The sequence below is a fragment of the Zea mays genome, chromosome 9 (assembly GCF_902167145.1).
Source record: "Zea mays cultivar B73 chromosome 9, Zm-B73-REFERENCE-NAM-5.0, whole genome shotgun sequence".
NCBI classification, from domain to species: domain Eukaryota; kingdom Viridiplantae; phylum Streptophyta; class Magnoliopsida; order Poales; family Poaceae; genus Zea; species Zea mays.
This window is the reverse complement of record NC_050104.1, coordinates 150688969-150759986: the sequence shown is the minus strand read 5'-3', so window position 1 is coordinate 150759986 and position 71018 is coordinate 150688969. Positions and strand designations below refer to the sequence as shown.

The following is a 71018-nucleotide window of genomic DNA, read 5'->3' as shown; positions in this document are numbered from 1 at the left end:
GATGTTTAGTCCATGGATCAGAGCTTCATACTCGGCTGCATTGTTAGAGGCTGGAAATAACAGTTGGAGGGCATATTTGAGGTGTTCGTCTCCAGGCGCGATGAAGAGAATTCTTGCGCCTGCTCCCTGCAGCTTCAGCGAGCCATCAAAATACGTCCTCCATACTTCTGCAGTTTCTGGGTTCTCTGGTATTTGTTGTTCAGTCCATTTCGATACGAAGTCAACCAATGCTTGGGACTTGATGGCAGTACGAGGTCGAAATTCGATGTCATGAGATCCCAGTTCACATGCCCACTTGGCTATTCGGCCAATGGTTTCCTTGTTGTGGAGAATATCCCCTATTGGAAAACCGGTGACTACTATGACTTTGTGGTCATCAAAGTAGTGACGCAGCTTGCGGGCAGTTAGAAGTACTGCGTATAATAGCTTCTGCACTTGAGGGTACTTTTTTCTTCGAGGGACCCAGAACTTCACTGATGAAATAAACGGGGTGTTGCACAGGGTAGGCATGTCCTTCTTCTGCTCGCTCGACTACCAACGCGGTGCTTACCACGTGAGTCGTGCAAGAGATGTATAGCAGCAGATCTTCAGCTGGTTGAGTTGACGTGGCTCGCCGTGGTGGTTTCAGTACTGGTGGGGTTGTCAAGAATTTTTTCAGTGCGTCCAAGGCTTCCTGCGCTTATGAAGTCCACTGAAACTTGTCCACCTTCTTGAGTAGCTTGTAAAACGGTAAACCTTTTTCTCCTAGCCTGGATATAAATCTGCTCAGAGCTGCCATACATCTGGTAAGTCGTTGAACCTTCTTTTGTGATCGTGGAGCTTCCATTTTCATGATAGCTTCAATCTTTTCCGGATTAGCTTCAATTCCCCGGTGGCTGACAATAAATCCGAGTAGCTTCCCTGCTGGTACCCCAAAAACACATTTTTCGGGGTTAAGCTTCCACCGATACCGTCGTAGACTGTTGAAAACCAGCTGCAAGTCTTCGATGAAGTTTTCCGAGTTCTCCGTTTTGATTACCACATCGTCTACATAGGCTTAAACATGCTTGCCCCAGTGATCGGCTAAGCATGTTTGGATGGCTCTCTGATAAGTCGCTCCAGCGTTCTTGAGGCCGAACGGCATGGAGGTATAACAGAAAGCACCAAACGGAGTGATGAACGCCGTTTTTTCCTCGTCTTCCTTTGCCAAGCTGATCTGATGGTATCCGGAGTAGCAATCCAGAAAAGATAGCACAGAACATCCAGCGGTGGAGTCTACCACCTGATCTATCCTTGAGAGCCCGAAGGGATCCTTCGGACAATGTTTGTTGAGATCAGTATAGTCGACGCACATTCACCAATCCACTTTATTCTTTTTTAGTACAAGAACAGGGTTGGCTAACCACTCGGGATGTAACACTTCTCTAATGAACCCAGCCGCAACCAAGCGGGCCAGCTCAGCGCGAATGGCCTCTCTCTTGTCGGGCGTGAAACGACGTAGTTTTTGCCGGATCGGCCTTGCTTGGGGATAGACCTTCAGTTTGTGCTCGGCCAGCTCTCTCGGGACTCCCGGCATATCCGCAGGTTGCCATGCGAATACGTCTCGGTTGTCTTGCAGAAACTGGACGAGCGCGCTTTCCTATTTATCATCCAGGCTAGAGCTGATGATAGCAGTTTTGCGTTCATCAGCGAACCCCAGATTGATCCTTTTAGTTTCTTCAGTCGGCCGCATAGAGGTCACGGCTTGAGCTTCATTCGCCAGTGCTGTGTGGTCTTCCTCAGGCTTAGAGTTCGCCTGGATCGAAGAAATTGCCGTCGGTTTGGTGGTGAGGGCCGCCTGGATGGCCACTCGGAAACATTCTGCGACGCCTTGGAGGTCAGCACGCACAGTTATGATTCCTTGCGGTCCCGGCATCTTCAATATCATGTATGTGTAATGCGGAATGGCCATGAATTTTGCCAGTCCCGGCCTCCCGATGATGGCGTTGTACCCGCAGTCGAAGCTCGCTACTTCGAACCTCAGGAACTCAGTTCTGTAGTTCTCCGGAGTTCCGAAGGTGACGGGCATGTAGATGTGGCCCAACGGGTATTCTCCCTCAGTTGGCACGATGTCGAAGAATGGAGTGTCTGACTCGTGGAGTTCTTTGAGGTGAACTCCCAAGCCTCGGAGTGTCCGGGGGAAGGTGACGTTGATGCTGCTCCCCCGTCCACTAACACCTTCTTCACCCTGCTCTCTCGGATCACCGGATCGATGAGGAGCAGGTATTTGCCCGGGTGGTCGAAGTTTAGCCATTGATCTGCCCGAGTGAAGGTGATTGGGTGCTCCGACCATCGGTACGGAGCGGGTGGACCGGTGGTTGCCACCAGTATCTGGCGATCGTTGAGCTTTTGTTGTCTTTTGTTCTCCTGCGACCCGTGTCCGCCGAAGATGACGTTGACCTCCCTGTCAACGCGCGGGAAAGCTCCTCCTCCTCTCTCCTCCTGCTGCTGGGGTTGTCGTGGTTCTTCTGGTCCTCCCCGCGGCGGAGGAGGAGGTAGAGGTTGGAAGGGTCGGCCGTGTCCAACAGAATGCTTGAAGTCTCGGCAGTTCCAGAGAGTGTGGCGCATGTCCTTGTGGTACGGGCACTGGGCGTCGAGGATGTCGTCCAGCGTGCACTCGCCTCCGCGAGGTCCTCCCCAGGCACGAGAGGCAGGTGGTCCGGCGGCATGCACCTCTTCGCGCGGTCTCTTCTCCTAGCGTTTGTCAGGTTGCTGGTTCGTGTCGCGTCGTGGTGCTGCTGGAGCGGGCTTTGCTCCTCCGATGAGGTACTGGGCTCGCTCGTCGGCGGTGATGTAGAGGTCGGCTTCCCGGAACAGCTCCTCGGAGGTAGTTGGCGCCTTCTGTAGTATGGCTCGGACGAAGGCCGAGTCATTGGATCCTCTGTAGAAGTCCTCGATCACGGCCGCCTCTGTGACCTCGGGGATGCGATTTCTCATGGTCTGGAACCTTTTGAGTTATGATCGGAGAGTTTCATCCCCCCAGCGCTTGATGGATTTGAGGTCCCATGGTTGCGTCGGTTTGTCGGAGAGGGACTAAAAATTGGCAATGAAGCGCCGACTGAAGTCGCTCCAGTCGTCGATGCAGTGTCGAGGTAGGTGTCGCAGCCATTGCAGTGCGTCTTGCCCGAGGACGATGGGTAAGTACGCAGTCATCACGTCTTCAGATGCTCCGGCGGCTCGAGCGGCGGTAGTGTAGACGGCCAGCCAGCCTCTTGGGTCCCGCTTAGGTTCATATTTATCGACATTGGATACCTTGAAGTTAGGGGGCCATTGAATGGCCCTAAGGCGTGGAGTAAGGGCGGACACTCCACATGTGTCCTCCTGTCGTCGGGGATGATGTCTGTCCCGGGGAGGGGAGTAGTTGTTGTGGTTCCTCGACCATCCCCGGGCAGTTCCGCCAGTCGAGGCAGTCATTGATTCGGCTCTGGTGGCTTGACTCCGAGTTGGGATGCCATGATCCCTGTCGTACTCCTCCCGGCGGCGGATCTCGTTCTCATGCCGTCGTTCACGTGAAGCGTTGATGGAGCTCCGCGCGTCTCGACGACTGTTGATGGCATGTCGCAAATCGTTCGGCGGGTGAGCGAGAGGTAGAAGATGGTTGGCTGCCTGGGTGAACAGGCGTCGATAGCCCTCGGCGTCGGGAGTCCGAGGGAGGCCATCAGCTATCCGAGCTAGTACTCCTCCGACTTCACTCGGCGTGTTCATGGCTCGGGCGAAATCGGGGTTCATGTTGCGACCAAAGAGTGGATTTTCTCGGCGCTGCCTTGCGTCTTGCTCGGCTTGTTCCTGAGCTCGTCGACGATCACGCCGTCGAGAGTTCCTTCGTTCTCTGAAGACGCGTTCTTCCGGAGTTTCTCCCATCTCCGAGACATCGTCTCGCGAGACAGGCTGCTCCGGATCTTGTTCTCCGGCTTGGTGATGTCGCCAGATGATTTGATGCCGGTTTCTTCGTCGACGGGACTCCCGCTGAGGTGGTTCTTCCCCAGGCGCGGTCGGCTCGTCGTCAGAGACGGGAGGCGACTCCACTCTCCCGATGAAAAGAACGTCGGGGTAGAATGGTGCGGCTGTCGTGGCGATCTTCTTTCGGAGAGCTAGAGATTGTGTTTCTCCGGTATTTTCAGAGTTTGTTGGAGGAGGCTTCTTTCTCGGCGGATCTGTGACGTGGTGTAGAGTTCCCTCTTCGTCGGCTATGGACGAGATCGTCCCAAAGCATAACGTGGATCCGGGACGGAAAGTGATCTTGCTGTGGATAGTGACGGCCATTAAGCTAACTTAGATCGTTGACACCCCCTACCTGGCGCGCCAACTGTCGGCGTTTTGGGTCCGACCGCACACCCGGGGTTGCCCCTCGAGGTGTTTTTAGGAGTAGGATGGTGTCGCCGACTGTAGCAAAATGGTTCGTGCTAGATGCACGAGGGACAATAGGCAATGTTTACAGGTTCGGGCCGCTTTGAGATGCGTAACACCCTACGTCCTGGCGGAGATGCTTTGCGTTATAGGTTACAAGGTGGTTCTCTAGGGCGAGAACGCGGGGTGTTTAGGTGGATGGCTGGGTAGTGTGTTCGATCGTTCTGAAGGGGTGCCCCCTGGGCCTTATATATTCGACCGTGGGGCAATACATGTGGATATGATAGCAACGTGCACCTAAAAGATAGTGAACTGTTTGAGTCTATCTTCCTATGATCTAGCCGACCTATCCTCGCCTGGCTCTGTTGCATAGTACTCTAGCGCGGGAAGGTCGGATCTTCTGTTGTGATTTCTCGCTCAACACGGTGGGGTCATTTGGACTTGCGTCGATCCGGCTTTACATTGGTTTGCTTTGCTGATTGTCCTCCCCCCAGGCCCATGAAGGAATGACCTTACGATTTATTGGGCTCTTGGGCCTTTCGTGAGGTCTTTTTACCCTTCCAGTGGACCCGGGGGATATCTGTCCCCCACATGTAGGTCGAGACGGCCGTCAGTCTGTCCCAGGGCGACCGCATGTGGTACCCCGGAGGGTTGGTACATGCCTCTATGAAGGCTTCCTCCGAAGCGAGATCGCTTGGTGGGTCGAAGCTGAATCCAAAAGGCACGAGATGGGAATCGGTTGGTACCTCTTGGTCGACGGGCGGTGACGAAGTCGCGTCAGGAGCGGACTGCACCGTTGTCTCAGGTACGAGGGCGACGCCCAGCAAGTCCTTCGCGAGCGTGCTGGCGTCGTTCGTCTGCTTGGGGTTGGGCGGTTGGCGTGTTGCGGGGGAAACGACGCTCGTCTTCGTCTTAGACGCAAGGTCGAGGCCCGACGTGTCCCCCGCTGGGGCGCCGGCGTCGTCGACTTGCTCGACAGTCGACGAGGTGCCACCTCCTGCTTGGCCATGGTTGCCCCGCCTCCTCCTCCGTCGGTGGGGGAGGTGACGGGACAAACCCGGATGTTGTTCTTCCGCCATGCGGCGAAGACGTCGTTGATTCCGCCGCCGGCGGGCGGGCTGATGGCCGCCATTGTCGCTGTCGCGCGGCGGAGGAAGGAGTATCATGTCGTAGCTGCCGTCGAGGGACATGAACTCAAGACTCCCGAAACGGAGCATCGTCCCGGGTTGGAAAGGTTGCTGGAGACTACCCATCTGGAGCTTGACGGGAAGCTGTATGTCAACACGCAGCAGGCCCCTACCTGGCGCGCCAACTGTCGGCGTTTCGACCCTGGGGGGTCCCTGGACCGACGAGTAAATTGTCGCTGCGTGTCCCAGCCCAGATGGGTCGGCGCGAGATGGGACACGAAGGGGGGAGAACAGTAAGGGGAAACCGCGGCCTTCGTGTTGTCCTGCGCCCAGGGCGGATGGATGCGCTTGCAGTAGGGGGTTACAAGCGTTCGCGTGGGAGAGAGAGAGAGCGAGAGCCTTATGCGTCGGCCCGTTCTCCCGCGTGGCCAACCCTTTCGTACGAGAAACCTGGACCTTCCTTTTATAGGCGTAAGGAGAGGGTCCGGGTGTACAATGGGGGGTGTAGCAGTGTGCTAACGTGTCTAGCAGAGAGGAGCTAGAGCCCTAAGTACATACCGTCGTGGCAGTTGGAGAGGTTTTGGCACCCTGTTCATGTGATGTCATGGCCGTCGGCGGAACGCTGGAGCCCTGCGGAAGTACAGCTGTCGGGGCTGTCGGATCCTTGCTGACGTCTCCTGGCTGACGTAAGGGGCTGGGAGCTGCCGTCGTCATGGAGCGTGCGGGGTGTCATCATTACTTGTTTACTGGGGCGAGCCAGATGGGACGTCGGTCTTGTCCCCCGTAGCCTGAGCTAGCTAGGGGTAGGGTAATGATGGCCCCCCTGGCGACATGGCCGGTCCGGACCCGAGTTTGGGCGAGGTGGCGATTCCTCCGAGGTCGAGGTTGAGTCCGAGCCCTGGGGTCGGGCGAGGCGGAGTCCATCGTCTTCTGGAGCCGAGGCTGAGTCCGAGCCCTGGGGTCGGGCGAGGCGGAGTTCATCGTCTTCGGTTGAGTCCGAGCCCTGGGGTCGGGCGAGGCGAAGTCCATCTGCCGAGGCCGAGACGGGGGCCGAACCCTGGGGTCGGGCGAGGCGGAGCTTCCTATGTCGCCCGAGGCTGGACTTAGCCGCTGTTGACCTCACTCTGGCGAGTGGCACGGTAGTCGGAGTGGGGCAGGCGACGCTGTTTTCTTGTCAGGTCGGTCAGTGGAGCGGCGAAGTGACTGCGGTCACTTCGGCTCTGTCGACTGAAGAGCGCGCGTCAGGATAAGGTGTCAGGCGATCCTTGCATTAAATGCTCCTGCGATACGGTCGGTTGGCGTGGCGATCTGGCCAAGGTTGCTTCTCCGCGAAGCCTACCCGAGCTGAGCCTCGGGCGAGTCGATGGTGCGTCCGTTGCTTGAGGGGACCCTCGAGCGAGGCGTGAATCTTCCGGGGTCGGCTGTCTTTGCCCGAGGTCGGGCTCGGGCGAGGCGGGATCGTGTCCCTTGAGCGGAGCCTTGGCCTAAATCGCGCCCATCAGGCCTTCGCAGCTTTGTGCTGATGGGGTTTACCAGCTGAGATTAGGAGTCTTGGGGTGCCCCTAATTATGGTCCCCGACAATCTTCTATAGTTTATTTTTTTGGATGTTTATGTGGTGTAAAGGGGATGCTCCATGATTATTTTTTGGATGTTTATGTGATATAAAGAGGATGCTTCATAAATATATTTGAGTGTGTACATAATATTTATGAAATGTTATGTGATATAATTTAGGTTGTTTAAATAGTATTCATGTGATATTTTTCGCTTTTCTCTATGGCATGTTTTATTATTATTTATACTTCTACATATATATTTTGGATTGATGTTCATGTTGTACATGTTTGATGTTCTATGATAATATTTTGTGATGTCCACATAGTATTTTTTATGTTTTCATGTTGTATATGTTTGATATAATTATAAGACACTTATTTTTTATAAATATACTCCTTCCGTTTTAAAATAGTATTCGTTTTATCTTTTGATTTTTATGTCTATATTCAATATATAAAATATATACACCACCAAGTATTATATAAACCCACTAAAAAACAAAAACACATTTTATTTTGGTACAAAGGGTGTATTATTTTTATATTAGTGTATATCTAAATGAATATGCCTTGCTAAACCAAACAGTACATTGTTGTTCCGCCTAGGGTAGAGGCAGCAGTGGAGCGGACGAGGCTCGAGCACCTGCTATCGCTGTCGAGCCTATAAAACTCCACGAAAGTCTTACCTAAGATTTTTAGTGTACACATAATAATGTAGATACTATAGTGATTTTTTTAGGGCTCTGTCCCTGGTTCCGCCCTTCCTGTTCACCGGGATCTCTCGTCGTCCCGGATGCGATTCGAGTATCCGACTATCCGAGCATGTGGCCAAGGGAGCGGCGCCGGTCGAAGAAAGCTTCGCGGGGTCGCCAAAGCCTAGTAATAATGAACAACAAAAAAGAAGATCTGTGCGTCTGTGCCAAATCATACATTACGGTAAACACCATCAAACCAAACGAGCAGCATAGCAAATTAGAACGCTCATCCCGCCGTGGATCAACAACAAAAAATTACACCAGTTGAGAAAAGTCAGTCCATCCCCCAAGCCCCAGCTCCGGCTCCTCGCATGCCGCGCCAGGTGTGTTCGTGCAGGGTTAGATCCTTCATCTCCACATGGACTTGTCTGAGTCGTCAGTGGCACCTACGTTCTCCGACAGAAGCGACGGCCGCGTGGCCATCGACGTCCGGTGAGACGCCCTCGGCGAGCGGTGCTCCTGCATCGCGCAAAAGCAAAAACAGGGACGGACGGGCGCGTGTCAGTCAGTCAGTCAGTCAATACCGGCGAGCGAAGAGAACAGAACAGAACAAAGCGAAACAATACCGTGCGGAAGGGGAACTCGTCGCCCTCGAGCATGTGCACGATCTGCCCCATCTTGGGCCGCTTGTGCGCGTCGGCGTCGATGCAGCGGAGGCAGACGAGCAGCACCCGGTTGAGCACCCGCGGCGGCGGCGGCGCGGCGATGCGCGGGTCCACCAGGTCCTCCACGCGCCGGCTGCCCACCATGCCCCTGAACCACTCCACCAGGTTGACCTCGCCGGCGGGGCGGTTGTAGTCCACGGGGCTGCGCCCGGAGATGAGCTCCATGAGCAGCACGCCGAAGCTGTAGATGTCGCTGCTCTCGTTCAGCATGCCCGTGGACGCGTACTCGGGGGCCACGTACCCGAACGTGCCCATCACGCGGGTCGTCACGTAGCTGGACCCGGACCCCAGCACCTTGGCCATGCCGAAGTCCGACACCCTGGGGCTCCACTTCTTGTCCAGCAGGATGTTGCTCGACTTGATGTCGCGGTGCACCACCTTCGGTTCCAGGCCTTCGTGCAGGTACGCTATGCTGCATAGATTCGATCCGGTTAGCAGAAACCGAAGATTAGATCATGAAGTACCCTGTCAGCAGAACTGAACATGAACATACATACCCTTTGGCCGTTCCGACGGCGATCTTCATCCGTATTTCCCAGGTCAAAGGGCTGACCGGACCGACGTCGCCGTGCAGCCACTGCTCCAGGTTCCCGTTTTCGACGAACTCGTAAAGGAGCATCCTGTGAACGCAGATTCATGGCATTGCCAGTGAGTATCAATCAGACTATCAGCATTAAGCATTTGGCAGTGGCTGACAGGGTGAATTCGTCACTAGTGTTAGTGTGGGTGCTCACCGTTTAGGGCCTTCTGCGCAGTACCCGATGAGACCGACAAGGTGCTTGTGCCTCACTTTGCCGATGGCTTCAACCTCCACCTTGAATTCCTTCTCGGCCTGACCCCTAAAACAAGTTATGGACTCAATCAACATGCCGACTAGTGAAGCTATCGCCAGAACATTACACTTGTAGCCACTGTCCATTTTATCTCTCGTGTTTTGTTGAGGGCTTGAGGTAAGAAACATCAATGGCCGCGTTTGGTTAAGCTTTTGGTGGGCTTCTGGCCGCCAGAAACTGGAAGCCCAACCAAACACCTAGCTTTTGGTCCGGCTTCTGGTGAACGCGCGGCGGCCCGCAGCGGCTCCAGCACTGGCCGCCAGAATCGGTCGGCTGGCCGTGCCGTGCAGAAGCCGAACGGCTTCTCAGCTGTAACACTGTTTAAACTTCACTGTTTTAGTGATGCAGGGCACGCGTATATATATATATATATATATATATATATATATATATATATATATATATATATATATATATATATATATATATATATATATATATATATATATATATATATATATATATATATATATATATATATATATATATATATATATATACGTCGGTTTTAATTGCCTTTTAATTAAGTCTAGGATACTAGGAAGGTTTAACTCATGTTTGGAACAGTATATCCATGCGCGGCTGCTATTGCTGTTGTTAAGTGTACTTTTAATCCTCATGCTCAGATGTTAACAATACGATAATTTTAACATTTAAGCATATAGACTTGAGACACTGATATTTAATAATCCGATCTGTATTTATCTATTTTATTTTTTTAATCAAAATCTACAATCTCATAATCTGCGCATCCAAACACTCAGATTCTACCGACCAGCTTCTGTCCACAGCAGCCGAACCAAACACCTAGATTCTAACCACCAGCTTCTCTCCACAGCCAGCTTTTCCCCACAGCCAGCTTTTCAAAAAAGCTCTTCAGAAAAAAGCCGAACCAAACAGGCCCAATAACTGTTGCTTCTCTCGCAACCTATCAGGAACCCACGTGCATGCATTTGATTCCCTTGAAAGCTAACACAGCTTCAAAGCTCACTGCACTGCATATTTTATATGCCTATGAAGCTGAACGAAGGGAAAAAGTTTGGTCATGGCTTTGGCTTTCCCCTGCTTTATCTTTTCTTGAAAGAAAGGGTTTGATCGGCGGCCCATATGGCTACCGACGAAGCTCAACCAACAAGTAGATGGAGATATACGGGCCATCACACAAAAAGCACAAAAAAGACCCACCTACTCGTATGATCATATCACAATCATATGTAGCCCTGAAATACAAAAAATATATATGTTTTTGTTTTTTTGCAAATCATTGACTTTAGTCTGTGGACATTGTGGGCATGCACACACTACGTTATATCCATGGATTCACAGAATCATCAAGATCAATAATGTCGCAATCGTGCCACACAACACAGTGAGGATCAAAGGTCGCCTGCTGTTGCTATGATTTTCTCTCCAGCAAATCTGTGTTCTTCGGTGACTTGTGAAGATAATTGTGAACCCCACTACTAACTTTAAAGTTTAATAAAGACTTCAATGATCAAACCTTTTTTTTGTTTCTTTTTTGTGGCAAAGACGAAAAGAATCCTCCAGTTAGTAAACCCTTTTCCCTTGTTTTTGTAGAACTAGAAATACACAAAATTTAATGAGTGATTTTCGAATCAGGAGAAGAAAAAATGCTGCTACCACGAATGGTTTAGTTGCTGAGCAGTCAGTTGATTTAATTTGTGCAATTCGCATGTCTAGAACCGAAAACTCACATTGGTAATAAAACTCGCAAGCCTTTTTTTTTATATGACCGTAGACTATCTTGAAGCCACATAAACAGCAAAGCTACAACCACCCTGAGCCTGAGGTAATGTGACCAATGACCAAGAAATGCATTCAGTCTAGGAAACTATCAAACACGTACTAACTAGTACCCCTTGTCCAAATCTTAGGCCCCAAGGAGTAGCACTACGAACCTGTACCGCATTCAGGCATTTACACCAGAAAGACAACAACGAGGGAACACAATTGTACTATGTACTAGGACGGTTAATTTATTTCATACACGCCAATTTAGTGATTAGTATATGCTGAAGCAATTAGCAACTATTTAATCCGAAAGTGAACGCCTGTGTTGGATGCTTTTACCATGATCTTCTGGGGTAGAAAAGGAAGATACCAGTCCAAAGGAAAAGGGACAGTGAAGAAGAGGACACTCACTTGTGATCAAACAAGTCCTTGACCGCGACGACCTCGCCGCCGGCAAGGATGCCGCGGTACACGGTGCCGTAGCCTCCCTCCCCGACCACGTTCTCTGGGCAGAACCCGCCCGTGGCGACGTCCAGCTCCGTGAGGTCGTACCACCTCCCCCACCCCATCTCCATCTCCATGTCCACGCCCGCCGCGGCCCTGACCGCTTCCGCCTTCCTCTTCACCGGCGACTCGAGCGAGCTCGCGGCCGCGGAGGAGCTGGCAACGCCAGAAGAGGAGGTGGCGCCCGCCCCGGCGACCTGGTCCGCGCCGACCTTCTCCCTGCGCGCGGACGACGCGGCGCGGGAGGAGCCGGAGGCGGAGGCGGAGGCGGAGGACGGCGCGTGCTCGACGCGCGACAGCGAGGGCGGCCTGGCGCCCCGCCTGCGCGCGAGTAGAACAGCGGCGACAACCGCGGAGAGGACGAGCAGGACGACGAGTGCCGCGGCGGCGGCCATCGCGATGGGAACCGGCATGCCGAGGAGGGAGGTCTTGGAGTTGGAGCCGGAGCCACTGGCTGCCGATGGCGGCCCGGCGGCGTCCATCGGCGGTTGAGAGCTCGGGGCGGTGGGGCCGTCCCCGCCTCCGACCCGTTAGGCAAGCAAAGCAGAGCAGGGCAGGGATGGTGAGGGAGTGGGAGGGAAGCGGAGCGTGTCGCGCGGGCGGCAGCCCGCTCTGTTTTATGGCGCTGTGGGAGTTTCGTCGTTGTTAACGTTGGTGGACTCGGTGTTGCGTGCGCTCGGACCATCAATTTCATCTCAAGTCCCTTTTTTTAACTCGTTGCCATTTTTTTTAACAGTACTATCGTAATTTTGGACGAATGGAATGAACACGACAATTTCGCATATACGAGCCACAGACAGTCCAGCAGCAATTCAGCAGCACTCTCGCATTCACGCAGGGCGTATGCTAATTTGCTAAGCGACTTTTAAACAGCAGCGCAACTACTACTCAACGATGCATGGCATACCACGTACTAATTGACATCTAAACAGAAAGGCATGCACGGGCGGAATTGCGAGGGCAAACGATGGCGGCATCAACTAGCGGTGGGCCAGGCGTATTCCTCTCCTCCCCCGGCTTCCGGCCGTTCCACGGGAGGCGTGTAGTTTTGTTTCGGTGCGCGGCCATACGTGGAGCGGTCGTTGGCCGGAAGCTGTCCCGTGAGCGGCCGGCGAGGTGTAGTGTAGGCCCGTGAAGGCTCTCCAGCGCCCGTTGGTTTCTGGTGCGCTCGATCGATCGCGCGAGTCCGCTGCGTTCCTGCCTTGCTGCTTCTAGGTAGTGCCGCGAGCTATTTACGATGGATGTGTACCGATACAATGATGCCAGTCACGTGTGTATTTATACTTATACTGTATACGACCGCAGGTACCGTCTACTCCGGTCTCCAAATGCGCCCTCTTCCGTACCAGGATAAATTAATTCATATAATCCAGTCGCTAAAATCCGCACAAGTTGAACCGTCTTAAATTTAACTAGTTTTATAGAAAAACTAATAATACCTATTATAAAATTAACATGTTATATGATAATACTGATTTAATGTTATAAATGTTCATGGTGTTTTTTTCTAGAAATTTAATCGAAGCTTTTTATGAAATTTAAGATGATAACTTTACACATCTATTTACTCTTTGTCGACACGGTTGCAGAAAAGACTGCATACATACTAATCTAACCGGCCGGCTCGTCTATTTATATAGATGGAAAGATTGAAGATAAATTTAATATAGTAAATACAATGGATATGAACTTAATAAGATCCTCTAATATAAATACAAACCTTGATCTCTTAACGAAGACAATGGTCGCAGCATAGTTATGTGCATAATAATATATAGCCCTTACTAACGTCACGGTCTCGGAATGAAATTGAAGGGATCAACTAGAGGAGGAGGGTCGCGGTAGAGGGAAGGCTGGGGGCAGCAGGGTCGTGAGGGAAGGAGATGAGAGATGGTCTAGATATTATTGTTTATTGGGTTTGAGTGGGTAATGGAGATGATGATCCGATCGTTGATTTTGATGGTGTGTATGTCTAGGTGCAATTTGGTTGGTGAATTTACAGTGTGTTTTGTTTGAGGAATGAAGTGGTTCATCTTCTTCTCACTCCTCACTTTTTTATTTGGTTTGTGGAATAGAATGAGTTGATTCATCACCACCTCATTCCTAATAAGCTAATAATTAGTATATACATGAAGAGTGAGTTGATTCCACCAAAATTGATGTAATGAACTTATGATGCATCACCTCATGAAGCATAGAGTGATTCCACAAATCAAACACATCATTAGTTTAGGTTATGGGTGTGGAGGTGATTTGATTAGGTAAGTTTTGTAAAATTTAAACCGCTAAATTATATAATGGCATAGGAGTATAGATATACATCAATCACTAATAACAAGTAGCAACACAGAAACAAAACGGCTCCGTTTCCTGAGGGATCTGCCGACAGTATCCGATGCAACATCGTCCGGGACATTCGTGGCGCTCTTACAAACAAAATTCACGATCGATCGATCGACTCATCCTCCATCACCAGCAGTGATCACAGCACAGGAACACCATTAAAACCGGGAGCCCCAGGCCCCAGCTAGCTAGACAAGGACAATCGAGGAAGAACAAACCTTGGATGGTCCTTTTGGATTAAACAAGAGGCCTGCGCCTGCGCCTGCGCTCTGCGACGTTGAGGTTCTGTGACGCAGGTTCAGGTTGGTGGGAAAGCGACGCAGCGCGTCTGTGACTGTGATGAGAGCGGTTGTCTGGCGGCATAGGTTGGTGAATAAGATACAGGATAGGAGGCTCCGGGGGCTCGTGCCTCTGCCGCCGTCTGCCCCGCCCGCCGCGCAGGTTGGTTGATTGGCTTGGAATCCAAGCGTGCCGTGCCAAAGAGTTCGGGAGGCGCGTGCGCCCGCCCATGCATGCATGCATGCTTCCCAGTTCTTTCCCCCAAAAAAGTAAATGGGCGATCATGTCACAACAGTCGCAACGTTGGTGCATGTCTCCGGTCTATCTGGCAACTGGCTCCACCCAATTAAAACTCGCACAACAAACCAATGATTCCCCAAGGACTAGAAATTTGGAGAGATCGAACTTGTACTTGTTCTTGTATAGGCAAGTATATATAATTCAGGGCGCGCTATCCAGGTATATAGATGGTGACTAGAGTAGTACTTGATGACCGATGTCTACGCCTTTCAAACATCTCGACGAAAAGGGGCCGGGCCGGGCCGGGCCGGGAACGCGTGGAATCTCTGTGCCGATGCATTACGCATGGCGGAGAAACGGCGACGTGAACACGCATGCAAATGCAATTAAAAGGATCACGAGACTCACAGCACCGTCAGGGGCAAGGGGCTCAGGGCCGCGCCCGCCACGCATGCATGCATGAACGGTCACCGACGCCGCGCGCCGTGTCTTGCTTCGGATTCGTTTGGTCATTAGGAGTATATATGTACGACTCCATGCATGGACGATCGACCATATTCACCGCGCCCGTGCACGCACTAGCAACATATTCGTTTTGCTACAGTGCAGTAGTCTGCGCCTATATGTCCTAGAACGGACAGCTGAACAGGGGACGAAGAACTGAGTGCAGCACTTTACTGTACGCCTCGCCGGCACGTCGTACGTTCATTATTATGTGAACCTAACCAAGATGTAGCAACAATAATGGCGGCTCCGATCCGGAGGCCGGAGGGACACGTACGTCGGCGACATGCGCACGAATAGATGCCACAGGTGTCCACCATCACTCGGCCCGCCCGACGCATGCGGGCGTGGCGTCTGGGATATATTAATGGCCGGCGGGCGGCGGCGCCCCGGGGGCTGTTTATTAGCGTTGCGAACTCGCCCTGTGCCTGTGCGCCTTTTGCTCAGACGTGACTGCTCACTGGACCTCTCCCTAATCGCGCAATTAGTCGCGCCGTTCGGGGTCAGATCACCAACGATCGCGTTGATGGGGGGCAACGATGCTAATGCGCTGGCCGGTCGATGCAGAATTCAGTTAGCAGTTCCCAATTTGATTTTTTTTTTTTCGTTTATTAAACCCTGCAGAGCAACACCGAGAGCTCAGACTCTACTAGTTCAGTCTTCAGACAGTTGCTTTGGTAATCCAAATGTTGCTACAGGCACATAGATTCTAATGCCCCAATACATACGTACATATACCGTGCACTGTGTATTTAGATATCTGCAGGAAGTAAACAACCAAACGCAAAAAAACTAAGACTCCATACAGTACAGTCCTCGCAATCATGATAAAGGCAGAACACTGTCGACGAATTTAAGCCTGCCTCCTTAATCATCACCGGCCCGAAAGCTGCGTGAGGGCACCGTCGTTGTTAACGTTATGGTTAGAGAGCCTGATTTATTAGGGGGATTGCAACTCTCGATCTTCGTCCCCACAAGAACGCATTCCACGATTGCATTCCGGCAAGGAGGGAAAAGACGCTCTCGCAGATGTTAAGCCGTGACTCCGCGTATTCGTCTCGTTGCTAGACCCCAGAGGACTCGCTCTAGAAAACCTGGCGTTTGTGAATTCTTGACGTCTGTTTCAGATTAAATGACAACGCAGAGAACCTGCAACTTCGTCGTCGATTTCTGTTGCGTCCCTGTCTTTGCTGGTGCTACGACCTGGGTATTTCAGTTTCAGTGGACTCGGAAAGGCCACACAGACTGTCAAGAATGCACAGGCTAGCTTTATTTCTTTTTCTTTTTTAATTTGATCGATTGATGCTCCATTCCATTTCCATTACGTAATTGCTAGTTTGATACACGACAGAGGAACAGCTGAACAGGGCGATGTCAGAATTACACCAAAATCAAAAAACAAAACTTGTTAAAAATTCATGGTTATATTGTTCTAGTATTAGAAATTATTTGTTCCAAGTGTTGTATTTGGTAATATATATTTTTCCATCCGGAAATATTGTTTCCGTGCCAAACATAAACAACTTGTAATTTTTTTACAAACCTAATATTCGGACTTTCAGTAATAACGAAATCGGAGTGCGAAAAAGAGTTTTTCTTGCTATAAGTTACTCAATCAATGTGGATGGCTTTGAGAGCTAACTCAAGATTGTGAGCAAAAGAACTTAGAGAGAGGGGAGGTGAAGAATCAAATCGTAGGATAATGTCAACACAAATAAACACAACGATTTGTTTCCCGATGTTCGGTTCCGAAGAACTTACTCCCCGTTGAGGAGGCCACATAGGTCGGGTCTTTTTCAACCCTTTCTCTCTCTCAAACGATCACTTAGACCAGTTGAGTGTTTTTTTCTTAATCTCAAGGATCACTACGACCTCGCAAGGACCACCACACACTTAGGTGTCTCTTGCTAGCTTTACAAGTCACTAGAGAGTTTAGAAGGAGATGAAGAAAGCATGATTAAAAGCCAAGCAACAAGAAAAGACACAAGATCACACTCTATCAGGTCACTAATCACTAATGAGCACTAGTCACAATTATGACACTTGGAGAGATTTGGAAGCTTAGATGTGTCTTGGGATGAAGTGGTTGCTCTTGTATTGAATGAGAGGCTTGGATGAAATGAATCGAGGTGGTTGGGGTTATATTTATAGCCACCAACCACTTTCTAGTCGTTGCCTCTTTTCTGCCAACCGCGGACGGTCCGCGCCCCTGGTCCGGACGGTCCGCCCCTGCACATCAACGACTGAAATCGCAACGGTCATCAGTAATGGCTATATCAACGGCTACAAGTGCATTAAATGTGTCATTAGATGTCAGATAAAGTAGTCGCGGACGGTTCGGCCGTGCACCCCGGACGGTGCGCGAGGACGCTAAAAATACATTTTACCGAACTCGTCACCTTCAGATTTTTCTAGTTTTTCAACGAGCGGACAATCAGCATCTGAGGCCGGACGGTCCGAGTTTTGTCCCGGACGGTGCTCGCTTCTATTTCGGACAGTCCGCAGTGTAAATGCGTGTTTTGCAGTGTTCCTGTCCGAAGCACACCTTGGTGTCATGGACGGTCCGCCGGAAGGGCCCGGACGGTCCGCGTATAGGTGCATTTTCCAAAAAGCTTCTCCTGTCCAGAATAATCTGCGGTATTTTGGACAGTCGACTTAGAATTGATATAGATGGACTTATGCACCTGAGAAATAATCAACTAGGTAAACTAGTTAGTCCATAAAATTTGTGATGGTTGTCAAACACCAAAATTAGTATAGGAAATGGTTAAGGCAATTTCCCTTTCAGACAGCCCAGCCAGTTTGTTGTTGATAGATATCTTGTGGCAATGTGCCTGCTCCGTGCTCCCCTCTCTAGCTCTCCTATCTCTAGCTCAAGTGTTCAACACTATAGTAGGATCAGATCATCAGAACTACAGAACAAAACTTCGGAAGGCTGAAGGCCAAAAGCAGAGGAGACATACAGACATGTATTTGTTGTCATATTGAGAATGTATTTTTTTGACATTTAGACATATACTTAAACTATTTATTTGTCATGTAGACATGTACTTGTTGATAACTAGCCAATCATGCAGACATGTGGAACTTCTATTCTAAATTTTAAAATTTATTTGTAATCCAAGACACATTTTTTGTCATGTTGAGAATGTTGCTTATTGAATGACATGTATATTTATTTAATTTTATTAAATTTTTAGCTATGTATATGGTGAATTGGGAAGAAATTTGATTAATTATGTTATTGAATTGTTGAAAATGGTTCATTGTCATATCCGATGGATATCCAAAACCCGATGGGCACAGGCATGTATATGAATTTCTATTCACAGGTATAGTCGTGGGTGGATATTATCTGTGACCGTGAATATGGTTGCGGGCGGATATTTGCAATATCCGATCTGAATCCGACTCGTTGCCATCCCTATTCATCGGCATACCATACAATGTTTGGGACTGTGAGTCCCCATTTATTATTAATGTATTAGACATAGATATCTTATTGCTCGTTTCGTATGACAAAAACTAGGAGCAACATATTTTTCAAATGTGTGTGTTAATTTTCTAATTATTCTTTGAACCCCCAATCTGTTGTTTCATTTCATCTTGCTATTGCTTAATAGATTGGATGTCGTTAGATTTATTTACATTTGAGATTGGAAGCGAAGGTAGGAGGGATGCAATCTCGATCTTTCCATGCTTGATAATCTTCTGGTGGTGATCCATTGTGAAGTATGATAAGAATTTCTCTGTCATCTCATCCTCAGCCAACGTGCGTCCTCCCTCATTTGACTCATCAATTCTTCATATAGTTGTTGCTCATCGGCCTACAAGCTTCTGACAGCCGACATAAGAATATTATCTGAGGAGATATTGGTGTGATCTATAGAACCTACCATTTGAGGGCCTAATTTTAGTAGATCTAGACACCTGGTCCTTGACGGAGTCGCTAAAAAGTGTGTTGATGTTAATTCGGGCGCCGGACACCAGAGATAAACCACTGGCGATGCTCTCTGCGGAGGCGCGGATGGTCCGCGGCACAAGGTTCGCGACATAGGCACATGAGTGGCTCCTTCTCTGCGTACGTCCGAACGGTCCACGCCTGGGGTTCGGACGGTCTACGATGGCGCAGAGGGTCGTATTTTTCGCAACAGACCTAGATCTCACCTTCCGGGAGGGAATCCGTCGGGAGGAGAGATTCTAGTGTGTCTTGTGCCGGCTGGCCACCCAAGACGCCTCTAATCAACGTAGAGTCGAAAAGATGTGAAGATTTAAGGTAGAAGAAGGTAAAACTAAGGCATCTCTAGTCTATATAAAAGGATGAAGTCTGGACCTATTAAAAGTCAGTTTCACAATTAATCCTGCAGTAACAAATACATAAAACCTAACTAATTTTGTGCACGCATGAACCGTTCGTATTGGCAACGCGGATCATCCGGACCGCGGACTTTCTGGTGGCATTTTTAGTGCTCAACACCTCCGTATCAACAGTTTACAGGGAGAAGAGATTGTTTTCCTCGATCTATAAATCAAATGCATTCGGCACAGCGCACAACGTTGCAGCATCTACATACATATATTTTTCATCATCATCAGTAGGAAAGTTTTCGAACCACCGGATAAGCGCTCACAGTGTGGTCGTTTCAGAGCAGGTTTGAGATGAGGCGCCGCTTCAGGGTCCTCGAGGTGGACTGATACGAACGGACCACGAGGCCCGCGCCGATGCCGACGCCGAGGCAGATGCCCAGGCTGATGCCGACGCCGACCCTCACGCCGGCGGTGAACCATGACAGCTCGCTGTACTCCTCGCCGTCGTCGGTCCCGTCGGATCTCATGTAGAGGCTGTCGTCGTCGACGTCGTCGTCGTCCCAGTTCGGATCGGGCTTGTAGCACCGGTATCCCGATTCCTGCACGCGACACGCAGCAGCAGTTCAGTCGTTTCAGTTGTTCAGACTTCAGAGTGAACACCGAGAAACTTGTCTGAATTCCACGGCGGAGGAAAAGAACTGAGCGCACAATTTACAACTGATCAGATTGTACCTCTGGGTGATGCGTTTCTTCCACCTGCTCGCGGCACTCCGGGATCGGGTCCATGAACGCCCTCACCTGCCGCCGCCGCCTGAACCGCAGCTGCGTGGCCTTGGTGAACACGACGGGCGTGCCCCGGAACACGCCTGCAACGTACACCTCCACCACCGGCGGCTTCGTGTCCCTCTTCTCCCCGCCGCACCTGAGGAACCCCGAGCCGCGCTGCGTCGCCGCCTGGCACTTCATCGCCCAGCTCTTGGTGCCCTTGCTGTCCACGTCGCACGCCTCCAGGATCCCGACGACGATCCTCTCGTCCTTGCTCTGGACCTCGAACCGCACGCTGCCCGACACCCTGACGGTCGCCGTGCAGACGAAGGTGGCTTCCCCCGATCTCTTGTCGACGCGGTCTCGGCGGAGGCAGAAGGACACGCTGCCGTTGCCCTTGCCCATGCCTGGCTGGTGCTCGGCGCCGCTCACGTCCAGGATGGTGTCAGGGGTGAGCGGGGTGTGGGTGAGGGCGAGAGTATCCAGCATGGACTCGTCGACCTCGCACCTGCTCACCCGCAGGTAGAAGACTCGGAGTGCTAGGCTGGACGACGGCTCCGGCACGGCCATGGCAGCTTCTGGCTCGGGAAGGTCACCCATGTTTCAGAGAGTAAATTTTTGGGGGCTAAATTGTTCACTCACATGACAGAAAGAGTGGACTATATGTTTCATCTCTGAACGATCACGAACTCGGAGATCACAGAGTCTTCGGTCTGTAAAAAAAGAACAGAAGAATCGCTCAGTGGATAGATTGGCAGGGCATATTACAGGCAGTGATCAACGATCGAAGATGCAAGAGCTACTAGAACTGTAAGCTATAGACGCATCCCATGCAGATGCAGTGACAGTTCTATTGCAACATAAGCGGATAACACTGATAATTCACCCACGAAGTGAAACTCTAGCTGCTCTTAGAATTAATAGATTTCTTCGACCCTCCAACATCTAACATAGAACATGAAAGGCGAGGAATATGGATTCAATCTTGTTCTCAATTCTAGTATCGATGCCCCCAATTCCTGATGACCATATGTATATACAGAGACTGATAGAACCGTAAAACTCTGTATCAGGAATTGCATATTTGCATGCACGAACAGGAACAGCTTCTACAAGAACAGCGATGGGGAAACGAATTTTCGATTGCGCGAACATGATAAGAAAACGCAGCAGGGAAGAGAGAAGAGAGGGTGTGCCAGATCTTTACCGGATTGAGCTCCATGCCTGAGAGATGCCTCTCCTCCTTTGGTGTCTCTCCTCGTTCAGTTCTTCAGTTCTGTCGAAGAATTTCTCCACTATATCCTACTACTACTAGGGATCTTTTTTTGGTGGAGGTGAACTGGTGAGGCCCCGTAAATCCCTCAGCTGACACCTCACACAAAGCACACCAGAGTCCAAAACCACCGCTCCATGCATGACAACACGAGCCCCTCTGGCAACCTAGTAGTAGGAAAAAGTATATATAAACATAAATGCCCATGAGGCCGCAGTTCGTTTTCCCACCTATAATAATAACAATAATAATTGCAGCAAATAAATTACCTAGCGCAACTGATTGCCGATTTTAATGTTGATTAATTCACGCTAATGTTAGGGCATGTTAATTGAGACGTTTTTAAAGAGTCTTTAAGATGTTAAGTAAAAACACTCTATACTTATTGTCTGTTAACAGTATTTATGATCCAAAGTCTATTATCTGTCTCTTGTATTTAGAAAATCGTACTAGGGTCTTTAGTCTAGTTCTTCTAATTTTAGAACTTTGGATTAAGTATTGGTGAAATACCAGACAATCCGAAACTTTCTTAACTGATATTCAAAAGAAAAGAATTATAGAAGGATTCATAGAATTAGAAGAACTTTTGCTCATAGACCGAACGATAAAAAGAGAAACTGAAGACACATGTACACAAACTTCCTATATTGTCCAGGCAATTTTATTATTAGCACTTTGGCGGTAGCTAATTAGTAGCTACTCACTCCGACTTCAAATAAATCAATTTGTAGAATCCATATAAATTAAACTATCGTAAATTAACTAAGGCTATATAAAAACATTGATAATATAAATTAAGTATATTGTTAAAAAATATGATGATATAATAAACTTTGATGGTATTTTAACAAATTCAATTAAAGTCTATCTTTTTACTTAGGTAACTATTAAGATATATTTATTTCACGGATAAAAAGAGTAACATATAATATATTGAAAGGGAATTAGGCTTACACCTAATTCCTATATAATTTTGGTGGTTGAATTGCCCAACACAAATCTTTGGACTAACTAGTTTGCCCAAGTGTATAGATTATACAGGTGTAAAAGGTTCACACTCAGCCAATAAAAAGACCAAGTTTTGGATTCAAATATGCCTTAGTACCTTGAACAAAATAAACAGTAGAAATGTTTTTATTCTTGGGCTCTTATTTTTTTAGAGTAATAACTTTTTAAAGAAAAGTAGAAGATACTCTATATTTTAATTAAGATAGAAAAATATACTATTTATTTTTTAAATACAAATATTGTTAACTATGTCTTCAGTATCGAATATTGAATATCTGGACTCAGGATACAAACATACTGAAACAGTTGAACTCTTGTAAATGAATATGAATCATACGGTCAGAAAATATTTAGACTATTTCTACCCCTACTTTTAAGCTTATTCTTTTTCTTAAATAGAAAACAATACTTAGGACCTTTTTGCAATAGAAAAAAAACATTGTTCACATCCAAAATAGATGCACACAAACTATTCTGATACAACAGGTCTAGAAAATGGCTTCTTGATAATTGAAGATCTTCCTTCTTCAAGTGCTTCTTGAATTTCGTCATGAACAAGTCTAACTCGTCCTCAACTTTGAAGCTTGATTCATCTTCACTTGAAGAGACCTCAATCGTCTTCTTGATTGTTGTCTTTAAATGATGCACTTATCTTGTTTGTCTTGTTGGACGAGCAACATGCTTCTAGCTCTCCAAGTTTTCTTCTTTAATCTACTTCAACATCCAAGAACCCACGTCTAAGAATTCTTCCAAGCACATCATGTGTCTGAATTCCTCAAACCTCTGATGGTATATTATCTTGTGTATTTATTTAAATAAGGACTACAGGATCTTGGTGGAATCGAACCACCTTCCGTCCAGGACTGTAACGAACAGTCCAGAGAGAACCTCACCGTGTTGAGACAAGATCCACAGTTAAGAGACATACATGACTAATAGCGTATCTACACTTCGCTGATCAAAATCTAAAACCATTTTTTAAATAATTTAATTCTTATATAAGATAGAATTGTGCTGTCAAATACGAAATCAAATTGCACAAGCAATTTTCTACGCGCCTTGATGAATAGTATCAGTAACAAATGGCTGCTATCAGCGGTATTCAGAAAGCAACAAGACAAGTAAAAATTGTGTTATTAATAATCATATATATACCTTCAGACAGCAAAGTTTCCGATCCATTTAGTGAACTAGAACATGAGGGGCCCGTCGGGCGCCCTATAGTGACCGAAGATAGAAGCTAATGTATAGTAAATTAGACAGTTTATATAATAAGCAGAAACAGAGAGTAGTATGAATTTTAGATCAATGGGACAGTCCAATGCATACGTCATGACTGTTTGTGAACTTGAACTCTAAAGCTTGATATAGAACGAATAATGTTTGGGAGAGGCAACCATTCCCTAACAAAGTAAACAAATGCTAGAGAATATAGGAAATTTGTGTATTGGTTTTTGAACTGAACAGGCTAAGAGTACCAAAAAGGTTGATGAACACAATCCATTTCTTAACAACATGTAAAATATTTTAACAAGTTTATGGTAGCAATACAATATATCGACCAAAAGACGAGTTACTAAAGAAAACTTTGCTTCACCATAATTGACAGTTGTCACAGCACAAAATAGAGAATCATGCTCCACTGCACTCAAACATTCTTGATTCTCATCATAAGTTCAGGTAGCCATCTCCAGTGTTCTGCATTACGGTGGTACATTGGCTTATGAATGCCTTTAAACTGAACTCGCTGCTCCAAATTATAGGTCATTTAATCTTGGTTCTAAGTCATACATCTCTAATTCTAACCAAGTTTTTAGAAAAATATTTCTAACATGTACATCTCCATAAAATGTATTGGCATTTGAAACCTAAAATTTTCAGAACGAATTGGTGGTCAAAACAGCACGCACCAACATTAGGGAGTGGTGGGAAGCCGCGAATGCATACTTCTTAAACACATCTATAAAATTAGGTTCTAAGCCAAAGGAAGTGACACTAATGTTTGTTGGAATCAACATTGGATTATCATAAGTAGTCTATCAGTGCATAGAGAAATTTTAAATGCATCTAATGTGAGAAAGTTGCACACAAGTGGAGGATCAAACCGTTGGCATTAGCAGAAATTGTCTTCCAAACGGTATTGTTGCTGATATGTTAACCAAATTTGTTGAGCACAACATTGCCAAACTTAAATAAATGCAGAACCAATGTAGAGGAAACACGCATTTTAACTGCAGACTGCAGTGGTGCTTACCGCTTGGAGACTACACTGAGGGTTCTTACAGTAAAAAATATCTAGATGTTATATTAGCAGCACAATATGGAGGATAGCTTCCATCAAAAGGCATGATAGGGGCCCTCTGCATAGGAACAAAAGAAGCTGATCAAAATGCATCGACACGGCTTATCTGTAAGTCTAGAAAATAGTAACAGGAATAGGACAACAAAGCAATCTAGACACCGGAAGGTGGCCTCATTAACAGCTTGGTTCTCGAGTCGAGCACGAACCTTGTTACGACACTATTGGCCCCAAAGTGGTTCTGAAATATATTCCATGATAATATCAATCCCATCAGCACTGAATACAAACTGTATTTTCTAAAATATAGCGAAAGGGCCTCTAGCGTAATGGTTAAGGCTTCTGAGTAGCACCTCCAGGTCCTGGGTTCGATCCCCCTCGGGGGCGAATTTTCTGGCTTGGTTAAAAAAATCCCCTCGCTGTGCCCCGCCCGCTCCCGGGTTACGTCCTGCGCGCCACCCTCCGGCTGGGCCGTTGCAGAGTGGACGGTGACGGCCCGCTAGTGATGGGGGGCCAGGGTTCGGGGATTTTCTCGGTCGGGACCATGTTTCGGTCTCTTCTTAATTTAATACCGGGAGGGCGGTCTTTCCCTCCCCGGCTGAGTTTTTTTTATAAAATATATTTTCAGAGAAGAAAGCATGACAATCCACAAGTTGAAACTAATTCTTGTGAAAAGCCAACATAAATATTAGTTTGCAATCAACTTTTAGGAAGCTTTACTTTTTCTCAATATTTTTAATGTTGTAAGGTGATCTTATGACATGGTTAAATAAGAGTGCCCAATAATGACAACTTAAATGATACTTGATGATGCAAATGGTGGCTGTTCTTTCTTCAATCGATTCCTTCAATAAAGCAGAAAACAAAATATATAGTCTTCAAAAGCAATTTAATAATACATTATATACCCACTAAATACTACAGAATTCATGGTTTTATTCGGTAATGCATGAAATAACTTTCTGTCTGGAATAGTCTGAATGCTAACATCCAGGTTTGAGAGAACAAAACATGGTAAACAGAACACATATACTTTAGCTAAAAGTTAAAGGAATACTGCTTCATCTAATGACACATGGTACTCATACAGGATGCAGGTAGCTCATATGCCTTTGTTTCTTACAGTTGAATAAAAAGTGTTCAGGAAAGTCATTAGCAAATCTTAGTAGGGACGATGTTATGCAAACACGAACAAATTACTGGTATACCAATTAGTGTTGATACCTTGTTGAGCTCGCTCTGCCGTGGCTCTCTGCTCCGCAGCAAGCGGAAGCTCGGGATCCACCCCTGTCGTGGCTCTCTGCTCCGTAGCAAGCGGAAGCTCGGGATCCACCCCGAAGTCTCGAACGCTTGGGCGTAGGTTGTCTATGGGCGAAAACACTGTGCGACGGTACGAACAGCGTGACAATCTCCATCCCTGGCACGGTGCGTGCAGCCTTTTTCGTCGCGTCCCGTTGAGCCATCAGTCGGATCATTGTCCGCTGTTCATTTTTGTTAGAGACTTTGCTGCTATCTAACACTCTTGGAGCATGCAGATTTGGTACTTTGTTTTGTTCTTCTTGAACCAAAACTGTAGATATTTTTTTGCAATCAAAGAATGCAGTCACCAGAAATCTGAGATAAAAGTGGATCTGAAAAATCTTAAGATTTCTCATGCAACATGATGGTATGATACAAGGAACATGTACTCTAATAGAAATATGAAAATAAAATTCATGAAATATAGATACTATTGTTTTTAACAAAAATATTTATTACAGATTGACTTGGTCGATGTAGACATGTTCTCATATAAGACTATTATCAGAAGTCTACTTGGAAATTGGAACTGTCTTGTCCAAAATCACACACGCTTGTATATGTAGGGGATAAAGTCATTATTGAATGTAGTAAAAAATAAACCATCATTAATTGGGGGAAAGTGGGGCTGCACTTAACATATTTACAGTTGTATATTCTATTATACCTTAGATTCAGCAGCCTCTGTAATTTGTTCCAACAGTATAACTTGATTCAACAACAATCAACAACAATACAATTTGATTCACCAGTTGAACCAAACATCTGAATGCCTAAATACATAATAGTGATAAGAGAGATACTTAGTTACAGACCTCATGTGTCCTGTCCTCAACTCCTCAATCCCGTCTCTGTAGACTCAACATCAAAATCTTCTATTTTATTCTGGCCCCCACTGATTATGACATATTCAATATTCTTTGGGGTCCGTCTGTGTGACAATTGCATGCTTGCAAAAGGATGATTTCATCGTAAAGCTCCAAATCTGTCAAATAAACATTTGGCGAAACAAAAATGTCAGAACAACATAGGGAGAAAGTGATTTAGAAGAACGTGTGAAATTAAACAACTGAAACAAATGGAAAGCTCTATGCATTAAGAATTTCTCAGATTTCAGAAGAGAACAAATAAAGTTTGTTAGTATGTATTATATACATCCAGAGTTTCTCCTATGATATGACTAAGGTTGTACTAAGAAGCTAAGACTGAGTCCTTTGTACTACATATAATCCTTCTACACAACTACCATACACACTTTAATAAATGGTTCTTTATAAAAACATCAGAGGAACTACAAGCTACTGCATAAAACATTTTTTACCTCCCAAAGCCTTTTTCTAGGAGAAAAAATTGAATATATGCAAGAAGACAGAATAAACAATAGAATGATCTTGTTATTATACATCAAATTACAAATAAGGCATTAAGAAAAATAAATTGTCATATTAAACCAGAAACGGATGCAAGTTGCACACCCACATAGGTTCGATAATAATATATGAAGGCAAGATTGCAGTTATTATCCACAGAGAGTGATATGATAGTGGTAGGCGAGTGTGCACTGCAGTGGTCTTTGATTCACCAACCGTGGAGGCATTCGTTGAGGCTCCTGTTCTCCATGTGATCGAAGACGAGGAACCTGAAACGTTCCACCCCAGCCCAGCCATATCCAAAGGTGAATCTCACCAATCCGCAGAAGCAGAGACAGAGAACGGTGGGGAGGGAAGGAAGAAAGGGTCGGAGGGCGGAAGGGCACGGGCCTTGCGTGGTGGGCTAGCGCGAAGCCGCGCAGCCTGACGACGTGGCGGTGGTTGAGGCGGGCCAGCAGCTGCAGCTCCAGGTAGAAGGCGTCCGTGGGCCCTCCTCCCTCTCCCTGGCGGTGGTCGTCGTCGCGGCGGAGCCTGACGACGGTGGTGACAAGGCCGCCGGCGAAGCGCCCTGTGGGCCGTGCTGGTGGCGTCGAGCACCGCGGTAAAGCCGCGCGTGGCAGCCTCCACCACCTTGGGCGTGAACCGCCTGACGAACGGCAGGGTACCTGTTGGGTGGGGTTCCAGTTTCGCTAGGGCGTGGATGATGGATTTGATTACTCAGCAGACGGGGGGAGAGAGAGACTGGGGAGGGAGGGCAGGAGAGGAGGGAGAGTGGCGTAATCGTGCCGCCGAGACAGAGGCGGTGGAGGCAAGGCGGGGGGCGCACCCGGGATCGAAGTTGGAGGGGCGATGGGTCGGAGTCGAACAGGAAGGATGGACTTGGCAGTGGATCAATGAGGGAGGAGCGGACGAGACGCGAACGACTCAGTCGAATTGGATAAAATTCTTGGATCCATGAACAGACCACGCGTCGGCACGCGAGTGGTCGAGATCCCGTGAGGTGCGGGGAGGCGCCCAAACCGGGTGGAGTTTTAATAACTCCGATGTGCATACAACGGCTTCAACCTCCTCAGAATTAACAATCCGGAAAGAATATGGAACACTAAGGCCTTGTTCGTTTCTATCGGATTGCACCCGGAATCGTTCCAGCTAATCAAAGTTTATATAAATTAAAGAAGCAATCCGGTTAGGAATCGTTCCGACCCACCAATCCGACACAAACGAACAAGGCCTAAGACGAAATCACAGAGAATAGGTCCAAATAAGTCGTCAGAGCCGGTGACCACCAGTATAAGTCCTGTTCATGTGTACGTAGTTACCTGAACGATTATACTGACTCTACTAGCAAATTCTGTAAAGTTAAAACAACTTTTAATTTTAAATGGAGGGAGAATTAAGAACTTCTAATGAGAACTGTTCAGTTTAGCAATAAATTGACTTACACAGATGCTTTGCAAAAAGAGAACTAATGAAAAAAAAACTGCTCAAGAATAGACTCGCATATATATAAACAGAAGCTTCAGAGTAAATGGTTAAACCCAAAGAGAATTATTATACAAAAAAATTTGGAATATAGAAGACAAGAAGCTGAACCTAGAGCAAAGCATATTTGCCCGGGAACAAAAAGAAAACAGATCTCCCATCTATGGCATATTGGGCCTCAGCTTTTTTCAGCTTCTGAGCTTGCTTCTATAAGAATTGACCTGGTAAAATCCATTCAAAATCAACATAAACACATAATCGACCGAACAACCAAACAGGCCTAATGGGTTTCGTATTCCTAATTTCATCCCTTCTGCCAAGCTTCAGCGGTGGTTGCTGCTGTATCAAATTTTTTTGTCACAGATTGTAGTGCTTCAGCTCAATAGTGATCAATAACATCATAACCATGGAGTACTGAAACGAACTATATCGCACAAGTTCGATAAGCTCTGATTGTGCCTAGTATCTACTAAGTGTGCTTGAGCAGTTCACTGTCCAGTGACCAGGAAATGAAGCTGAAGACCATAGCCATTTTGTACCAACGATTTATACAGAGCAGTCCACATTAACACATCGTATAAATATTTCACTGTCCACTGACCAGGAAAGAAAGCTGAAGACGATAGCCATTTCATACTGACAATGTATACCTAGCAGTCGACCTTCACACATCTTACAAATACTCATCATGTAGGTACTCAGATATTCAGAGTATACCGATCCAGGCTTTTATAAGACAATAATAAATCATACTCCATCCTAAATGGTAAGTCAGTCCAACTTTCTTGAGGAGTCAAAGAAATATTAAGTCTAACCTAAGTTGTACATTAAAATAATAACATTTATGATACTAAATGTCACTAGATTCTTATTAATTTAGATTTTACATTTGATATGAATCTTCATAATTTTCTCTATAGCTTTAATCAAACTTGTGGCTCAAACAATATTAGAATGACTTATAATTTAGAATGGATAGAGTACAAACTAAGAAAGAACAATCTTTCATAATACCTTGTGAAACCTTAATTGATAATAATTAATAATGGAAGAATGATGATAGCTGACAAACCAACAAGAACAGCTGCAGTATATTTAGACAAATCAACTAGAGAGTAATTTTGAGTCCACATGATGTGTTGGAAGATTGCACACCTTTTTAAGGATTAAAGTAATTTCTAAGACAACCACTATATAAACAATGGATAAACCACGCATAGCAAATAAGAGTAAAATCTATCTTAAATGTATCTAACAAAACCAAAAGCGATAAAATCATTATTACTCACAACAGAGATTGCTCCAAACAATCAAATATGAGTTCACGATATTGTTCAAGTCCATTGACGTAACACTACAGATCATCAAATCACAACTCGACAAGCAATAACCCTTCAGGTTCTTCAGCAGAGTAAGATTTCAAAGACTGTTTTCGTCGTCACACTAGTGTTGACAGGAGCCTAAAATCACACAACACCGAATGCTCCTTTTGCCTAAAACCATACCACATAGCAGGTTGGTTATTTCTCATATCTTTCGAGGAGAGAATCGTCTTTACACAGAAAAATTACTCATAATAACCAGACACAAAAGATAGAAAACTGAAACTAACTCAGTCACGGTATCCATGGATTTAGTTCGGTTACGGTATCCACGATTTCATGGATTCAATTATGAACTCAACGCACAAGGTAAGGTCAGAAACAGAGGGGGCCTTTAAAAGTTGTTGAGTAAATGGACCAAACCCAATAAACTCCAACAGGATCAGCCATAAGACATTGAACAAATCAACAGATAATTGTCGATTTGGATCACAACCTCATAATCTCGTGTGAGAATCTGTAATTGCCTGAATTTTCAGACATCATAGTTTGAATGAACAAATAGTAACTAATTTCATTTGCACCCGATTTCTATATTTCAGATGATATAACCAAATTTATGCAGTTCAGCGTTATCGTCGTCGATACTCTATAGAGAACACCTCCCTCATGTGTCAGTGGTTTATGGCCTTTGGGAGAGCAACGTTGGGTGAATGAAAAAGCATGGAAGGAGCAGTGTAGGCGTGTACGGTTTTAACGATTGATGATGATTTCAGTAACTTCAGGCAGCTGTGCATACATGGATTTAAATAAATATATGCGTTCTAAATTGCAATTGAATTGAAAATTTAGATCCAGTTGTACCTTTGTGTTGCGCTGTAGCTCCATTCATTTGAAACACGCCGTGATGAATCGTAAGCAGGGCACAGGGACACAAAAGGGTGGCAGAACCCAGGGATGAAAACTCCCCGTGCGATCTCCCACCCAGCACACAAAACCAGCATCTTTATTATGGTGGCCTGCCATGCGAGCGCACCCACAATGGCAAAGGCCTTCAAGATGTCACACCTCACTTCTTTCATATTTTTTCCTCCCTTCTCAGTATCTTTCCCCCTCTTTTGACTTCACACACGCAACTCTGTAGTTACATGTGTTTAACTTACCTTGCCATTTAGGCGCGGATCGCTCCGACCAACATCTCTCAGATCTAATAATTATCGAAATTTCATCCAATAATTATCAACACAGAGACATCATCGAGAGGCGCGGTGCAGAAAGAGATCCAGCCACGCTTTAATAGCCCTTCGACGTCTAGATCTCGCCAGAACGACCCGGCTCTGAAGGTCGGCAGATTGCAATTTGCCGGGTCAGGCACCAATAGTCTCGGAGCAAACACGCAGATCAGAAGCCTCGGAGCACGGAAACCATGCAGCCTCGTCTCGCTTCAATCCGATTCGCCACTCATCAATCAAACCAATCAGATCGGAACCTGCACATCATCTCAAAAACAAAACCACGCGTTTCGAACAAACAAATAACAGAGCGAGATTCACCGTTGCTCGATCGTACCAAACACCCTATCTGGAAACCGCAGGTGTAGGCATGCTTAGATGTAGACGAGAAGCGAGAAGAACGCGTCGATTTCTAGACCGAGGCAACATATAGACCGGGGAGGGTACGCGAGCAAACCTAGGGTTAGCGGGTGCACGAAACTTAGCAGAGGAATCCAATGTATTTATTGCTCGGTTAGCTGAATCTGACGGTGGCGATGAGGCAGTTCGAGTCGGACGGGCAGGATGGCAACGCGTGTCTAAAGATGATTGGTCGATTTCTTGGGTTGGCCTTATCCTCTGGAGAGTAACGGCCTATTGAACCGAAGAAAATAAGAAAATATGAAAGGTTTTTGAAGGGTTCATTCCCTACATAAAAAAAATCCATGTGCCGAGTCTTTGAAACACAGGATTTAATCCTATCAAGGGCTAGTTTCGAAACTTCATTTTATAAAGAGATTTCTATTTTTTCAAGAAAAAAGATTTTATTTTTCCTTAAAAAATGAAAATCCCTTTGAAAATTATAGTTTCCAAACTAGTTCCAAATCTTTAAAATTACTATGGATCGTTTTCCTCTTGAAAACTTTCCTATGACTCTTATCTCTCCATTTAAATTCATGTACAACATCAATAGAACAGTAAGATAGAACTATAGCGTCTTGTTAAGCGTGTGACATCAATATACAGTGCAGAGATATGTATAGGTAACCAGTAGGTGGGTATGCCCTTCTAAGTACTGTTATGCCATGGTTACTTACTACAACTCTAAAATATTCTCCATTACGAGGTCATTACAACGATGTTAAGTATAGTTTGATTAAAATGAATAAACATACTATAGATCCTGCCCTGTGTAGGGCTTACAAATGGGCCTAAATGACAGTGGGGCGCGGCCTTCGCTTGCACGCGGTACCCTTCGCTCTATGAAGTCGGGGTCTTCGACCTTGCCGAGATTGTCGTTGTTTAGAACTATCCGAGACGGCGGAGATGCCTTCGCGAAGCTACAAGAAGCCCCCTTTGCTTCGATGTCTCCGGCAGCTCTAGTCGAATACCTTGATTTTGATACCGGTCGAGGTACCCTTCACTTTCTACGACACGTTTTCTGTACGAGCATATAGAATCTGCTTGAAAGTGCTTCTTTTTGTAGCGGCTGCAACAACTCCATCTCACATAGTTATTGCTTCTTTTTGTAGCGGCTACAACAACTCCATCTCACATAGTTATTGTAGAAATAGCAATCGTAGTTGTTACAGCTGTTGCAGCGAACATCTTCATAATCTGTGCTAACACTATCATGTCGAAGAGAGAGGAGGAAAGGGGTTAACGACGGCGACGGTGTGAGTGACGGAGAAGGGGCGACGGTGTGAAAGGGAGAGGGAGGTTGGGTATATGAGGGATGAGTGACGATCTAAATAATATTGTCCATTGAATTGAAGTAAGATAGAAGGTTATCCAGCTATTTGAACAGAAGTAGAGCCATAGAGGAGAGGATGTTTTATAGCTTCTTGTTGTAGCCAACCCAAGATACTCGGTTGGGAACCCAAGAACACACCCTTGCCTACTAGAGGAAAATATAGTCCATTACTTAGAGCAGCTCCAAAAGGACACTTAAATTTTCTTCCCCAAAGCGTCTTATTAGCGCTGTTGTTAAAAATAAGATTCCTAAAAAAAGTTAAACCCACAACAGACTCCTAATAAATAAGCCCTAATATTTTAATGTGGGCCACGCCATGTGCTAATTGGGCTGGTTGCTATACTTGCATCCGTACTTGTGTCCTTGCCATCAGATGGATACGTGTACCTGGCGGCTGGCATTGCACCGGAGTCGGTTAGTTGCGCGTGATATGGGCAATTGGGGAAGGCTTCGCGACACGCAAATTTGCGGGGCAACAAGCAGCGGATGCGGGATGCGAAGAATACGAAGACAAGAAGAGAGAATGGTTGGAGGACTTAAAATATATTCTCTTTCCTAAAAACATTTTTAGAGTTGGTTTACATGATCTCTTGGAGATGCTCTTATACCCGCTACCCACCGTGATATAAATTTGTACTGTAGTCGCCAATATTTTTGTAGATATGCGCTGCCAATATTTTTGTAGATATGCTCAATTTAATTGTAACAATAAGAATCAAATACAAAATATGAAAAGCCCCCAAACCTCATTAATAATAAATATGCTAGCATAACATATTATTTTTTACCCAACATAACAAATTCATCCAACACAACATTATTTTACCACATGCCATACATTATCGTGGTTCCTCATTGGGTAGCATGTATGGGGCAAGTGAGAACATTGTCCATATCCTATAGATATATGAAATGGCCTAATAACATACTCATGAACATAAAAAGGCGTCATATACGTACCCTAATCTATACTATATAAATCACCAATTTTCACAGTTCCACAGTCGTCTCTTACCTTTCCCGCATGGTTCTACGGTTCCACAGTCGTTCTTTCCCCTTCATGTTTTATGTAAAAATACGGTGAGTGTTCAAACCTTGGTTTTTATCTTCAACGGGAGAAACAAAGTGTACTCCTTGGCAAGGCGTCCTCAATAGGAGAAGCAAATCGGCAATCGATTTAGAAGTTGCAAACAATAAAAAAATAGAGAATCTAGGAACACGTGTAGATAGTCAGAGCTCAGGCACGATCTTTTCGATCTCACTGCGAGACTAGCGGGTATGATAGCACCATTATGATGGGTTTGGTTGCTGAGTGGAGGAAAATAGTCGGATGCCGCCGGACCAAGTGCTCTCTCGGAAGTGAGCGTCCTCCTCTCTTTCGCTCCACATTCATAAATCTCTCCAACCAAATAAAGAATTATAGTCTTTAACTAAATAAAAAATAGAGCGGCTTCAGTCTATTTACCAAAATTATAAATATAGAATGGCTTCATTCCTAAAAATTAGAATAAAGCGCTCTTGGTTGTTAGATGACGGGGCTGCCACCACTCTAAAATTTCTCAAAACCAAAAAAAGGAACTCTGCTTGGAAACCAGAGCAAGACGACGTCATGCACTCCAAAAGTATCATTAGGTCTCATCCATTAGTTCGTAGTTCGTACATGACGTTTCGAGGGGAAGTTGCTCTCCTGTAGTCCTGTTATTATACGAGACGGTTTGTGCTGGTGTACGAGACGGTTTGACGCGAATAAGACTGCATTTCTCCTATTAATTAGTAGATGTGTGATGCACTAAGAAAGAAATCCTACTTTAGTCCTTTTAGTCACTCCCTTGTGGCTAAAGAACTTAAGTTTAGTTACACCACTTTAGTTACCATGTTTGTTTCTTTAGAAACTAAAAGTGACTCACTAAACTTTAATCACCACAAAACAAACTAGGCCTCAGATCGATTGGCAAGCCCACCAACCAGCCAATCAAACCGACCGGCATTGGAGCCAGTTTGCTCGGTACCGACCGCCGGCATCAACAGTCAGGATCGACAAGGATTGGACTCAGCCTTACAACATCTTTGTGCGACAAAACGAGCACATACTCGCTCCTACAACACAACAGTTGTGCGATCTGATTCACCACCGTAGTAGACTTCATGAAACCTGCTAGAGTGCTAGGCGTGGTAGAATGTTAAGCCACACGGTTGCCCGCTCTGGCCTCCACAGCTCCACCTACAACCCTTTGTAATTGGTAGTACAGAGAAAAAAAATCAAATAGATTCCACGAGCTTTCCTCTCAAAAAAGGCGGAATACATGGGCAATGTTGTGCATTTCTTATCTACAGAGCTAAGTTCCGAGGTATAAACACTGAGCTGCTTTGCTTAAGCATCGGCACCTTCAATTTATGCACTTCTGCCAGCAACAATTTGATTTTGCGTTGCGATGTGAGTGTAGCTGGCCGCCGAGTCCACAGAAGTCAATGCCGCCAGTATTGAGCACTACGACACCAAGCTTTGAACCCAAACTCTCAGCCTTGACAAAATTCCTTTTTATTCAACGCTGAAAACATCAGTGTCATCATGATTTAAGTTTGTTCCAAAGATAGGCTGCTCTTCTGATGATTGGATTTACTGAGGAACCTTCTGCATATGCTTCCAATGCTCGTAAGAGTTTTATGAATTTCTCTCCATCATCCTGAAGCAGTATGTGACAAGAATTTAAGTGTATGCGGGGAGCCGGGGAGGAACATAAGAAGAGAACAGTTTTACCCCTAGAAACTAAAATGGTATGGTACTAAAATTTTAATTTCAAGTCACCTGTGGCTTCTTAAATACAAGGTCGGCTGTCTTGAAAGGAACCATATAATGAGGAAGATCAGAACGCAGCGTGGCCTACAATGTGGTTTTGATGAAAAGAATTTGTTGAGGTGTTCTCTTAACAATCAGAAACAAAGCAAGAATTATCCACAGAAATAATCAATAAAGGATACCAGGTTTTTGCAAAGGATTGCCTGTTCCGAGTGAGAAATCAAAGCCTGTAAAGAATCCACATTAAATCAGTTAAATAGTATTGTTTTAAATTAAATAAAGTATATTCTATTTGATGGGAACAATAATGTCAATCAAAAAGATGCCAGGTTACTTTCAAGTGTAAGTATATTTAACTTTTCAGGACCATGCATTTACCGAATCCATTGCAACAAAGGCATCATATAACAAAATGAAGTGAAATCATGGCAGCACTGCTAGAGTTTCTGTGCAGATGCAAAGTGGATGCTGATACATGCAAACAAAGGAGACAAAGGAGAGGAGTTATCGTGTACACATTGCCTGTTTAATTCGTTCATCCTCAACTTCGTCCACGGATTTCAGTAGATTATCCAAGGAACCTATTTAGAAATTTCAAAAGAAAAAAATCTTTATTGTGTCTCTGAAAGCTCCCAAGATAACCAGAGTAATAGATATGCTTTGCTGATGTTCCCTAAGAAAAAGGTTGACAGGCAAGGCTAAATATGTTATTTATAAAAGACAGGTGAATTCAAACCTTCCCACCATGGAGTGTATGTCAGATTCTAAAATCTACCCAGTTTTTATAGGTATGGGTACTAGATCAATGAGTTTGAACCAACGAGCTAAAAAAAGGATAGATCCAATGCTGGCAGCTCCCACTTGAGTGGGGTCTGAGGAAGGAATAAATGAGGCAAGCTTTACCCCTGCAATTTTTGCAAAGAACTCAGGACCATTGGCTTAGTGGGATGGCTTCTCACCACTGCGCCAGACCTGTTCTTCCAACAAGCTAAAACATAACAAAAAAACTCGCTACAGAAATACAAATGCTAAACTAATTGACTCAGATTAAGTTAGTCTTTTAAGTGCAAAGATTTTTGAAGAAACATACCAAACTTAGATATCAGCTTTACTGCATTAATATCTCCAATCCCCTCAACTCCTGAAAATAGAAGTGTTTTCAATCACATGACAAACATATCTGGGTCAACAGGTTCAAGCAAAGATAAATTTAGATCAGGGAGATGCACTGTGGCAACAGATGATGGATGATCATTGGTAAGTCTGTCTCCAGCAGCTTGCCAATCCTATCTCCTATCTCATATTCTATTTCAAACTTCACTCTGTAAACAGTATAGTCTACAGTGTAAAACAGTGTTTTGCACGACCATACGCACGATCTGCTAGAGACAGCCTAACCGTTATAAACAGATTGGCACAGAACAAATTACATTTGTCCTAAAAAGATAAATATAGACTTAGTATGGTTCATAGCTAATTTGATATGTTAGCAAAGGTTTTTATTCAACAGCTAAAATTACAGTTTCAATCACACAGTACAGAACAAAAGAACAAATAGCTAAACAAGTAGAACAAGCACAAAAAAGATATTTGTAGAAGATCATCAAATAATATGTTCATCAGTAAAGAACAGCTACAGCAAAGAGCAAATGACGCTAGAATTCCAGCATGAGAAAGCATTGTTTCTATATGACGATAGCCACTAGTGTGCTAGGTTAGCTTTGTGCAAAAGGGAAACGAAATCTCCTTGTCTGACACCAAGAGTGATCAGAAAATACATTCATATAAAGAAAACAAACAGACCAACCAACCTATAGTATGTTATATTCACATACATCCATCATATGTATATTCACATATATAACTCCTTTTTAGAGCAGACCTAGTGCCCGAGGCTCCCACATGAGTGGGGTCTGGAGAGATTGATCTGACCACTGTACCAGCCTGCCCGTCTATACATAATTCTTTTTTACTAGAGTAAAAAAAAGAAGGAAAAGGATATCACTTGTTAGAAGAGGCATGGATCATAGGGCAAAACAGTAACAAAAGGCTACCAGGTATATTGTCAGCTTTGTCTCCTGAAAGTGCAACAACATCCACAAACTGCGAGGGTTTCAATGGTCCATATCGCTTGACGAAGTCTTCAACTCCAAATGAAACCATCCTGCATGTCCAAATCATAAAACTTAACTACTTCAAACATTCAGTTAAGTACTTGAAATGTAACAGAATATTTTAACTTACCCTGATCCACGTGGAGCAATCCTGAGCAGACGCAAAGAAGGTGATAAAATTTGGAAGAAGTCTTTATCAGGAGAGACAATCCGTACCTTCAGAAGGAGCAATTTTAAGACCAAAAGGCACTCGACATAAATAAAAAACAAAATATATGAGAATGTATTGTGTGCCTGTGGTGTTTTTTGGGTGGGTACTGGGTATCGTGCCACATTTGGGGATGGGTGATCCAGTTAGTTGTAAATTTTCTGGTCAGATCTTTTCAAGACCTCAACAGTTGATGGATGCATAGAATAACTGAAAGCAACCAGTGGCCCCAGTGTTTACCTTGTAACCAGCCGAAACACTGTTTATGGCCAGGGTGCCAATAACATCATCAGCTTCAACGCCTGGAACCTGAATCAATTATTTGACAATGCCAAATATCAATAACTGTCTCATTTAATGGAGATGCAGCTCTGTGGCATATGGCCTGATCCCCAAACATACTAAATAGTAAATAGCTACCCAGATTGTAAGCAAATTCACAATTGATATATTTTACCTCAATTACTTTTATTGACATTGCCTTAATGGATGCCTTCAAGTATTGCATGCCCTGAACAACGGTGTCAGGTGTTGGAGTGCGGTTGCTCTTGTAAGCAGGGTACAACATATGACGAAAGGTCATTCCTAAAGGGGAGAAAAAATGGTAATGTTTCTTTATAGGATTCAAAAGATGAGAGTAACATGATACAACAGCTGAAAACAATCAATTGGTACCCAACCCTCCATAAGCAAAGGTATCTTCTAAGAAGTGGCTAATGAAAACCTAAATGAATAAGTGTTGGTATGCTCTCTTTCCAATGTGTAAGCAAAGTATCTCTAAGACCTCCCAAGTTGGAGCATCGAAGATGCCCTTGATGACTCGTATGTTTGTTGCTTCCAATATACTACACATTTTTAAGTAAAGTATAGCTAGGAAGATAATAAGAACCAAGAAACTAAGTGACATAAAATTCTTAGAAAATAAAAGTAGGCAGTGCTAAAGGGCCTCTAGCCGAGTTGGCTAGGTGGTTTGAGTAGCACTCCTCAGGTCCTGGGTTCGACTCCCCGTGGGAGCGAATTTCCCGGCTGTGGTTAAATAAATCACCTCGTTTGTCCCACGCCAAAGCACAAGTCTAAGGCTCGGCCACGGTTGTGGTCGTTCTCACATGGGCTACGGTGCCGCTATGTATGGGTGGGGCAGGGTTCGGGGGTTTTCTCGACCTGCGTGAGAAGGTCTTCTTAATATAATACCGTGGGGGCGGTCTTACCCCCGCAGGTCAAGTTTTTTTACAAAGCCTATATTGCATATTCTAAAACTGGTTACCCAACACTCCTATACCATTTCTACTTCTCTCTACCCAACACTTTCTTGACCAAGGAATGAAGTATAAATGTATAATAGAACATTGCTTATGTGCAAGCCAGGGCTCCATGCCATGAAACACAATTAGTGGATTGAGGCTCAGTCCAAGACCTCTGATGCATCCCCAAGATGCTAATTGACAGCCACAGATTACCTTCTACCATGTTCCCATCAACTTTGAGACATCATACACCCATACCTTTTGCCATGTGACATTCTTTAGATGGCATGGCAGTATAATGACCATATGGGACTCCTGAAAAGAAAAGTTTGGTGACTTCGTTGCTTTAAGAACTTGAGGAAATGCATCACTTTAAATTTGTGCAGATACTAGGTCCATTTCACAATTTCAACCACTAGGAATGTTCAGCTTCAAGAAGAAATTCAAGGAGAAAAAGGAAAACTAGAACAAACACTCCACCCAACCCAAAAAAATAAATACCCTAAATAAATTGATCTCAAATTTAACCAAACAACTCTCATGAAAATATATTGAATAAAGAAATTCTTGAACGGTAACTATAAACCAAATAGCAAGGTAAAGTTTGCAGCGGATCAATACGCTGGTCTAGTGCAATTATTAAGCTCAATAAGTTCAACAGTGCAATTGTTACATTATGGCAAATATTCAATGCTTATTGAGGAAAAATGTTACAGGTGTGTGTTGCAAAGATTGGTCAATAAGAGTCACTGTGCAAATATTAAATCATTAAAAAGAATGTGTATACTCAATATAAGAATTATCCTGGGCACAGCTCACCATCGTGGTCAAACACAACCTACAAATGGGTTAAGAAAATCATAAGTGATGGAGGGCAGAAGGCTATGAGGAAACAACATATATTCTTGCCAGTAGAAGAACTAAGCATACCGCAGCATGAGATGGAATGAACTCCAGCATGTCAAGAAGCTGAAAAAAAGAAGAATCACAATGATAAATAACACGCAAAGCTAAATATAAAGTTGTAACATGTTAATATGTAGTTTGCCACCTCACTACTCCCTTCATTTCAAAATGTAGATCATTTTAGTTTTGTTCTAAGTCAAACATGTCTAAAGTTGACCGAGTTTAAAGAAAAATGCACCAACATCTACAACATCAAATTAGTTCGCTAAATTTCCCATCAAATATGTATTGATAGTACATTTATTTGGTATTGTAGATGTTAAAAAAAATTCTACCAACTTGGTCAGGTTAAATCAGTTTCAATCAAAACAAAACTAAAAATGAACTCCATTTTGGAATGGACGAGTACTAAAAAATGTGAACCCACAACAGAAAGTATAAGAGTAAAAATTATATTAACCTTATGTCAGGGCCTAAGGAGGCCCACGGAGGGGCTGTGGCAACAGCAACCATGGCCCTCCAAGGGGGATTAGATAAAGATAGTTAGAGATAATATTAAAAGATTAGTTGAGATTATTTAGGAGATTAGTTGAGATTATCTAGGAACGTTATCAGTTAGTAGTTTGTTGAGAGTTTTTAGGAGTTTTAAGAAGATAAGGATCTCTAGCTAGATAGGGGCGGCAGCCGGCCTATTTATGTAATCAATGAATGAGGAATAAAGTAGGCAGAATTAGAAGGGAGAAACCCTCTTCTTGCTCGGCCGTGGGCAGAGACCCCCGGCCGACGTTCCTGGCCATCGATACCCCTCTCCAATCCCTCACCGATCTAGCGACCATAACACCTTAACTGATAATGAACTCTTTTTAAGATGCAAAACAGGCTAATCCTGAAACAGTCCGCTATGCATAGCAAATCCTTTGTCTTACCAGTAAATCCAAAACTGCAATGGAAATGGTCAAATGGCCATCTACATCCATGCTAGTAGACTTTGTAAACTAGTCTCTATCTATTCCACAATTCCAAAACATAATGAGAGTTTTGCTACAGAAAGAGAGGACAGGATTGATGCTCATAGTCCATTTACTCTGTTTGTGACAAATTAGGAAATTAAGCTGTAAAAATGCATACTCCCTCCAACCCAAATATAAGTCTATTTGGACTTGAGCACAAGAGTTAAGGTGAGAAGTGCATTGGCTATATTATTGCCCATCAATCATTACTAGAGTAAAGATGGGTAGCAGGTGTATTGCATTGATTAGTGTGCTGTGTGCACTTAGGTAGGGATAGATATGGAAGAATGAAGCAAAAAAGTGCATTGCAGTTATAATGGACTTAGATTTGGTGCATTTCAGGAAAAAGCCTAGATGAAGTTGTATTTGGGATCGGAGGGAATATAAACCTAAGGGTAGAGTTTGAACTTCTTAGGATCAAGGACCCCATTTGACTATGGAACAATACTACTCACCAGGGATAGAGCTTTGAATATAGTTAAAACCCAATCCCCATTTCCATCAGCATGCTCCAACTGGCCGTGCTGCAGCTGTGCTACAAAAGTTAAAGAAAAAAACGATGACTTGCAGATTTCAGTAATTAAAAAAATGCAAAGAAAATGAGGAAGAAAGGAAAAATAGAAAATAATGTCAAGTAGTTGCTTTAGGTTTAGGTAAAGAAGCTTTTGTTAAACATAACTTTGATATGATTACACTAACATAACTAAAGAAGAACGAGATGCTAATCAAACAAGCTTTAAACAGCATAGCATAAATTAAAGCAAGAAGGACAATTTTCAAGGTACCAGATATGCTGAGCTTAGTCTAGGCAATCCAGCAGCTAAAGTGCTAAACCGTAAGCCTACAAATACAGTGCACATCTTATGGGTAAATGATATGACATAAATGAATCTATATTATAAAATTATTCAATTAAACATGATGTGAAAAAAAATCCATCATTTTTTATGGACTCTTAATTATTCTATAGATTTATAATAATGCAAAACCTATGTCCAACAATTCAATAGTTCAGTTTCAGTATACCATTTGCCAATGGAAGTATATAGTTAAATGTAGACATCATTTTATTTCCTTCCTAAATGCTTACTAATACAAGAAACAGAAAGCAGAAGGCAAACAACACAGATCGACAAAACGGTGCAGTGAAGAAGAAAATCAGGAAGAAACTAACCTAATATCTTGTAGTAGGATCTATACATCATCGACGTTCCATCAACTAGCATTATTCTGCTCTTTGAAGGATCAGCATGAGGGACACCCCCAGTCGGATTCGACAATGTATCCAATATGCTTGAGGATACGCTGTCATCATACAGTGGAATCCGTGGAGTATTCGGCACTGATGGTCCTTGGAAACACTCAATCGAATCTGTGACTGGCAGAACTGACTGCTCGGAAAAACCCTGATATTGAAGAGAATACTAAGAACAGTTAATCGATGCTACCATCCTTGCAGTTATCATGATGATCTTTGAACAGAAATCATTTCGAGGGTGGAAACAAATGCTTGACCAATCCAACACGGTATGCAACTATAAGAAAAAATAAATTCAGTGGCAGTCCAAAACTGCATAGAATGTGGTAACCACCTTAACTGTTAACTCAGTGATCGAACCACACAATTCCGATTTTGCATATCGAATAACCTTTAGAGCATCTTCAATAGGAGTCCTAAACGGGGTTCTATTTAGAAATATAGGACTCTACCATAAAAAACATGCTCCAACAGGGGCTCTATTTTAAATATAGTACCCATATACCGGAGCTCTATCCTCATTTGTACACTATTCCTAATTTTTTATTTCCTAAATAACATGATTTATTTCCTAATAATATGATATAGGGCTCAATTGTTGGAGTTGCAAATGTTTTGTGGTCTTAAACGCTTTAAATCAGGTCTTATTTTAATTTTGAGGACTCAAATATAGGACTTCTTGTTGGAGATGCTCTTAGTATAAGTACAAACCATGGCAATGCAATCCAAGTGCCAGTAGATGGTCCGCGAACTTCCTGGTGCTACTAGGGCTAATGGACGTCCCACAAAAACACATCGCTCCCAAGTCGTCACGCCATAAGAGGATAACGGATTTAGTATAATATTTACCTTCCTGAATACGTTGAGCGGCGACGGGAGCTGCCGCGGAGCGGCGGCGCGGTAGATGAGGAGGCGGGGCGCCGCAGCGACGCGGACGAAGCAGCAGGCCATCGGCGGAGGCTACCTCTTCCGCATCACCCAGTGATTTTGGATGGATGGTGGTGTCGGGAAGAAGGGCTAGGGTTTAGGAGTTTTGAATTGGGAAGACGTCGATGAGGATGTAGAGGACGAGGTGTTCGACAGAATGAGCGGGCAGACTGGAGAAGGACTGGATTGTGGAGACTAGAGGAGCGGCAGGAAGCACAGCTGGCAAGCATGGACGAGGCTGAGAAAGTGAGAACGAGCGACATAGGCTTGGGATTGGGCTGGGCTCAGTTAGTTTAGTTATATTAATTGTTAAATGTTCAACCAATCACAGTTCCATTGTCGTCTAGTCCGGTTAGGATATCTGGCTTTCACCCAGACGACCCGGGTTCAAATCCCGGCAATGGAATATTTTTTGAAGTTTTTTAGATTTCGGTGATTCGGTCTTCTTGCTCCGTTTTCTCTCTTTTTGAGATCGACGGATAAAATGCACCTGTGAAATGCCTTGTCAGTTGAATGAATAAATTTTTTTTAGATTTTAGTCTTTTCTTTCTCCTTTTTCTTTTGGTTAGAGATTGAGGGACATGTCAATAAGCAGGCCAACACAGCTTAGCATGAAGTTACCTAAGAATAGTGTCCTTGCGAAAGAGAACGACTCTAAAGGATTTAGCCAATGAGTTAGGTGTACCAAACTCAACAGTTTATTGGAGATCCCATGTTTGATTCTCAGCTAGCTGTGCCACAACTTGTGTAAAGTTAGTCCTTAGACAGAAAAGGTTAGGTAAGATGTAGAAAGTTAGACAGCGAACCGAGCAGACCCTCAAAGAGGAAGCGTTTAGACGTCATACAAATAAATTAAATTCACTTTGAACGAAGAAAACCAAAAGGGTTAGAGTTCGGTTTGTCTCTCTATGCTTGACCCAACATTGTGTATATTGATGAGAAATGGTCTTATCGTTAAGCAGAATCAAAATTCATATATGGCGCTAGACAAAAGTGGTTCTAAGAGAACAAAGAAGAGCAAGAACTTTGGTGCAAGTTTATAATTCATCGGTGTCTTTCGACAAGATGGCATGCTTATCACGACTAGCAGCAAAAATTGCTAAAAGTTCAAGCAAGCAACGAATTGATGCGGCATGGGAAACACACAGATGTGTACATTGATTCCATGAGAGTACGATGATCATTACAAGGACTAAAGTTACCACGAGCACTGGGTATCTCTTGTAGTATCCGACAATCGACGTCGATCCCTTGATATATTGTACATCAGAAATACATCTTGATAAGGTCTATCAGGCGCCCCTTGAAAGTTGAAACGATCATCGATGTTGTTGGCGCCTGGTTGCCGCATCCCTGGAGTCAGTGTCGTACTCGCTCGTCCCGGTGTACTCGCACTGCTCTAGAAAACCACCTTCCTGAACTGGTCCATGTTGGACGTGTAGTTGCTGCCGGAATCGTACTTTGAGCTTGAGCCGAACATCACGGTCTGCACTGGCTTCACCCCGTCTGCCAGATACGGGGAATGTTCCGGATTATAAAGTCGTCGCAATCTACCCCTCCCGCCTGACACGTAAGCCGATAGTCACCTAGGGGAAAAAACTAAATTATTCTAGTCTAGAAGTGTTCAACTATGCATGTAGGCTAAATTTATGGTCTTACAATAGTAGAAAGTTGACCTTCAAATCTGTATAGTGTGTTTTTATCGGGTATAGTCCATGCATAAACATTACAAGTTTCTGGGTCCAAAAATTAGAAGACTATATATATCTCGTGATGCTATTTTTGATGGGTAGATTTTTCCTTTTAAGGATCTCCATGAAAACGAGAGGCAAGATTAAGAAAAGAAATGTTAAAAATTCCACATAGTCTTTTATCTAGTAGTTCTGTGTCTTAGGGTGAACAAGTTCACATGGAAGAAATTGCAGAAGAAAGCAACTTAGAGGCAATTTCACTGTGTATGCCAAGTGATTATGGAAAAGATTAGTAGGAAATTCTAAGTCGACCAATTATTGGAACACTATTCGATGAGGATTTATGTCCTATCTCACTTATGCAGCCCAGGACAGAGCCGACTATCAGCGTGCGCGATGAAGAGCATCTAAATCTGGTCTCCCCTATGCAACACGGTCTTCGGTTAGAGGCATACCCTCGTCACCTAGCCCTAGTACAACACGTGGCCAAGGTTCACATGTGTGGACCACATAGGAGGGGACCACTGAAACTAGATTAAATGTGGAGATTGGCTCTACAAACAATTTTGTTACGCAAACTAAAGGAATTAAACAAGATCAAAGTCGGATGTTTCTAAACCAAAAGGTTATACTGATGGCACAATTGCATACTCTCTATTTACTGCAATAAGAAAACCATAATTAGTAGATAAAGCACTCACTGTTCCTAATTGGGTAGAAGCCATGGATACGGAATTTGAAGCATTGTAGAAGAATAAAACATGTCAACTTGTGTTTTCGCCTAAAGGGAAGAATATTATTGACTGTAAGTGGGTCTACAGATTTAAGAAAATAGCAGATGGGTCTACTAACATGTACACATCATGATTAGCTGCAAAAGGGTTTAAAGAGATATATGACATTGATTATGAGGATACTTCCATTCCTGTTATTAAGGTTGCTATTATATGACTTAATTTGTCACTTGAAGTCTATCAAGGTTGGTGTTCAAACAATTAGATGTACAAAAAATGTTTCTTTGTGGTGCTCTATAAGAGGAAGTGTACATGAGACAACCTCCTGAATATGAAGATAAACAAAAGCTCTCATTTGTTTACAAGTTTGGTAAAGCAATTTATGGACTAAAACAAGCCTAGGGCATGGTATTCAAGGTTAAGCACCAAATTGCATGAATTTGGTTTTGTCTCATCTAAGTCGATACATAAAGGTCAAACATTACTATGTATATGCTTATTTATGTAGATTATATTATCATTGTTAGTTCTAATGAGATAGTAAATACATTATTAAAATATTTGAAAGATAGTTTTACTTTAAAAGACTTGCGTGAGACATAAGTTAATAAATCTTAAAATTTTAAGATGGTCTTGTTATGTATCACGGCAATTATGCTTGTGAACTGTTGTAGCGTGCCAACATGAGTCTATGTAAATTGGCCTCTACTCCATTGACATCTAATGAAAGACTTTTAGCCTAGCTTAGGAGCCCCCTCATAATCCAGAGCCTAGCCAGTAATTAAGCAAACCACAAACTCGCTGAAAAGAAAGTTCCTCTTCGATGTCTACCCTAAGAGACAACAAATGATGCAATTTTAATAAAAACATATATACACAAAACTATCATTGGGATCAGTTTCATGGGCAAGTTGTTTGATTATGATAGTAGACGGCCAAAGATATGCAATTTTAAAATTTGATGGCCGTAATTGAATTATCATATGATGAACAAAAGCAACTTTCTTGTGCTCTTCGTGTAAAACACAGAGTGTGTCTTTATTTATTAGTACCTGTTGGGGCCTTCGGCTTCCGAAGGTCCTCAAAAACATGATTTGATAATGTTTTCCAAGTGAAATATGTGAACAGGTATCTTCAGATTCGGATCATGAGCATACAGAGCATGGTCAGGACGAAGCCTGAGCGAGACGAAAAATGATTATGACGAAGGACAAGGTGATCACGAAGCTGTGCGTAGGAAAGCTTCGACATGACAGTAGAAACGGGGAACCGACTTAAAGATGAAAAGGCAAATTAGACCTCGAAGAATTACTATAGAGTTATTAGCAAATATAAAGGGCATGAATGTAATTTTAAATGGGCTGCGTCCCTTGCCTATAAATAGATGAACAGTACTCCCGTACTGTTCACGCTGACTTGGCATTCGCTTTTTGCATCACGCCTGTACCCTTGCTTTCCGTCAAACCGAAGGTACATTTATAATTTGTTATTGTGGATATGGTAATGCAAATAAAAATAAGTTGATGATAATGTTTATATTATTTTTCGTATTTCGTATATGAATTCTTCCTCATCATTTATTGTGCTTACGAAGGTTTTTCCTTCACAACCTTCGTCCGAAATTCATTATATCCGAAGGGAAATAATGTCTCGAAGGACAAAGGACTTTAACATTTAACACTTTTCGTGTTGCCTTGTTCTTAACTCTTAGCATTTGAGAACAAGTCCCCAACATTGGCGCCCACCTCCGGTGAACTCACTTCCACCTTTTGAGTTTCGAACACCTTCGGCAAGCATAGACCTTCGTCATGCCGCCAAAGAAAGCTTCAGCAACAGGGGCTGCAGCTCTGCAACCGCTGGACCCCAACCAGGAGACCCTCTCTCTTCGGGAGGCCCGAAGCCAGAAGAGGAAGGCCACCAGTCCAACGCCTCAGGAGGACAAATTGGATCAAGAGATCAGAGATATGGAGATGCTCCATCAATAGGTGCAAAGGAAGAAGGAAAAGATGGCTAGGCTAGCTGACCTGCAAAGGCAGATAGACGAAGCCTCTAAAGAAGTTCGCCATCTTACTCAAGATGAGTAGAACCGAAGGCCCCAGCACAGAGAGCTTCATCAGGAGGGCTTCTTCAACGAAGATGACTGGTATGAGAATTTCCATCATGGAAATTTTGCTTTTGATGATGCTTCTCCTCTGTCAGCAGAACTGCAGGCTACTGAGAGCACCTAGAGGGGGGGGTGAATAGGTGATCCTGTAAAAGTTCAAAACTTAAGCCACAAAAACTTGTTAAGGGTTAGCACAAGTATGGCCAAGTGGCTAGAGAGAACTCAAAACACGATAACCACAAGAAAGCAATCACAGAGTTGACACGGTGGTTATCCCGTGGTTCGGCCAAGTACAAAACTTGCCTACTCCACGTTGTGGCGTCCCAACGGACGAGAGTTGCACTCAACTCCTCTCAAGTGATCCAATGATCAACTTGAATACCACGGTGTTTTTCTTTCCTTTGATCTTTTCCCGTTTGCGAGGAATCTCCACAACTTGGAGTCTCTCGCCCTTACAATTGAGTTCACAAAGAAATACGGAGTAAGGTGGGAATGAGCAACGCACACAAGACTCGAAAATCAGAGCAACAACACGCACACAAGTCGCAACAAGAGCTCGCAACGCAACACAAAGAGTTCACAACTCCACAAGAGCTCTATATGCTATCACAATGAAACGAATGCGTGAGATTGATGTCTTGGTGCTTAGAAGAGTTGTAGGAATGCTTGGTGTGCTCCTCCATGCGCCTAGGGGTCCCTTTTATAGCCCCAAGGCAGCTAGGAGCCGTTGGGAACAAATCTGGAAGGCCATCTTTGCCTTCTGTCTCGTGGCGCACCGGACAGTCCGGTGCACACCGGACACTGTCCGGTGCCCGATTTGTTTCCTTAAATGACGAAGCCGACCGTTGCCGACCGTTGCAGATCTGGCGCACCGGACAGTCCGGTGCACACCGGACAGTCCGGTGCTTCCTTCCGACCGTTGGCTCGTCCACGTGTCGCGCGCCGATCGCGCGGCCGACCGTTGGCCCGGCCGACCGTTGGCTCACCGGACAGTCCGGTGCACACCGGACAGTCCGGTGAATTTTAGCCGAAGTCGCCGGAGAAAAACCCGAGAGCGGCCTCTTCGGCCGAGGCAGCCTGGCGCACCGGACACTGTCCGGTGCACCACCGGACACTGTCCGGTGCACCACCGGACAGTCCGGTGCCCCAGACCGAAGCAGCCCCTTGGCTGTACACAGCCAAGTCTTCTCTTCTCTTCTTCTATCTGTTTCTAACACTTAGACAAATATATTAGTACACAAAACCAATGTACTAAGGCTTAGAAACATACCTTAGCTTGTGATTTGCACTTTGATCATCCTTGGGCATATTTTCACATTTAAGCACTTGTGTTTGCACTCAATCACCAAAATACTTAGAAATGGCCCAAAGGCACATTTCCCTTTCAATCTCCCCCTTTTTGGTGATTTATGCCAACACAACATAAAGCAACTAGAACAAGTGCTAAATCACTTCAAATAAAAACTCAAATTGGTTTTATTCAATTTTGGCATATATGGATCATCCTTTGCCACCACTTGGTTTGTTTTTGCAAATCAAACTCAAATCTCTATTTCTAAGTCAAGCACACATGTTGAAGCATAAAGAGAGTCATTCCAAAAGAGATTGATCAAAGATTTCAAAAACTCCCCCTATTTCCCATAATCAATACTTCTCCTCACAAGAAGCCAACTTTTGACAAGAGAGACAATAAAAGAGACACTAAAAGCTTTTGACAAAACAAAAACTCTATTCTACTATTGTCAAAATCTCTCAAGTGGTAGCTGATCCATTTATCACTTTGGCCTTTATTTTCTCCCCCTTTGGCATCAAGCACCAAAACGGGATTAATCTTGGCCTTTTAACCCCATTGCCTCACCAAAGTCTTCAATTAAGAGCAAATGGCAATAAGATTTCATGAGATGAACTTGGAATTAGTTACCCTCTCATCGGAGTGCAGTGGAAGTCTTTCATGGTCCAAGTCCACCTTTTCCCTTTCAATCCTCCTTCGAGACTAAATCAAGCAAACTCAAGCAAATGGTTAGTCTCAAAGGGTCAAGTTGTAACACATCTCCCCCTAAACATGTGCATCACTTTGCAACGGACTTGTGAGGTCCAGGGAGTGTTTGTACAACTTGAGCACCACGATAAGCAACAAAATGCAGAATGAACCTGATCAAATGCATAAACACATGTATGCTACAATTCAATCCAAGTTCCGCGAATCTAAGACATTTAGCTCACTACGCAACCTACAAAAGGTCTTCTCATCTAGAGGCTTAGTGAAGATATCAACTAGCTGGTTCTCGGTGCTAACATGAAACACTTCGATATCTCCCTTTTGCTGGTGGTCTCTCAAAAAGTGATGCCGGATGTCTATGTGCTTTGTGCGGCTGTGTTCAACAGGATTTTCCGCCATGCGGATAGCACTCTCATTGTCACATAGGAGTGGGACTTTGCTCAGATTGTAGCCAAAGTCCCGGAGGGTTTGCCTCATCCAAAGTAGTTGCGCGCAACACTGTCCTGCGGCAACATACTCGGCCTCAGCGATGGATAGGGCAACAGAGGTTTGTTTCTTAGAGTTCCATGACACCAGGGACCTTCCTAAGAATTGGCACGTCCCCGATGTACTCTTCCTATCGACCTTACATACAGCATAGTCGGAGTCTGAGTATCCAACTAAGTCAAAGGTAGACCCCTTTGGATACCAGAGCCCGAAGCAAGGCGTAGCAACTAAATATCTAAGAATTCGCTTCACCGCCACTAAGTGACACTCCTTAGGATCGGATTGAAATCTAGCACACATGCATACGCTAAGCATAATATCCGGTCTACTAGCACATAAGTAAAGCAAAGAACCTATCATTGACCGGTATGCTTTTTGATCAACAGACTTACCTCCTTTGTTGAGGTCGGTGTGTCCGTCGGTCCCCATCGGAGTCTTTGCGGGCTTGGCGTCCTTCATCCCAAACCGCTTTAGCAGATCTTGCGTGTACTTCGTTTGGGAGATGAAGGTGCCGTCCTTGAGTTGCTTCACTTGGAACCCAAGGAAGTAGTTCAACTCGCCCATCATTGACATCTCGAATTTCTGCGTCATCACCCTGCTAAACTCTTCACAAGACTTTTGGTTAGTAGAACCAAATATTATGTCATCGACATAAATTTGGCACACAAACAAATCACCATCACAAGTCTTAGTAAAAAGAGTTGGATCGGCTTTCCCAACCTTGAAAGCATTAGCAATTAAGAAATCTCTAAGGCATTCATACCATGCTCTTGGGGCTTGCTTAAGTCCATAGAGCGCCTTAGAGAGCTTACACACATGGTCGGGATACCGTTCATCCTCGAAGCCAGGGGGTTGCTCCACGTACACCTCCTCCTTGATTGGCCCGTTGAGGAAAGCGCTCTTCACATCCATTTGGTACAACCTGAAAGAATGGTGAGCGGCATATGCTAGCAAGATTCGAATTGACTCTAGCCTAGCCACAGGAGCAAAGGTCTCCTCGAAATCCAAACCTGCGACTTGGGCATAACCTTTTGCCACAAGTCGAGCCTTGTTCCTCGTCACCACCCCGTGCTCGTCCTGTTTGTTGCGGAACACCCACTTGGTTCCCACAACATTTTGCTTTGGACGAGGCACCAGTGTCCAAACTTCATTGCGCTTGAAGTTGTTTAACTCCTCTTGCATGGCCAACACCCAGTCCGGATCTAGCAAGGCCTCTTCTACCCTGAAAGGCTCAATAGAAGAGACAAAGGAGTAATGCTCACAAAAATTAACTAATCGAGATCGAGTAGTTACTCCCTTGCTAATGTCACCCAGAATTTGGTCGACGGGATGATCCCTTTGAATCATTGCTCGAACTTGGGTTGGAGGTGCCGGTAGCGCTTCTTCCTCCATCACATGATTATCTTGTGCTCCCCCTTGATCACATGCCTCCTTTTGATGAACCTGTTCACCGTCTTGAGTCGGGGGATGCACCATAATTGAGGAAGAGGGTTGATCTTGATCATCTTGTTCCTGTGGCCGTACTTCTCCAATCGCCATGGTCCGTATAGCGGCCGTCGGAACATCTTCTTCATCTACATCATCACAATCAACAACTTGCTCTCTTGGAGAGCCATTAGTCTCATCAAATACAACGTCGCTAGAGACTTCAACCAAACCCGATGATTTGTTGAAGACTCTATACGCCTTTGTATTTGAGTCATATCCTAACAAAAACCCTTCTACAGCTTTGGGAGCAAACTTAGAATTTCTACCTTTCTTCACTAGAATGTAGCACTTGCTCCCAAAAACACGAAAGTAAGATACATTGGGTTTGTTACCGGTTAGTAGCTCATACGACGTCTTCTTGAGGAGGCGATGAAGGTAGACCCTGTTGATGGCGTGGCAAGCAGTGTTAACGGCTTCCGTCCAAAAGCACTCGGGGGTCTTGAACTCCCCTAGCATCGTCCTCGCCATGTCGATGAGCGTCCTGTTCTTCCTCTCTACCACACCATTTTGCTGTGGTGTGTAGGGAGCGGAGAACTCGTGCTTGATCCCTTCATCTTCAAGGAACTCCTCCACTTGAAGGTTCTTGAACTCGGACCCGTTGTCGCTCCTTATCTTCTTCACCTTGAGCTCAAACTCATTTTGAGCTCTCCTGAGAAAGCGCTTGAGGGTCCCTTGGGTTTCAGACTTATCCTGCAAAAAGAACACCCAAGTGAAGCGGGAAAAGTCATCAACAATAACTAAACCATACTTACTCCCTCCTATGCTCAGATAGGCGACAGGTCCGAAGAGGTCCATATGCAGCAGCTCCAGGGGTCTTGAAGTGGTCATCACGTTCTTGCTGTGATGTGCTCCTCCCACTTGTTTACCTGCTTGACAAGCTGCACAAGGTCTATCTTTTTCGAAATGCACGTTAGTCAAACCTATCACGTGTTCTCCCTTTAGAAGCTTGTGAAGGTTCTTCATCCCCACATGTGCTAAGCGGCGATGCCACAGCCAGCCCATGCAAGTCTTAGCCATTAAGCATGCATCTAGACCGGCCTCTTCTTTTGCAAAATCAACTAAATAAAGTTTGCCGTCTAATACACCCTTAAAAGCTAGTGAACCATCACTTCTTCTAAAGACAGACACATCTACATTTGTAAATAGACAGTTATACCCCATATGACATAATTGACTAACAGATAGCAAATTATATCCAAGACTCTCTACTAAAAATACATTAGAGATAGAATGCTCATTAGAAATCGCAATTTTACCTAACCCTTTTACCTTGCCTTGATTCCCATCACCGAATACAATTGAATCTTGGGAATCCTTATTTTTGACGTAGGAGGTGAACATCTTCTTCTCCCCCGTCATATGGTTTGTGCATCCGCTGTCGATAATCCAGCTTGAACCCCCGGATGCATAAACCTGCAAGGCAAATTTAGGCTTGGGTTTTAGGTACCCAACTCATGTTGGGTCCTACAAGGTTAGCACAAATATCCTTAGGGACCCAAATGCAAGTTTTGTCTCCCTTGCATTTTGCCCCTAACTTCCTAGCAACAATTTTCTTATCCTTTCTACAAATAGCAAAGGAAGCATTTAAAGCATAATAAATTGTGGAAGGTTCATTCACTACTACTTTCCTAGGAGCATTCTTTCTAGGCACATGATGAATAGCATTTCTTTTAGGAACAACATTTCTCCTAGTAACATTTCTATCATACTCATAAGAGGAACTAGGAGCAAACATGGCATGAGAATCATAAACATATGAATCAAAAGCATCATGACTTACATTTCTAGTTTGTCTTCTATCATGATACAAAAATGCATGGTTCCTTTTAGCACTAGTAGTCATAGGGGCCTTCCCTTTCTCCTTGGCGGGAATGGGAGCCTTATGGCTTGTTAAGTTCTTGGCTTCCCTCTTGAAGCCAAGTCCATCCTTAATTGAGGGGTGTCTACCAACCGTGTAGGCATCCCTAGCAAATTTTAGTTTTTCAAAATCACTTTTGCTAGTCTTAAGTTGAGCATTAAGACTAGCCAGTTCATCATTAAGCTTGGAAATTGAAACTAGGTGTTCACTACAAGCATCAATGTCAAAATCTTTACACCTAGTACAAATTTCAACATGTTCTACACAAGAATTGGATTTATTTGCTACTTCTAATTTAGCATTTAAATCATTGTTGACACCTTTCAAAGTAGAAATGGTTTCATGACAAGTAGATAGTTCAAAAGAGAGCATTTCATTTCTTTTAACTTCTAAAGCATAGGATTTTTGTGCCTCAACAAATTTATCATGCTCTTCATACAACAAATCCTCTTGCTTTTCTAAAAGTATATTCTTTTCATTCAAGGCATCAATTAATTCATTAATTTTGTCTATCTTAGATCTATCTAAGCCCTTGAACAAACTTGAATAATCTACTTCATCCTCATCACTAGATTCGTCCTCACTTGAAGAAGCATAGGTAGAGTTGCGAGTACATACCTTCTTCTCCCTTGCCATAAGGCATGTGTGACGCTCGTCTGGGAAGAGGGTTGATTTGTTGAAGGCGGTGGCGGCGAGTCCTTCATTGTCGGAGTCGGACGAGGAGCAATCCGAGTCCCACTCCTTGCCTAGATGCGCCTCACCCTTTGCCTTCTTATAATGCTTCTTCTTTTCCCTCTTGTTTCCCTTTTCCTGGTCACTTTCATTATCAGGACAGTTAGCAATAAAATGACCAAGCTTACCGCATTTGAAGCATGATCGCTTCCCCTTGGTCTTAGTCTTGCTTGGTTGTCCATTGCGACCCTTTAGCACCGTCTTGAATCGCTTAATGATGAGAGCCATTTCTTCATCATTAAGCCCGGCCGCCTCAATTTGCGCCACCTTGCTTGGTAGTGCCTCCTTGCTCCTTGATGCCTTGAGAGCAATGGGTTGAGGCTCGTGGATTGGACCATTCAACGCGTCGTCGACGTATCTTGCCTCCTTGATCATCATCCGCCCGCTCACGAATTTTCCAAGTACTTCTTCGGGCGTCATTATCGTGTACCTGGGATTCTCACGAATATTGTTCACGAGATGAGGATCAAGAACGGTAAATGACCTGAGCATTAGGCGGACGACGTCGTGATCCGTCCAGCGCGTGCTTCCGTAGCTCCTTATCTTGTTGATAAGGGTCTTGAGCCGGTTGTAAGTTTGAGTTGGCTCTTCTCCCCTTATCATGGCGAATCGTCCAAGCTCGCCCTCCACCAACTCCATCTTGGTGAGCATGGTGATGTCGTTCCCCTCGTGAGAGATCTTGAGGGTGTCCCATATCTGCTTGGCATTGTCCAAGCCGCTCACCTTATTGTACTCTTCCCTGCACAAAGATGCTAAGAGAACAATAGTAGCTTGTGCATTTTTATGAATTTGTTCATTGATAAACATAGGGCTATCCGAGCTATCAAATTTCATTCCATTCTCTACAATCTCCCATATGCTTGGATGGAGAGAGAATAAATGACTACGCATTTTGTGACTCCAAAATCCGTAGTCCTCCCCATCAAAATGTGGAGGTTTACCAAGAGGAATGGAAAGCAAATGCGAATTCGAACTATGTGGAATACGAGAATAATCAAATGAAAAGTTCGAATTAACCGGTTTTCTTTGTTTGTCGTGATCGTCGTCCTTTTGGGAAGAAGAGGACTCATCGCTGTCGTAGTAGACGATCTCCTTGATGTGTCTTGTCTTCTTCTTCTTCCCATCTCTTCGCTTGTGGCCCGAGCCCGAGTCATTGGACTTGTCATCCCTTGGCTCGTTGACGAAGGACTCCTTCTCCTTGTCGTTGATCACAATTCCCTTCCCCTTAGGATCCATCTCTTCGGGCGGTTAGTCCCTTTCTTGAAGAGAACGGCTCCGATACCAATTGAGAGCACCTAGAGGGGGGGGGTGAATATGTGATCCTGTAAAAGTTCAAAACTTAAGCCACAAAAACTTGTTAAGGGTTAGCACAAGTATGGCCAAGTGGCTAGAGAGAACTCAAAACACGATAACCACAAGAAAGCAATCACAGAGTTGACACGGTGGTTATCCCGTGGTTCGGCCAAGTACAAAACTTGCCTACTCCACGTTGTGGCGTCCCAACGGACGAGAGTTGCACTCAACTCCTCTCAAGTGATCCAATGATCAACTTGAATACCACGGTGTTTTTCTTTCCTTTGATCTTTTCCCGTTTGCGAGGAATCTCCACAACTTGGAGTCTCTCGCCCTTACAATTGAGTTCACAAAGAAATACGGAGTAAGGTGGGAATGAGCAACGCACACAAGACTCGAAAATCAGAGCAACAACACGCACACAAGTCGCAACAAGAGCTCGCAACGCAACACAAAGAGTTCACAACTCCACAAGAGCTCTATATGCTATCACAATGAAACGAATGCGTGAGATTGATGTCTTGGTGCTTAGAAGAGTTGTAGGAATGCTTGGTGTGCTCCTCCATGCGCCTAGGGGTCCCTTTTATAGCCCCAAGGCAGCTAGGAGCCGTTGGGAACAAATCTGGAAGGCCATCTTTGCCTTCTGTCTCGTGGCGCACCGGACAGTCCGGTGCACACCGGACACTGTCCGGTGCCCGATTTGTTTCCTTAAATGACGAAGCCGACCGTTGCCGACCGTTGCAGATCTGGCGCACCGGACAGTCCGGTGCACACCGGACAGTCCGGTGCTTCCTTCCGACCGTTGGCTCGTCCATGTGTCGCGCGCCGATCGCGCGGCCGACCGTTGGCCCGGCCGACCGTTGGCTCACCGGACAGTCCGGTGCACACCGGACAGTCCGGTGAATTTTAGCCGAAGTCGCCGGAGAAAAACCCGAGAGCGGCCTCTTCGGCCGAGGCAGCCTGGCGCACCGGACACTGTCCGGTGCACCACCGGACAGTCCGGTGCCCCAGACCGAAGCAGCCCCTTGGCTGTACACAGCCAAGTCTTCTCTTCTCTTCTTCTATCTGTTTCTAACACTTAGACAAATATATTAGTACACAAAACCAATGTACTAAGGCTTAGAAACATACCTTAGCTTGTGATTTGCACTTTGATCATCCTTGGGCATATTTTCACATTTAAGCACTTGTGTTTGCACTCAATCACCAAAATACTTAGAAATGGCCCAAAGGCACATTTCCCTTTCAGCTACACCCTGGCCTCCGTCCTACAAGCCACCTCAACTACCCATGTACGACGGCCACTCAGATCCGAAGCAGTTTCTGATGAGCTACGAAGCAACAATATCTTCCTATGGTGGCAATACTGCAGTCATGGCGAAGTCTTTCGTTATGGCTGTCAAGAATGTTGCACAAACCTGGTACTCCTCTCTTCGGCCAGGAACAATCACATCATGGCAGAAGCTGAAGGATATGCTGATCACCAGTTTTCAAGGGTTTCAAACGAAGCCGGTCACTGCTCAAGCCTTATTCCAGTGCACCCAAGATCACGAAGAATATCTTCAGACGTATGTCCGAAGATTACTACGCCTGAGGGCACAAGCGCCAACAGTGCCCAATGAAATTGTCATTGAGGCCATGATTAAGGGGCTTCGGCCGGGACCTTCAGCCCAATACTTTGCCAGGAAACCCCCTCAGACTCTGGAGAAATTGCTTCAGAAGATGGATGAATACTGATAGTCGCCTAGAGGGGGGGTGAATAGGGCGAAACTGAAATTTACAAAATTAATCACAACTACAAGCCGGGTTAGCGTTAGAAATAATAACGAGTCCGAGAGAGAGGGCGCAAAACAAATCGCAAGCAAATGAAGAGTGTGACACGCGGATTTGTTTTACCGAGGTTCGGTTCTCGCAAACCTACTCCCCGTTGAGGAGGCCACAAAGGCCGGGTCTCTTTCAACCCTTACCCTCTCTCAAACGGTCCCTCCGACCGAGTGAGCTTCTCTTCTCAAATCAAAACCGAGAACAAAACTTCCCCGCAAGGGCCACCACACAATTGGTGCCTCTTGCCTTGATTACAATGGAGTTTTGATCACAAGAACAAGTGAGAAAGAAAAGAAGCAATCCAAGCGCAAGAGCTCAAAAGAACACGGCAAATCTCTCTCGCTAATCACTAAAGCCTTGTGTGGAATTGGAGAGGATTTGATCTCTTTGGTGTGTCTAGAATTGAATGCCTAGCTCTTGTAAGTGGTTGAGAAGTGGAAAACTTGGATGCAATGAATGGTGGTTGGTTGGGGGTATTTATAGCCCCAACCACCAAACTAGTCGTTTGGTGGGGCTGACTATCGTATGGTGCACCGGACAGTCCGGTGCACACCGGACATGTCCGGTGCGCCAGCCACGTCACCAAACCCGTTGGGTTCCGACCGTTGGAGCTCTGTCTTCTGGCCCCGCCTGGATGTCCGGTGGCGCACCGGACATGAACTGTAGAGTGTCCGGTGCGCCACTATGCGCGTGCCTGACTTCTGCGCGCTCTGGCGCGCATTAATTGCTGTTGCAGGTGACCGTTGGCGGCTTGGCGCGAAGTAGCCGTTGCCCCGCAGTTACACCGGACAGTCCGGTGTACACCGGACATGTTCGGTGAATTATAGCGGAGCAGCTGTTGCAGTTTCCCGAAGCTGGCTAGTTCCTGAGGCCGCCCTTCGTTGGAGCACCGGACACTGTCCGGTGTACACTGGACAGTCCGGTGAATTATAGTGGAGTTGCCTCTGGATTTTCCTGAAGGTGACGAGTTTAAGTTGGAGTCCTCTGGTGCACCGGACACTATCCGGTGCGCCAGACCAGAGGTGCCTTCGGTTGTCCCTTTGCTCTTTTGTTGAACCCAATACTTGGTCTTTTTATTGGCTAAGTGTGAACCTTTGGCACCTGTATAACTTATACACTAGAGCAAACTAGTTAGTCCAATTATTTGTGTTGGGCAATTCAACCACCAAAATTATTTAGGAACTAGGTGTATGCCTAATTCCCTTTCAAATACATCCGCGCTGACAATGACTTTCGACAGAGAAGGGAGGAAGCTTACAGATTCTCCGAAATAGCCAGGGGCTTCGGAGGGAGGTTTCATCCTAGACATGTCAGATCGATTCATTCCACTCAGAATGATGACAGGGGAAGCCAGCAGCAGAGGCCGCAATATTCCTCCCAGGCTTCCCAGGCTTCGGGGCAGCAGCAGAGTTATCCTCGGCCTCCAGCTCCAAGGGGCAGAGGTGTCAGGGGCTTCGGAGGAAGATTTGGGGATCGACCAAGGAAAATTTATTGCTTATTCTGTGGTGAGGACAAGGGCCACACCACCAAGATGTGCCATGTCACCATCCAGAAACAAAAAGAAATAGCAGAAGCTGCAGCCCAACAGACCCAGTCGAAGCAAGTCATGCATACTGCTTCGTACCACTCGCCTTATATCCCAGAGTATGTGGGTAACCACCCTGCAGCTTCTGTTGCTTCGGCAAGTCAATCTCAGGCATCTTGGCAACAGCTTCCACCTCCACCACCAATGCAACGAGGCCAGCAGCCAGAAGGGAGTCAACATACTCAACACCAACGAGACTTCAGAGAAGAGTCCGAAGCTCGCACAGTCAATAGTACTGTGCCAGAATCGAAGCACATTTATTGACAAATATCCTACCTCGGCAGCAGTTTTTGCATTCAGTATCATTTTCTTTTTAATAAGGAACAATTATTGAAAGTCTAAGTGTTTTTTGTCGTTTTCAATTTCTTGTAATAGCTTCGCCTTTGCTATAGTACAAGTATATCTTCTCCACAGAATAACGGAGTCCAAAAAGTTGCCGAAGCATAAGAACTTATGATTACGGGGTGAATCTTCGAAATAACAAAAAGTCGTTCCTAAGGGAGCGCAGCGTAAGTTTTCTGCTCAAAAGTCGTTCCGAAGGGAATGCAGAGCTTACAGCGAAAAATAAACGCTGATTCCGCTGAAAGTAAAATGCGAAGAAGCTCCTAAGGGAGGCTTACAGCGAAAAATAAACGCTAATTCTGCTGAAAGTAAAAGGCGAAGAAGCTCCTAAGGGAGGCTTACAGCGAAAAATAAACGCTGACTCCGCTGAAGTAAAAGGCGAAGAAGCTCCTAAGGGAGGCTTACAGCGAAAAATAAACGCTGATTCCGCTGAAAGTAAAAGGCGAAGAAGCTCCTAAGGGAGGCTTACAGCGAAAAATAAACGCTGATTCCGCTGAAGTAAAAGGCGAGGAAGCTCCTAAGGGAGGCTTGCAGTGAAAAAACGTCGATCTTCGGCAAATATCATTTTGTATAACATCACATCATCACATCGTTTGCATAGCATAACATCATACATCATATTGCATCAACGACGCAAGAAGGGGGTTTCAGTGTTGATATTCGAAGATTGTTTCGAAGAAATAGTGCCAGGGCACAAAAATAGTATTGAAGAACTATACCTTCGTCAACCTCTAAAATGAAAAAATCTATTGGTTATTGATTTTACGAGGATTGGTTACTGATTTTATGAAAACACGGATATTATTTACGAAGCATGAAAAGAAGGGAAGGTGTTTTTTCACCGAAGGCTCAAAAACGGTATGTATGTGAAGTTTCATGCATCGTAAAGAATAGAACCATAAATAGCTTATATATTACATTCAAAGTTACAAAATATTACACATGTTCCTGTTGGAACTTGCTCTCTGGGGCAAGTTGATCCAACGGGGGTGTGTAGTAACGTAAACAGGGTTTTCGCACGAGATGGCAATAGCTCTGTTAATCTAGCCTCTCAAGGGCACTTGCAGGGGTATTTATAGGTATCTGAGTGCCCAGCGTCGTGTGTTAAGGACGCATGTGCCCTCAGACACCTAGGTTATCCCCGGAATATTCCCATAAAGCGGGGTTACAGACCGTAATTACAGGGAGGCCTTTACAAATTAGGCCCGTAACGCGCGACGGCCACGCAGGACCTGTTACAATGGGCTGGATCACACGCGGGCCTCCATGCTGGACGGGGTCGCAAGATGAGACGACCTCGTCACAGGTCTTCGTCCGGTGGCGTATGAGGCGAAGGGTAAGTCTGCTTGTTGTCTTGTCTCCGTTGGTGCAGCGAGGACGGCGAAGGCCTCGAGCGAAGGGTGGCGTCTTCGCCTTCGCCCCAACATTTGCCCTCCGAGGGACCAGTTCGACTAAGTCATCTGGTGCCGAAGACGTCGCTAGATGGCAGAGACGCTGCCCTCGCTCGAAGTGGTTCCGCGGGGGGTTTTGACATGACCGTTGATTGACGTCGTACTGTTGGATTGCGGGTTTCCCGAAGCGCCGCGCCCTGTGTATAAAAGGGGACGGGGGGCGGCGTGTTTTGAACTTTATCTTTTCGCGCTCCGCGAAAATTCTAACTGCCTTCTCAAACCTCTCACTGCTTGTCTGCCCTCCTTGCTCTTGTTCGTCGGAGATCTGGCCCGTGTGAAGCAGACCGCCCACCGCCGCCGACGGTACGTAGCGATGCCGACCTCTTCTTCTTCTGCTACCGCTACACCGCCGGCCGACGAGTCGTCTGAGGAGACGCTGAGTACTGTGGCGGCGGAGGAGTTGCGCACCGGCGACACGGTGGATTTCGGTGCATCGCGGATGTCCTCGGTTCGCGTGCAAGACATGCAGCGGCTGGGTTATTTTGGCGGCGGAGTCGCTCGTGTCCTGGGGGCGGAGGAGGTCCCCGAGCCAGAAGGCGAGTTGGTTGTCTTCGAGGCATTCTTCGCCGCTGGCCTTCGCCTGCCTGCGCATCGATTCGTGGGAGAAGTCCTGCGCAGATTCAACGTCCAGGTCCACCAGCTGACGCCGAACGCCGTGGTGGCCCTATCAAAATATGTCTGGGCGACGACTTCGTACGGCGGGCAGCCATCGGTCGAAGTCTTCGCGAAGTACTATTGTCTGCACTGGCAGAAAAAGATGATCGGAAATAAGGTTGCTCAGTTTGGGTTCTGTACATTTACGCCGAAGACCGCCAAGACCTCGATGGAGGTAGTTGAGTTGGTTACTTGCGCCCGCAATAAATGGGGCAACTGGTATGAGTTTTGGTTCTACGTTGCGGAGGGCACAGTCGAAGACCATCCGGGGCTCCCCGTGGCCGAGATGTGCTCACATTATTACTCAGCATACCCACATTTTGAAGTGGCGGAGGAGGATGCGAACGAAGGGGCCCTGCGGTGCGCGGCCGGCCTGAGTAGCGGGCGCGATTTGGTTGAGGAGTTTGTGGCGTATGGGGTGTGGCCTTTGGCGCATGGCTGGGCGCTGGGCGAAGTATGCCCTCGCCAGATGCCTTCCCGTGGTGGGATGCTGGTGCGAAGTCCCGCCTTCGCACTGGATTTGCATAGCCGCGATCCCGCCGCATTCGTGCATCAGGCAGAGGATGGGGCAGTGCGGATTGTTGGCCGGTACGTGCCGAAGACGGAGGGCCAGCGTAGCTCGGATATACGCGGGTCCAACGATCGCTTGAATAGGGTCTTCGAGTTGAACCGTCTGCCGTATGGCGGTTATCCCGGGCAAGACGATGTGGATCGTCGCGGGAAGAAGCCGACGGCAGAGGCTGGAGACGACCCCGCAACGACGGCCGCCCCATCCTCTAAGAAGAGAAAGCTAGGTACTGCTACGGGAGGACTGGGGGTTTCCGATGGTTTTGCTAGGGAATTGATGAGGACATGTGCGGCCCCCGGAGGAAGGATGTCTTCGCCCGAGCTCCGGGAGTCTTCGGCGCGGATGCTGAAGGTTACCGGGGGTTGGTGGCCTAAGAATGTTCCTATCCCCCGCGCGGCCGGCGAAGACTTTTTTACATCTCGCATGGTTCGTGACTGGAGAGTGTTTCCTTATGGACGGAATATTGCTGCTGTTGTGTCGGCAGTGATGGACAAGGATAGTCAGGGAGCTGCGCAGAAGCGGTAGGCGGTCGTCAGGCTGCGTGAGGCTAGGCCGAAGAAGTCGCAGGGGACTGCGAAGGCTGCTGCCCCCGGCAGCAGCCAGCCGACGCTGGCGGCAAAGTCGGCCGCCCCTGGGTCCAGCAGGGTGCCGGAGGCTGTGAAGGCGGCCGCCGCCGGCGGAACCAAGTCTGTCCCGGCCGGAGTCGCGAAGGCCCGAGAATTGCCTCCGCCGGGCAAGCGCGTTGCTGACTTCGCCACCGATATTAGTGTGGACGATTATCTCGTTGGTAAGTCGATAGCCCGAGTTTTTTTTAACTGTTGGTACGTTGCAGGGTCGGGCGAGGGGCAACTTGTTGTTGTTCCGCCTGCGGTGGCGACCGCGACGGCTGCCGTGGTGCCTGGGGCGAGGGGTAGCGCTGTCAGCGCCGGTGGTGAGATTCCGACACTCACTGCCGTCAAGGACGAGACGGGCGCTGTGTCCCGCCGGCTGAAGGAGGCATTAAGTCAGGTAAGTTGAGCTAGACTTCGGCTTTTACCAGTTTCGTTGGGATTGTGGTCTTATGTGTGTCTTGTAGGCGGCTGACTTCGCTGACCGCGTGGCGTCGGGGGCCCTTACGGCGGTTGTGTCTGCCGAAGTCGAGAGACTTCGGGCGCAACATGCTGACGCCGTCCGGGAAAAGTCGGCCGCCGACAGCAAGTGCCGCAAGCTGGCGGAGAAGGTGGCCGCGCTGGAGGGCGAGAGGACTGACCTCCGGCGCCAACTGGCGGAGGAGAGAAGGGGGGCTAATGAGGCCTTCGCCAAGGCGCAGTCTGCGCAGGTGGAGGCCAATTTGGCGCGGGTAGAGGGTAGCCTTGCCAGACAACGCGCCGAGGAATGGGAGGAGCGGTTCAACGCTCTGCAGACCCGTGTGGAGAGGGCCGAGGCTTCAACGCGCACGTAGGTTGAGCGGACGCACAAACAGCTTATGGACTCGTACCACGAGCTGGGCGCGCGGACCGCTGACTTCGAAGTGCCAGATCAAGAGTCCGGACTTCGCTGCCTCGAGTGGCTGCAGGAGGAGTTGCTGGCGCTCCCCGCCATTGTGGAGGGCTTTATATCCTATGCCTCCCTGGTCACCTGCGAAGGGGCGATGAACGCTCTGTCCCGCGAAGGGTGCCGACACTATGAGGTCTTCGACCAATCTGATGAGGATTTCGAGCGCGAGATTTACAAGGTTGAGGACCCTGTGGTGAAGGAATCCGCGGGAGCCCTCTTCGACCGGATGTGGGGTCCCCACGGTCGGGAGGTGGTCAGGGAGCGGTCCGACACGACGAGGGGTTAGGTAATGTTTGACTCTTGTTTAGTGTTGCTGAATGTGGGTTATATGTGGGCTTGATGAATCTGTGTGTTGTGTCCCAGGCGGCGCGTAACGAGAAAGTGGAGGACTTCGGGGCTTTGAACAGCGCGCAGCCTGATTCGGAGTCGAACCCGGTGGCGGCTGTGTCCGAGGTCGCCCCAGCGCCGCCCCCAGAAACCGTCGAAGGCGCCCCTAATGCCCCCGCAGCCACTGCGGCCGGCGGTGGCTCGTCGCCAACTGCTGCGCCGAGGGCTGAGGATCCTGTGAAGATGGCGGCGGAGGACCCCGCGACGGCTGGGTCTTCGCAGGTGGCTTAGTGGGTGTGGGTAGTTAGGAAATTTTGTATTTGTTGCTGAACCTTGGTTGCTGCGCAGGATCAAGATTTTGGGCCTGCGCACGCAACCGCTACTGCTAATTTTTTGGCGGCTTCGACCGTGGATGATGGGAATGAATCGGATGAATCTGCATCTAAGTTTTCTGATTTTGGTAACTCTAGGAGTTCGGTTGAGTGGACTGAAGAGTCGTCGGATAAGGACTTGGATTACTTTGCGGCCTTGGATGTGGCAGCGGTGGAGGCTTCGCCGTGTGCTGTGGACGCTGAAGTTGTGCCTGGTCCAAGTGCGGGGCGGAGGCGGCGAAGGGCGGTTGCGAAGCGTAGGGTGAGTGAGGCGGACGGCGGTCGGCTTCGTGTGGGCAGGACTAGCAGGCAGGAACTGTTGTCCTTGCCGGTCGTTGCGAGTGTAGGTGAGGGGGAGCTGCGAAGTCTTTTTGCGGGTGAGGAGCTGAGGATAATGCTATTTAACTATAAGGAGATGGGAATTATTCCGAAGGTTGAGCCGATGTAAAGTGTGATGCCCTCGCTGTACATATGTAATGGCTTGTATGATGAGGTTGTGTGCCTTCGCACATTCGGCTATGCTCACGAAGGCGTTGTGCACTTGGTCTGGTGTATTTGTTATGTCGGTCTGGTGCGCATGTAGTCGGTCTTTGCGCGGACAGTTTGGTGTAGTTATTTTTGCACTTGTTGTGCTTGGTCCGGCTGGACCCTTAGGCGACTTTTGCACGGATACTCTTCGCGGAAGACTTCGATTTTCCGCACTTGTTGTGCTAGTCCGGCTGCACCCTTAGGTGACTTTTGCACGGATAGTCTTTTTTGAGGAGGACTTCGAGTTTTCGCACTTGTTGTGCTAGTCCGGCTGCACCCTTAGGCGACTTTTGCACGGAGACTTCGATTTTTCGCACTTGTTGTGCTAATCCGGCTGCACCCTTAGGCGACTTTTGCACGGATAGTCTTTTTTGAGGAAGACTTCGATTTTTCGCACTTGTTGTGCTAAACCGGCTGCACCCTTAGGCGACTTTTGCGCGGAGTGTCGCACGCGAGGGTAGCTAGCGCTGGGCCTCGCGGTGACTTTGTATTGGTCGAATGTCGAAGACCGTCGGCGCGGTCTTTTTTCGATGCAAATTTTTGCGGGGGATTTTTCACTTGTATATTACATGACTCCGCCTCGTTAAAAACGTCACCACCCGGGAGGAAAAGAGTGCGGGCCAGAATAAAATTGTTTTTACGAATTACAAGGGCGAGCTGGCCCTGATGAGTCAAACAAAAAATTTGCGGAGATTATCGATGTTCTAGGAATGCTCCAAGTCTTCGCCGTTTGGCGTTGCGAGCCTGTATGCGCTGGGGGATGCCTTCGTCTTGATAATGAAAGGGCCCTCCCACTTGGGCTCCAGCTTGCCCCTGGACTCTGTCCGAGCTGTTCGGATGAGTACGAGGCCCCCTTCGCTAAATTCCCTCGGGATGACTGCGTGGTCGCGCCATGCTTTAGTCTGGGCTTGGTATTTATTTAGAGCCTGTAGAGCGAAGACGCGGTCTCCATCGATAAGATCCTTCGAAGTGGGTTCATCCACGTCGGGGACAGCTGATGAAACTGTTCGCGGGGACCCATGCTTTATTTCTTGTGGGGTCATGGCCTCCGATCCATATAGAAGGCGGAAAGGGGTGAACCCAGTTGCCCTGCACTCAGTCGTGTTTAGCGCCCAGACCGCTTCAAGTAACAAATCGGCCCACCTACCCTTTTTTGTCGAGGAGAATCTTCTTGACAGCTGTGAAAATTTTTCCATTGGCGCGTTCCACAACTCCGTTGGACTGCGGGTGATATACTGAGGCAAAGGCAAGCTTGGTGCCAATGGAGAAGCAGAAATCCTTGAAGTCTTGGCTGTCAAATTGCTTGCCGTTGTCAACTCTGAGTTCGGACGGTACTCCGAAGCGGCAAACAATGTTTTGCCAGAAGAATTTCTGTGCAGCCTTTGATGTTATTGTGGAGACAGCCATCGCCTCGATCCATTTGGTGAAATACTCGACAGCGACGAAGGTGAACTTGAGGTTCCCCTGAGCCGTGGGCAGGGGCCCGACGATGTCCAGGCCCCAGCGCTGGAGAGGCCATGTGTGGGTGATCAGTTTTGTGAATTGCGAGGGGCTGCCTGATCGAGGAGAAAACTTCTGGCTGGCTTCGCAGAACCTTGTGACCCGATTCGTGGCGCAGATCATTGCGGGCCAGTAGAAACCTTGGCGGATCACCTTTGCGGCTAGGGCCCTTGGCCCTGCGTGAGAGCCGCAAGTACCACTGTGGACTTCGCGCATGATTTGGACGCCTTCGGTCTCGGTGACACATTTAAGCATTGGCTGACTGACCCCCTTCTTGTAGAGCTGGCCCTCAATCAGTGCGAAGTCCCGGCTTCGATGTTTGAGGCACTTGGCCTCGTTGATGTCGGTTGGGTGGTAGTACCCCTGTAGGAACAGGGTTATTGGTGCCCGCCAGTCTTCGGTCATAATAAGGTTGACTATGCGGTGACCCTCGTTGTCATTGGTTATTTGGAGCCCTTCGGGGCTCCGGACGGCTGGCGTGCCGATAACATGGTAGAACACGTCGGAGGGCAGAGACTCGCCTCTGGCGGCAGCCTTGGCCAATGCATCGGCTTCTTCATTCTTGGCCCGGTCCACATGCTGTAAGGTGAATCCCTTGAATTGTCTCTCGAGACTTCGGATGGCCGCGAGGTATTGCATAAGTGCGGGGTCCTTTGCTGCATAGTATTTCTCGACTTGGCCGGTGACTACCTTGGAGTCTGTTCTGACAATGCAGGTGGTGACACCAAGGGCCCTTAGCTTGCGGAGGCCGAGGATGACGGCTTCGTATTCTGCTATGTTGTTTGTGCATCTGTCAGATTCTAGAGCGAAGCTTAAGCGTGCCGCGTATCTGTGCTTGACCCTGGCGGGTGAGGTGATGACTGCCGCAGCGCCTGTCCCCGCATGGCACCATGCGCCGTCGCAGTGGATTGTCCAAACTTTCTCTGCGGACGAGTCCGGTTGTGTTATTGGCCCAGTCCAGTCGACGACGAAGTCTGCTAGAACTTGTGACTTGATGGCTGTCCTGGGCTCGAAAGTGATGTGGTAGCCGGAGAGTTCGGCCGCCCATTTGGCGATCCGTACCGATGCCTCTGGGTTTCTGAACAGTTCGCTGAGTCCCCTATCTGAGGTGACTCGGACCTTGAATGCTTCAAAATAGTGGCGCAATTTGCGCGAGGACATAACGACTGCATAGGCAATTTTTCCAGTTCTGTCATGTTACATTTTGATGGTGTGAGCACTTCGGAGACGTAATAAACTGGACACTGCCTGATCACGCCCTCTACTGTCTGCTCCTGAACCAGTGCCGCGCTGACCGCGTGCGGCGAGGCCGCAACATAAAGCAATAGGGGTAGCGAAGAGTCGGGGCTTGTAAGAACCGCCAATTCCGACAGGTACTGTTTCACTGAGGCGAAGGCCGCCGCCTGCTCTGGCCCCCAAGCGAAGTCTTTTGCGCCGCGGAGAGTTTTGAGGAAGGGGAGACTTCGCTCTGCGGATTTGGAGATGAATCTGTTGAGGGTGGCTAATCTACCCGTCAGGCGCTGGACGTCTCTGGCTGACTGCGGGGGCGTCATGTTGATGATGGCCTGAATTTTGGTTGGGTTGGCCTCGATGTCGCGGTGTGATACCAGGTAACCCAATATTTTCCCCTGGCGAACGCCGAAGACGCACTTTTCGGGGTTTAGGCGAAGTCGTGCGTCCCGCATGTTCGCAAATGTCTCGGCGAGGTCAGCAAGATGGTCCTCCTTGCTCCTGCTGGCGACGACGATGTCGTCCACATATGTGAATACATTTATGCCGACTTGCCCCTCGAGCACCGTTTTGGTGAGCCGGGAGAAAGTGGACCCGGCGTTCTTGAGTCCCTCCGGCATTCTGATGAAACAATATGTGCCAAAGGGTGTTATGAAGATGGTGCTGGCCTTGTCCTCCTCCTTCATATATATTTGATGGTAACCGGAGAAGCAGTAGAGGAGTGACATGACTTCGCACCCGGCCGCGCTATCGACTATTTTGTCGATCCGAGGAAGCGGGAAGTTGTCCTTTAGGCAGGCCTTGTTGAGACTGGTGAAGTCGATGCACATTCGCCACTTGCCGCTCTTTTTCTGCACCATCACAACGTTGGCGAGCCACGTGGGGTAAGCCACTGGCTCGATAAATTTGGCCTCCAGGAGGCGATGTACCTCGTGATAGTCGCCTAGAGGGGGGGGTGAATAGGGCGAAACTGAAATTTACAAATATAAACACAACTACAAGCCGGGTTAGCGTTAGAAATATAAACGAGTCCGTGAGAGAGGGCGCAAAACAAATCCCAAGCGAATAAGCAAGTGAGACACGGAGATTTGTTTTACCGAGGTTCGGTTCTTGCAAACCTACTCCCCGTTGAGGAGGCCACAAAGGCCGGGTCTCTTTCAACCCTTCCCTCTCTCAAACGGTCCCTCGGACCGAGTGAGCTTCTCTTCTCAAATCAAAGCCGGGAACAAAAACTTCCCCGCAAGGGCCACCACACAATTGGTGCCTCTTGCCTTGATTACAATGGAGTTGTGATCTCAAGAACAAGTGAGAAAGAAAAGAAGCAATCCAAGCGCAAGAGCTCAAATGAACACGGCAAATCACTCTTACTAGTCACTAGGGCTTTGTGTGGAATTGGAGAGGATTTGATCTCTTTAGTGTGTCTAGAATTGAATGCTAGAGCTCTTGTAGTAGTTGAGAAGTGGAAAACTTGGATGCAATGAATGGTGGGGTGGTTGGGGTATTTATAGCCCCAACCACCAAACTTGACCGTTGGCTGGAGGCGTCTGCTCGATGGCGCACCGGACAGTCCGGTGCACACCGGACAGTCCGGTGCCCCTGCCACGTCAACACTGCCGTTGGATTCTGACCGTTGGAGCTTCTGACTTGTGGGCCCTCCAGAGTGTCCGGTGCACACCGGACAGGTACTGTTTGATGTCCGGTGCACCGGTATGGGCATGTCTGACGTCTGCGCGCGCTGCGCGCGCATTAAATGCACCGCAGGGAGCCGTTGGCGCCGAAGAGAGCCGTTGCTCCGCTGGTACACCGGACAGTCCGGTGCACACCGGACAGTCCGGTGAATTTTAGCGGAGCGGCTGCCACGCGAACCCGAGGCTGGCGAGTTCCGGAGACCGCGCTTCCTTGGAGCACCGGACATGTCCGGTGCACACCGGACAGTCCGGTGAATTATAGCGCGCTGGCTTCCGAGAATTCCCGAGAGTGAAGAGTTGGAGTCTGAGTCCCCTGGTGCACCGGACAGGTACTGTTCACTGTCCGGTGGCACACCGGACAGTCCGGTGCGCCAGACCAGGGGTGCCTTCGGTTGCCCCTTTGCTCCTTTATTGAATCCAAAACTTGGTCTTTTTATTGGCTGAGTGTGAACCTTTTTCACCTGTATAATCTATACACTTGGGCAAACTAGTTAGTCCAAAGATTTGTGTTGGGCAATTCAACCACCAAAATTATTTAGGAACTAGGTGTAAGCCTAATTCCCTTTCAATCTCCCCCTTTTTGGTGATTGATGCCAACACAAACCAAAGCAAATAGAGAAGTGCATAATTGAACTAGTTTGCATAATGTAAGTGTAAAGGTTGCTTGGAATTAAGCCAATATAACTACTTACAAGATATGCAAGGAATGTTTCTTTCTTTATTTAGCATTTTGGACCACGTTTGCACCACGAGTTTTGTTTTTGCAAATTCTTTTGTAAATCCTTTTCAAAGTTCTTTTGCAAATAGTCAAAGGTAAATGAATAAGAGTTTGCAAAGCATTTTCAAGATTTGAAATTGTCTCCCCCTGTTTCAAATGCTCTTCTTTTGACTTAATAAAACTCCCCCTAAAAGAGATCCACCTCTTAGTGTTCAAGAGGGTTTTGATATACCATTTTTGAAATACTACTTTCTCCCCCTTTTGAACACAATAGGATACCAAATGATAAATACTTTTGGAAAGCACTAAGTTTTTGAATTTGGTGGTGGTGCGGTCCTTTTGCTTTGGGCTCATTTCTCCCCCTTTTTGGCATGAATCGCCAAAAACGGAATCATTAGAGCCCTCGAAGTAATTGCTTCCCCTTTGGTCATAAGTAAATGAGTTAAGATTATACCAAAGACGAAGTCCGGTTCTTTTGCTTTCGAGCGTTTACTCTCTCTCTCCCAAGGATGAAGTCCTTTTCTTTGATGCTCATTTCTCCCCCAAAGGATAGAGAGTTGCTTGGAGTGATGGCGAAGTATGAGTTACGGAGTGGAAGCCTTTTTCTTCGCCGAAGACTCCAATTCCCTTTCAATATACCTATGACTTGGTTTGAAATAGACTTGAAAACACATTAGTCATAGCATATAAAAGAGATATGATCAAAGGTATTCAAATGAGCTATGTGTGCAAGCTAGCAAAAGAAATTTCTAGAATCAAGAATATTGAGCTCATGCCTAAGTCTGGTAAAAGATTGTTCATCAAGTGGCTTGGTAAAGATATCAGCTAATTGA

The 71018-nt window shown here is 46.3% G+C and overlaps 3 protein-coding genes, 1 non-coding gene and 1 pseudogene across 7 annotated transcripts; 1 reads left to right on the top strand and 4 right to left on the bottom strand.

Annotated features, from left to right (window-relative positions):
- Positions 1 to 7898: 7898 nt before the first annotated feature.
- On the bottom strand, positions 7899 to 12215 carry LOC103639390 (probable receptor-like serine/threonine-protein kinase At4g34500). The gene is made up of 5 exons (XM_008662143.4): positions 11466 to 12215; positions 9204 to 9308; positions 8967 to 9089; positions 8371 to 8881; positions 7899 to 8263 (listed from the first exon to the last, which is right to left on the bottom strand). The coding sequence occupies exons 1-5, from the start codon at positions 12038 to 12040 to the stop codon at positions 8153 to 8155; spliced, it is 1425 nt and encodes a 474-aa protein (XP_008660365.1). The 5' UTR covers positions 12041 to 12215; the 3' UTR covers positions 7899 to 8152.
- A 7126-nt stretch (positions 12216 to 19341) lies between these two features.
- Positions 19342 to 21409, bottom strand: LOC100273778 (Erythronate-4-phosphate dehydrogenase family protein). The gene is given in 3 exon segments (NM_001148181.1): positions 19342 to 19831; positions 19965 to 20710; positions 21205 to 21409. Coding segments are annotated over 2 exon segments (897 nt in total). The 5' UTR covers positions 20598 to 20710; positions 21205 to 21409; the 3' UTR covers positions 19342 to 19567.
- Positions 21410 to 23191: 1782 nt separating this feature from the next.
- LOC103640391 (protein kinase pseudogene) lies at positions 23192 to 31695 on the bottom strand (annotated as a pseudogene). 2 transcript variants are annotated; one of them, NR_157289.1, is made up of 5 exons: positions 27637 to 31695; positions 27463 to 27515; positions 26692 to 26861; positions 25802 to 26147; positions 24376 to 24638 (listed from the first exon to the last, which is right to left on the bottom strand). The product of NR_157289.1 is annotated as a protein kinase pseudogene, transcript variant 2 (transcript). The 2 variants fall into 2 exon arrangements; NR_157288.1 differs by lacking the exon at positions 27463 to 27515 and having other exon boundaries at positions 23192 to 24638; positions 28840 to 31652.
- Positions 31696 to 35058: 3363 nt separating this feature from the next.
- Positions 35059 to 43731, bottom strand: LOC100285516 (DNA polymerase I). 2 transcript variants are annotated; one of them, NM_001370369.1, is made up of 15 exons: positions 43401 to 43670; positions 42468 to 42699; positions 41749 to 41828; positions 40308 to 40346; positions 40197 to 40215; positions 39636 to 39692; positions 38591 to 38718; positions 38374 to 38442; positions 38056 to 38141; positions 37866 to 37975; positions 36902 to 36952; positions 36334 to 36392; positions 35994 to 36038; positions 35821 to 35895; positions 35163 to 35698 (listed from the first exon to the last, which is right to left on the bottom strand). In NM_001370369.1, the coding sequence occupies exons 1-15, from the start codon at positions 43500 to 43502 to the stop codon at positions 35582 to 35584; spliced, it is 1269 nt and encodes a 422-aa protein (NP_001357298.1). In that variant the 5' UTR covers positions 43503 to 43670; the 3' UTR covers positions 35163 to 35581. The 2 variants fall into 2 exon arrangements, with proteins under 2 accessions (XP_008658723.1, NP_001357298.1); XM_008660501.4 differs by lacking the exon at positions 39636 to 39692 and having other exon boundaries at positions 35059 to 35698; positions 43401 to 43731.
- A 79-nt stretch (positions 43732 to 43810) lies between these two features.
- TRNAE-UUC (transfer RNA glutamic acid (anticodon UUC)) lies at positions 43811 to 43884 on the top strand. Its single transcript has one exon. It is a non-coding gene; the product is annotated as a tRNA-Glu (tRNA).
- The last annotated feature ends 27134 nt before the right edge of the window (positions 43885 to 71018 follow it).

Bases quoted from the DNA above. Each gene is read 5' to 3' on its own strand.
- LOC103639390 (XM_008662143.4), bottom strand. From the start codon at position 12,040: ATGGACGCCGCCGGGCCGCCATCGGCAGCCAGTGGCTCCGGCTCCAAC. The intron at 9,309-11,465 runs GTGAGTGTCCTC...AACTTGTTTTAG, and splicing joins AAGGACTTGTTTGATCACAA to GGGTCAGGCCGAGAAGGAAT. The intron at 8,882-8,966 runs GTATGTATGTTC...GAATCTATGCAG, and splicing joins GCCGTCGGAACGGCCAAAGG to CATAGCGTACCTGCACGAAG.
- LOC100285516 (NM_001370369.1), bottom strand. From the start codon at position 43,502: ATGGCCTGCTGCTTCGTCCGCGTCGCTGCGGCGCCCCGCCTCCTCATC. The intron at 42,700-43,400 runs GTAAATATTATA...CTTCAATATCAG, and splicing joins CGCTCAACGTATTCAGGAAG to GGTTTTTCCGAGCAGTCAGT. The intron at 36,039-36,333 runs GCAATGTGTACA...GATTCTTTACAG, and splicing joins AGGATGAACGAATTAAACAG to GCTTTGATTTCTCACTCGGA.